This window comes from Amblyomma mixtum, chromosome 4 (assembly GCF_055824585.1).
Source record: "Amblyomma mixtum isolate Tamu chromosome 4, ASM5582458v1, whole genome shotgun sequence".
NCBI classification, from domain to species: Eukaryota; Metazoa; Arthropoda; class Arachnida; order Ixodida; family Ixodidae; genus Amblyomma; species Amblyomma mixtum.
The window spans coordinates 37,511,698-37,583,308 of record NC_143015.1 but is presented as its reverse complement, the minus strand read 5'-3'; the positions used below and the strand labels follow the sequence as shown (position 1 = coordinate 37,583,308).

General features: G+C 47.5%; 1 protein-coding gene and 6 pseudogenes across 1 annotated transcript; 1 reads left to right on the top strand and 6 right to left on the bottom strand.

Moving 5' to 3' along the window:
• The window catches only part of LOC149346253 (uncharacterized), a 3,388-nt pseudogene extending 1,713 nt beyond the window's left edge, over positions 1 to 1,675 (top strand).
• Positions 1,574 to 3,733, bottom strand: LOC149346252 (uncharacterized; annotated as a pseudogene).
• A 2,414-nt stretch (positions 3,734 to 6,147) lies between these two features.
• Positions 6,148 to 8,856, bottom strand: LOC149346251 (uncharacterized; annotated as a pseudogene).
• Positions 8,857 to 38,424: 29,568 nt separating this feature from the next.
• Positions 38,425 to 40,012, bottom strand: LOC149346250 (uncharacterized). The gene is made up of 5 exons (XM_089585364.1): positions 39,871 to 40,012; positions 39,448 to 39,691; positions 38,935 to 39,108; positions 38,784 to 38,876; positions 38,425 to 38,710 (listed from the first exon to the last, which is right to left on the bottom strand). Exons 1-5 carry the CDS (start codon positions 40,010 to 40,012, stop codon positions 38,425 to 38,427), a joined length of 939 nt encoding a protein of 312 aa, XP_089441490.1.
• A 4,125-nt stretch (positions 40,013 to 44,137) lies between these two features.
• On the bottom strand, positions 44,138 to 49,033 carry LOC149346249 (uncharacterized; annotated as a pseudogene).
• Positions 49,034 to 57,301: 8,268 nt separating this feature from the next.
• On the bottom strand, positions 57,302 to 59,077 carry LOC149346248 (uncharacterized; annotated as a pseudogene).
• Positions 59,078 to 62,415: 3,338 nt separating this feature from the next.
• On the bottom strand, positions 62,416 to 62,849 carry LOC149346247 (transcription factor Adf-1-like; annotated as a pseudogene).
• Between the last annotated feature and the right edge of the window lie 8,762 nt (positions 62,850 to 71,611).

Here is a 71,611-nt window from a genome sequence, read left to right as displayed (position 1 = left end):
AGCGGGTCTGGTACCATACTTGATTGTGGGCAACGAGGCCTTTCCATTGAAGCCTTACCTCATGCGGCCTTATCCTCGACGTGGCAAGTTGCATTAATTACTTTTAATGCTGACATGTTTCTCTGATTGCAGAGATGAAAAATCAATGCAGCTGTACTGTGCTACTGCTGCCACGGTTTCCCATAGCAGATGCAGTTTTGTGCAATGCATGCATGCAGTAAAAATGGCCAAACAATTTCTACAAAAAAATTACAAATGCAGTTTAGCCTGCATGCATGTACATGGCATGTCTTACAAGGAAAGGTTTAGTTTCTGCATGAAAAAAAAATGGTTCAGAGGACTAAATTTTGTGTATGCAGTGCAATATCAGTGTATTAAAATACATTTATTACTGCTAATTTACATGTTAGCTAGCATTTTGTGTGAACGCAATGGTATGATGCAGTAAGAAAATCTAGTGTTGACATATATGGTTTAATTGCATGATTGTAAGCAAATGCATGAGTAATATTTAACCTGTTTTTCTGAAAGTATAATATACTGGAAATGTCAAGTTGTGCAATGCAGCCAAAGGTGGCCCTATGTATTATTTCGTTAGCGTAACAGTATGCAAAAATTGAATAAAAACCCCTATAATATCAAGTAATGTAGTATTTCAAATTGGCCGCACAGGAAAAAAAGCACCTATAAGACATAACATGTCGCAACAGTTTTTTCTTTTCAAGTTGATTTCAGCGGGTGCGCACAGCTGCCTCTTATATTTCAATGATTTCAAATTAGTTCCATTGCATTTTTCATCTAAGTATGTGCATGTTTGATGTAATTTTAATGCCATGACCTTATGTTTTTGTCTAGCTCTTCATGCCTCCAGGGCCAGCTAGTACAGTGAGTACTTGAAGAGGGCAGTATTTAATTACCGGCTCAGTCGTGCGAGGAGGCTCATACTGTGTCAAGGACAACGTTCAACCCTCCTGGATTTGTCGACCATGAAGACTGGAAGGGGAATGTCAAAAATGAGGCATGGAGGAATGATAGTAGTGCCCTGCCTGGATCGACAGACCAGGGGTACCACCTGCTCGGTAATTATTATTTCCAGGAAAGCATGAAATCAATAAGTTTGCATTTCCTCCTTTCTTTACATCAAAGCAATTGAAGCTCATCAATAACAAACAAGGAAACCTTCAAAACATTTGATATAAATTGATCATTTACCACAACATGACATAAGATGTTGCTCATTAGAGTTTGCGTTAAGAATTGTAAAGGTGAAAAAACACATGCTTAATGCATGTTTGGGTACAGCTAGCGGCGAGGAGTAAAAGACGCCCATAAGATGCGACATCAGTTAGACAGGCAGAATAAGCTGAAAGAAAAGGATGAACATCTCGTGCATTTCTGTGTTACAGGGCTGCATTGGAAGTAAGGGATAGGCTGGCATCCAACTTCATGAGTGACAGCCAGGTGCCATGGCAGGAAAGTGTCGTGACCCGTGCAGGACGGCAGGTAATTTCCGATAACAGGAAGCTACTTGTCAGCATGCACAAACACTATCGTGTCAAAGGAAAGCCGAAATTGCTTGCTTTCAAAGAAAAATATTTTCAGATTGCTGGCAGTTTACATTGCATTTAATTATACTGCTCCATTTCAGCTTCATACAGCAGCTTGTGGATCTTGAATGTCACCTCGCACCTTTTTTTTTGTGGCAGCATCCTCAACTTACAGCGATCCAGTTTGCTGCCTCTTGACTGTCGTCTTTTGGGGCAGGCATTTCATTCTTTTTTTTATTTCTAGCAGTGTAGCCGAGCAGCTCCCCAAAACATCTTTCACTGCTTCATCGAAGCTGTCGGACTGCCTTCTTTTGGTCCTGCATATAAATATATCAGCACAACGTTTTCTTGCAATCACTGATTATCATTCAAATCCTGCAGGAAATGTGAACCATACCAGTACCGAGAGGAAGGTCCATTAGATGCTCGCCTTTTGGCAGACCTCCAGGAGAGGCCAAATGCAGGTCAGGACTCAAGAAATGCACTGGAAAAGTATGTCTGCTTCCAGTAAAAGAAAGTGTGCACAGTTTTCTTACCTTGGATCTGGGGCAGCGGCTCCTGCTTGTGGAGTTGAGAACCTGCTTCATAAAAATGTTTGTTGCTGTGTCATATCCCAACACAAGAAAGTTTGGTTTGGTTTGGTTTATGGGGTTTAACGTCCCAAAGCGACTAAGGCTATGAGAGACGCCGTAGTAGAGGGCTCCGGAAATTTCGACCACCTGGGGTTCCTTAACGTGCACTGACATCGCACAGTACACGGGCCTCGAATTTCTCCTCCAAAGAAATTCAGCCGCCGCGGCCGGGATCGAACCCATGTCTTTCGGGCCAGCAGCCGAGCACCATAGCCACTGAGCCACCGCGGCGGCCGACACAAGAAAGTGAACACCAACTCACCCTGAAGAGCCAGCAGAACATGCCGCAGCTTCTGATGTATTGGGAAGCCTATAGAAAAAATAAAAATTGTGCCATTTATGCCATGCAGAAAACATGCTGCCTACTTGCAATGCTATGAAAACGAACAAGACACATTACACTCATCTAGTACCCGAAAGCTTGGTTTCACACCTTGCTGCAGTTTTTGGGTGTGCACTCATTAAATCTGACACTGAAAAGTTTGTGTTTGCTTTAATGGCGCATAGGCAACTCAGGCTATCATGCGCCAACTCAAGACACTGAAAAGATTTTTCTCTTACATTGCAATGCAGTGTTGAGTGTATGATTCACTTGAAACTACAGACCAGCGGTGAGCCATGACAGCAACTAAGCCAAGATCTGTATGCATATAAAACTACTCCATTTCTATGGAAGTGCAGCATAACAGTGCGAAGTAGTGGCGAGCCACTATTAAACGTGAAAGGCTGGTGGAAAGGGTGTATTGATAAGGAACCTGTGATGCACCACAGCTAGGAAAATTGAAAATCACCACCCACCTCAAATCATCTTCATCAGTGAAGTCATTAGGGCTGTCAGTGTACCTGCATTATTGAAGGCATAGGGTATTGCTACTATTGGAGGATGATGACACTACAATTAGTACAGCTTACTTATATTACTTGAAAAAGCACAGCAGCCGAGCTTGAGGCACAGCTGCACAGGTTAATGAAATGGCAATGCTGTACATACTGTTTCACTGCAGTAATCGTTATGGTAAGCAAACAATGAGGTGCGCACCTGGTCACCAGTCTTGGACTGGAAGGGCTGTTGGATGCCAGCGAAGATGGCTGAATGCAGCTGCACAAAAGCACAGATGCAATTGCTTTCAGCTTAACAAGTTAAATCATTTGAAGCTTTATAAATTAAAGTAACACTTATGGAAACGACTTAGCGTACATGTCCTCTTCTGGGGGCACATTTGTTGAAGACCTGAAATGTAAAATGTGAGGTGTTTTGATGTAATCCCTGCAGATTTCTCGCCAGGAAAATAATGTGAAAATAACAATAGCAAAGCTACCAGTGCAGCTGAAGAGAAAATATATTCTTAAAAACACAGAAGCTTGGGCAGTCAAAGCAGGTAAAAAGATATTAAACACGAAGAAGGCGGCTTAAAAAAGAGTGGTAGGGCGGGTGACAGCAGTGAAGTTATGAATGCCAGGCTGGAGTTCGCACAGATGGCTGCGCAACTAAGTGGTTTTTCGGAACCTTTCGGCATAATGTGGCGTGTTCCTCAGCATGCCATCCACGATGCTGAAAAGTGTCCACTTTGTGTGGACCTTTCTGGCCTCTCCTCCGGCGCCACTTTTCCGGGCCCCCTCCGACGCCGGCACAATTTTAAGCCAACGAGCTTTAACATTTCTAAATTTTGTGGCTGCTTGCGGTCCTGCAGAAATGTCAGTTTATCACCAAGCAAGGTTGCAAAATAAAAAGATGAGCAACTTGTTTGAGCGCTCAAGCGGTGCTGTACGAAGCGCAGCCTGATACAGTAGAACCCCTCTGTTGCGTTCCCGGGTGCTGCGTTCCTGTGGTCGAGTCCCGGCATGACTCCCATAGAGTTCCATGCATTAGAAACCCCGATGTTACGTCGCAACTCCGGACACGTTCCCGCATGATACGTTGTGAACTGGCTCCCCAAGCCGGCCCGCGTTACAAGCAGCGACGGCCATGTTTACTTTTCAGGCGGATTGACTTGGCCTGGCTTGGCATGGCGTCGCTGGCGTGTCTACAGAGGGTGCCCGTGACGCTCAAACAGGTTGCGTTATCATCATCAGCAGCAGCAGCCATTGCGCTTTTTTTTTTTTTTGCTTTTACCTATCCTTGTGCCGTTTTTCATTCTTCCATGCTTGTTCCTTTGTGCGGTTGGTGCTTGAGCGGCTGACTTCGTGACTTCCTCTGTGTCGTTGCATCGTTCCGTGGTCGTGCGCACACGCGTCCAGCGCTCTCAATCGCCCTCCTGGCTGTTGGTTAGCGGCTGCCTCGCTCCGACGCCTGTCCTCTCTAGTCTACGCACAGTGCGTGCGTGGGAACTTTACATACAGCGTGATAGCATTAAGAAAGCGCAAAGCACTCTCCTTGGAGGATAAACTAAATATTCTCCGCACTGTGGACGCGAACCCGACGCGGAAGCGAGTGTGCATCACCCAAGAACTGGGACTCGCGCCATCCACCCTGAACTCCATTGTTTCAAAACAAAACGAGATTGAAGCAAACGCCCAGACCTTCGACATCAAAAGCAAGCAAGCTCGTGGTGCGGAGCACGTGCAGCTTGATGAGGCTGTATACAAATGGTTTAAGCAAGCCAGAGCTGCAGGTTTTAATTTTGATGGCACCATTTTGCGCGAGAAAGCACTTGAGATAGCCGACAAGCTCGGGATCAGCGATTTCAGTGCGTCAAACGGTTGGATCGACCGATTTAAGCGAAGACATGGTATTTGCTACCGAACCGTGAACGGGGAGGCCACAAGCGTGGACGCGGCTACCGTAGACAGCTGGAAAGAGTCCGTGGTGCATATTATCGACGGTTACGAACCTCGGGACATTTTTAATGCCGATGAAGCGGGCCTCTTTTTCAAAGTTCAACCATCGAAGACGCTAAGCTTGAAAGGCGAGGCTTGCCACGGCGGAAAATGCAGCAAAGACCGTCTCACCGTGTTATTGTGCTGCAACTCTGATGGCTCCGAGATGATGAAGCCGTGGGTCATCGGCAAATTTCGAAACCCACGTTGCCTGAAAAATGTACGGTACCTGCCCTGCCACTACAAGAACAACACTAAGGCCTGGATGACATGCACAATTTTTGACGAGTTCCTCTCGTACATGGACTCAAAGATGGGCTCTCAGGGCAGGGAAGTCGTCCTTTTTTTTAGATAACTGCTCCGCGCATCCTAAGGACACTACGTCGCTGCGGAATGTCAAGGTGGTGTACCTTCCGGCCAACACAACCAGCCACCTTCAACCCTTGGATGCTGGCATCATAAAAAACGTTAAGCATTTCTACAGAAAGTGCATAGTGAAGCGATCCCTGGCCTCTGTGGACCGCGGGCAGCAGCCGACCGGCATTACGATCCTGGATGCCATGCACTATTTGGCCACGGCATGGAGTGCTGTCACCGCCGCAACGGTCAAGAACTGCTTCGCGAAGTGTTTCGGTGACGTAGACTGCGCAGCAGAGCCTGGAACCACCGAGGACAGCGAACTCGACACGGCCATGGAAACGGTTGGCGCGAACGGGATCGCGTACAGCGATTACATGTCTGTGGACGATGCCGTTGCCACCTCAGAGATTATGACGATCGACCAGATCGTGGCCGAGTGTGCAGACACGCACAACAGTGGCGACAAAGAGGAGGAGGATGAGCCGCAGCCGGAACCAACGTTTACATTGGTTGTGGCGGCATTGGACCTTGTCAGAAGGTACGTTCGCAACGATCGCGAGAGCCACACGGCACTGCAAGTTTTGGAGAAGCGAGTTGTGCTCACCGGATGGGAGAAAATGCGACAGGCAATGCTGCACGACTTCTTCAAGCGCTAACATGGCAATAAATGTGTTCAGTTGCCCACCACTGTCATTTTTCAATTTGACCTACTTCCCGGCTCTTACGTCTTTTTTTTTACGGTCCCGTGAAAAACGTATCAGCGGGGTTCTACTGTACGACATGCGAACCACTCAGGCAAAATCACCATGCCCCTAGGAAGCCGAGATTCCACAACATTTGCTCTGCGTGATTGCACTTCGAACAGAATAGCGAGCTCCGTTTACTTATGGCCGCGCCTGTACGTACAGACTTCATTTCGGCTGCGAATTCCAGGGATTTCGCATAGCCAGCAGCTATTTCTGGCAGAAAATCTTCTGCAGCTGGCCTGCGTGATGGTGCGCGCCGCTCCTGCTGGCCTGAGCCTAAGAATATACATCAAGTATGGAAGCTTGATACCACTAGTAATTGGCCATGCACATGGTTGAACTTATGCAGCAAACCACTAGTCCCGGGCTGTTCTCCAACAGAAGTGCACTGTGACAGGGACTGCCGTCTAGAGGCTGCGCGCTCGCAGTCATGGGCTGCACCTCAGCAGCAGACGAAGTCGGCTGGGGACTTGAGGTGCCCACGTCCATTGACTGCGCAGCGGAAGGACCGCTGTCCTGAATGCACAAGATGACCACAATGAATGCCATTATTGTGATTTCGCTCCCATGATTGATCTCAACTAGTCACATGAGGGTTGCAGCAAAGCAAAAATAAATAACACACAAACACGTTACATCTCAGAAAAGCAGACAAATTCAATGAATGTCCAAGAACCTTCGCAATATTTCACACTGTGATGCATTGAAGTCAAATTGCCAAAAACATTCTGTGTAGATTATCTATTTAGTATTTTCTAAATATGCCGCTTAATGGAAATCGCGAAAATTCTAGCACGTGACTTTTTTGTGGACAATCAAAACAGAGAAAATTAGGCGCTGTTAATTATATGCCTGCTGCTGTATATATGCACTGTCCAACGACCAGCCTTTGGACCCTCACCTTCCTGAGTATGTTCGTTACTATATCCTATACGTCTGACCATTGTTCACAGTGAACATAATTAACAGGTAGAATGTGTTTTTGTATCCCAAGAATTGATGTGCTCAAATCTGTTTAATTTTTGTTGTTTATGCAGACACAGATGCATCACATGCATCTGCAGAAAGAGATTTCGGATGCAGACGGATTTTGGATCGAGGAAAATTTTGACAAAACTCCTCCCCTCCAGTCATGCTAACCCAATTGATGGTCAAAACATTGTCACCAGCTAAGTATGGCTCGGCCTTGCAATCATATGCAGACCTCAGAAATCACTTCTTAATTAGCCTTGATCGATATTTATTTATTTCAGTTACCCTCTTGGCCCGGTGGGCATTACAGAGTGGGACATGAAAAAAAAGGGAGGGGGAGGTAAAGAACAGGGGCACATACCATTGTAAGTTATGAAGCCAAATGAGGTTTGACAATACAGAAATCACACAGTAAAATAATAATAGCAAGCAAAACAAAGATCACACATGTATGTAGCAAATATTTATGCCAGTGTTGTGTCCCCTTGTTGCTTTTGTGTGTGTGCGCCCCCTCCTAACGACCACTCGCATTCCCCTCCTAACGACAGTTCGCATCCTCCTCCTAACGACCACTCAATCCTCCTCCTAACGACTACTTGCCCTTCGTCGCACGCTGTCACCAGATGCCCCCACGGTGCGCCCCCGCACCCTCCTCCTGTTCTGGGAAGCCACTCCCTGCCGTGGACGCTTCTCCCCTCCCTCCTTTCTTCGGGCGGCCAGTTCGGCTCCTGCCTCGGTCGACGCTGGTCGCACCCTCATCGGCTTTAAATAAACGAAGTCTAAAAGTACCGTGTGCGTCTTCGCTGCATTCAACACAGCGACCGGACACGACAGCCAGAAACGCCGGGCAAGGCGAAATCAGCAACCCAAAAATGGAAGCATGCAGGAAAATGCAGTTTTTGTCAAACGTACCTCTTCAAAAATCCGCCGCATACACCAACAGCGCTTGAGCGGCCGACCAGGGCGAGGATGCGGCCCCGTAGCCCAGACAAGCGGCCACCACCGGTGCCCCTTTGAGCAAACAAGCTGACCTTACGCAACAGCTGAGGCACATCCTCTATCATAGAGCTTACCTGCGTTCAGCGGCCATGACAGCTGCATCGTGGCGGGAGCTGTACACTTCTTTTTTCCAAAAATTTCTCCACTGCTCCACTGTCATCTCCGCAGGCCTCTTGGCATTCAAAGCTGCGGTGAGCTCTCGCCACAACCGTGCCGTGCTTGCTTTGGTTATTTCCAATGTCAGAACGGAAGATCCCTTTACCAAGCATGGGTTCCATTCCATGAACTCGACTAGCATAAGGTGCTGCAGTGGCGAAACGTGGGGACCAGCGGGAGACCTATTCGGGAGCAAAGCGGTATTTGCGCGGGAATCAGAATTCCGCGCAAAAAGCAGACAACACCATCTAGCAGCCAAAACAGTAAACGTCAGCCAGCAAAACGTTGCAACAATTCTTAACTAAGATTATTCATACATATTACAACTTGCTATTTGATAACGTGTTAGTATAGAGTTCACATATTTAATTCGTACTTGACGCAACTTATTAACCAGTATATGGCCCCCGAAGAAGCTAAACAGTCGTCGCGTGAACTTCTGCAAGCTGGCGCGCTCGCCAATTGACCGGTGCCTTTCCCCTCTTCCTCCTGACTCGCCGGCCCTGCCTTTGCCTACGTCATTTTGTCATCACCCTCAAAGACAACGGTTTTCGAAAGGAGCCGCTGCTGGATCTCGCCCCTGGACGCAGCTACCATGACCACTGAGTCCTTTTTCAATGTGGACATCTCACACTTTTGAACAGAGTACCGGGAAAATTTTTAAATGCAATTTTCTCACCGATAAATGAATTTTTTGCTGCAGGGCGAACGCGAAGATACGAAATGATTTTAACTCAGAACAAAAAGCGGATGGAGCTGTCCACAGAGCCCCTCCAAGGTACGTAAGCAGAAAATAAAAACTGAATAAAAAACTTTTTTTCCTAGGCTGCCACAGCACGGTGCGCACGACTGTTAGGAGAAGCCATAATCACAAGTTATGCAAGATGCGCATTCAGCTAGCACTGGCATCTTTGGACACAAGCGATGCTGCGCTTTTAGGGTTTGTTGGCCGGCCCAGCAGGCAGCCCTCTGCACACAGCTGCACAGGGCTTAGGCTGCACTGGCTGATGCACAGACACAGCGCACAGCTGGGTCGGCCGTGGCACCAGGCTGGGAGTCTCTTTGTGCACAGCCCGTCGCCGGCGAGGCCCCAGAGAGAGGCCGGCTTCACTTCCACTTCCTTAAAACCACAGCTGAGATTTCAGGGCACATGGGAAGGGGCACAATTGCGCAAGGTTAGGTTAGAGCAGGCTGAAGGTGCCACTGGGTTTGCTGTATCCTCTGGCCACGTTCAAGTGGCATGCCAGCACACTCATATCTCGATAAGGTCCTGGGCAGCGCAAGAGGAAAAGGTGGTGATAACAAAACACACAAGAAATTTGCACTGATATGTGTTCTTCCCTGTTAAATGCCAACTCTGACAATTTTTTGATGTTCACAGGTGCCAATAAAACTTCCAGGGCAAGTTTTTTTCCACCCAGTCAGATAACTTTTCTTTTGACACTAGGTCATATGTATAAAAGAGTAATTTATACTGAAGTTATCTAAGGAGTTGTCACTTACTTTGTTGTAGGTCATGGAGAAATAACTCCAGATCTGAAGTCAGTCTTTGTATATGCTGTACTGTCGCAGATTCGGTTATGGTGCAGCGTGCAAATGTGGCTCGCCTGCCAAAGGGGAGTCTTCATTGGCATCGGGCAAAGCAGCCTTCCAGGCCGTGTTAGGGAGTTTCAATTTCAGTATTTAAAGAAACAAAGTCATGTACTCAGATGAGAATGGCCTCAGCAATACAAATCGAGTTCAGACAAAAAGTTGCTGGAACTGCCTATTAAGAGACTCCTATTATGAGCAAATGCACCACAGGATGAGTGAGCAACAACATAGAATGTGTTGTTTTGTTCATCTTTATTTGCACTATGTCTCGAAATGAAAAATTACTTGCCAGGCTTTTATTGCCCTCTTATACCCCTGCCACACGGCAAATTTAATGTCATTCCCATCGAATGACATTCGTTCAAAACGACATTAGTTTGCTGCCACACGAGAAAATCTAATGTCATTCGATGAAAACGACATTAGGTATCGAATGAGTTCCCTGAACACATTCGCCTGCGACGTCCGAGCTAATGTGTTCCCTCGACACCAGAGACTTGGTGAGAATATACACCGAAAAACACGATTACAAAAACGTCACAAGCACTGTAATATTTCCGCATCCCTACGATTGTGCTGTCGTTCATTTATGTATATAAAAATGCCAAATAGAATTGGAGAAAAAAATAAAACTCACTCTCGCTACCAGCCTTGCGTGGTTAACATTCACAACATGGCGACGCCCAGCTCGCCCGCTTCGGACCGAATACTGCGTCGCCGCTGCATTTTTCGACGTGATAGCTTGCTCTAAACGGTTGTATTCGCTTTTATTTTGTGCATTCTCATTCCTCCGTAACAATAGAGGTTTGAAATATCAGTCGCTTTTGAGATAAATTTCAGAATTTCTTGATGCTAGGCTTAACTATGTACGGCGTACATTGTCGTCATAGCAACGACCCCGAGCGAAGTATTTCTCCAACTTTGCACTAGAATCTACATTTTCATTTCATCCAATTGATTTACATTAAAAAAAAACAAAGCCTTCGAATGCATTCATTACTGCCGTTAATAAAAGAGAAAATCGTTTTTTCGGCACTCAGTTCACGAGGTTTGACTTGCTATCGTCTAGATGGCGCCACAGTATGTTATGCTTCTCGCGCGCTACGCTAGTCACACCCAACCACCGTGCTCCCTACTAAAACTGTTGTGAGGACGGGCGGCAGTGCGCGCAAGGTGCGCCCGTAACATGCGCAAAGCTTTTGCGGACGCACAGCTAATACTGTCTAATTTCACCATAGAGAGCATTTCACAATATGACGTCCGCCATTTGCCTGCCGCAGCTGGCTGAGGTTTGGCTTGGCTTGGACTTGTGGTGGATAGCAGTGATCATCACGTTATTGAAATCAACATTTTTAGATCCCTCGCACAGCGCGCCTATCTAAATATGTTGATTAAAATGAGGATGAAGATTTTAGAATCGGTTTCCATTAGCAAAGCAATACTTTTTGCAACGTATTGAAGCATACATCGAAATTTTTGTATGCTGTACTCTCTTTCCATCGCAATCGCCATCATTTGCAAATGACATTAGTTTTTGCCGTGTAGCAGCGCGCAGAAAAAATGACATTAAGTCGAACAAATGTCATTCGATGAGAATGACATTAAATTTGCCGTGTGGCAGGGGTATTACTTTTCTCAGCTGCTTTGAGAAAAACTAAGAACAACCTTTAAATACCTCTTGCACTGCCAACACTGTCTGCTGCTTAATCAAATAAAAAAGGGGTTCAATTTAAAATTTGAGATATGCCTGTTGGGTATGTAAAAGCTACCTCTAAGTTCATTTTTCCAACTTTTTCCGTACACATGTTTAGCACCTTTCATGCAGGAAACACTATGTGAAATCTGGATATGTGTATCAATCTAGCCTTTTCCTTCATGCATTGTCATTAGTGCTAGCACAACATCTAGAGCACGCATGAGCTGCTAATACTCCCAGTCAAAAACTTCTGCCCAGAGGTGATAAACTTGCACTATCTGCACACATGATTGAAGCTGTTACGTGATAAAGCAAGTGAAACACACATGCCAATCATTCTTTGTAAATCCCAAGGATAGTGCTGGGTTTTGAGAAAAACCAAGGCAAAGGACCTGAACTTCGATCTTGATCCCAACAAGAAGTGAAACTCCGATACTGCGCACGGATTAGACAAGGCAGTTTACAACTATAAGTGGTGGCACCAATTACTACAGAATGCAGCTGCACAGTCTGCAGTGGCAGCACTGTCACCATGCACACAGGTCCCCCGAAAAATTGTAACATAAAAGTAGTCGCGCGCTTTAAAAAGCTTGAAATTTTACTTTGCACATTGCTCTGTGTAGTGAGTGCATTTAAAATTAAAACTTTGGTGTCCTTATACTTCTTGTGACTTCAATTAAATGCAGAAAACGTTTCCTCAGCGCCGTTGCGCCCGACTCGTATGCAAATGTTCGAGCACATCATGCGCTGCTGGACAATAGACTCTGCAATGCAGCCCCTCCTATGCACAAGTCTAGCTGAACTTCTTTCTTTTTTTTCAGCGCTTACCCCTTTTAGAAGGCTGCCCTCATGTGACCCGGTCTGGAAACCATCTCACAGCGCTCAATGAACTTTGCAACAAAAATCTTGCACGGCATCCAGCGTGGAAATTGTACGGCTGAGCCAGTTACTTGGACGGAGTGATTACACTGAGAGCTACGGTCAGTGGCAGATTTGAAAGCTCTAAAACCTGCATGACTTATTCTCGTGTTCCCCGCTTTGGCGAACGCGGTTGCTGCTCCGAGCGTCTTCCCTTTAACAGTCCCCTCTTTCTTCTCTCTTCAGTCTGCGGCCAGCGTCTTCCCTTTAACAGACCCTTCTTTCATCTCTTCTCAGTCTGCGGCGAGCGTCTTCCCTTTAACAGACCCTTCTTTCATCTCTTCTCAGTCTGCGGCGAGCGTCTTCCCTTTAACAGACACTTCTTTCATCTCTCTTCAGTCTGCGGCGAGCGTCTTCCCTTTAACAGACTCTTCTTTCTTCTCTCTTCAGTCTGCACGGGACGGCGAAAGTGGCCCGGTTGGGGGACAGTCGACAGGCCCATGCACTTCCTTAGGTCACAGCGGCAGTAGCAACAGCAGCAGCTTTCTGTATTTGGTGGCGAGAGAAAACACTCTTTTTGGGAAAGTAATAGCTGCGAGCGAATGACACTTATTGCTACGGCTTAACGCGGTTTTGCAAAACGACAGCCCGCACCTCTCAGCACGTCTCTCGTCACGCGCTCAGCGCAGGCAGCTATGCAGTTGTCAAAAAATAATGCCCCAACTTACCATGCCGCGGCTCATGTCGCAGTATCATCAACATTAAAGCAGATGAATGCATAGCGCCTGCACTCAGTACAACGAAAAAAAATGAAGAAAAAAAAAATGAAAGGACTCAACGGAACAGCGTAATTGACTGCAAGAGCATTACCATCGTAGCATACCTTATTGCCGTTGACAAGGTCCCCGCGCACCGTCATGTAGACTGGGAACTTGCATTTAGCGCTTGAATTTACAAGGCAGTAACCGGCTTGCATGTCAGGACCAGCTCCAATGTATGAAGACCCGCACCTGTCACGCATGCTTTGGCAAGTTTTTCGATGGAGGCGGGCGCGCGCAGCTTTGGACAAACTTGAACAGGCGCCATGGTGCAGTCGTGGTTTACCACATTAAAAGTCGGTAATATCTTTCTAATAATAAAATACCTAACAACTTCAAAAAATACTTTAAGGTAGTGTTTTATTTTCCAAACAGACGAAATAAAACAAGTTTTGAGATCTCGTGAGACATTGACTGATTATATTATTTCCTTGTGTATTCAACAGAGACAGGAAACCAAGCAGGAAACAATACTTACGGTTTCAAATTTCTTCTGGTAATACTTTGCTTCTGAATATAGTTCAACTGAGTTCGAACCGCACTTCCTTTGAAATTGGAGAAAATGATCTCTTCACTAGCGCTACCTTCAAAGTGTTGCAATATACCGCTTTTTCTTTTTGTATTGACGCGCTTGAGTCTACCTGAAAGCCGCCACCACGGCGCCACCGCGAAGTTCGATGCTCGAGTTTGTGTCCGTGCTGTCATTGCGATGCACATGCTGACAAATACTGAAGACAGTTGTGTATGACAGTTCACACAAAGCGTGTGGCCGGAATCAGTGTTATAAGCAGTGAAGACATCTCAGTTGACTTGGAACAGTGCGTGGCTTTATTTCCCCAGCCTGCCGGACGCCGTCCGTTCGGGCTCTAGTGTGCGACACGGTTCTGATGTGGGTGCTTTCTTCGTCCTCGTCCCTCTGCGCATCGTAGCGGCGTGAGAAGATTTTAGAAGAAAAAATGCAGTGTATTGCGGCCAAAAGGGTAAGCTTTTGGAAGTTAGGAGGTCTGGTATGTTGCTGAAGGCAAGGCTTACTGGTGCTTTCGAATGCCTTTGTCCTTTGTTGTGGCTTTCGTCGCATGCTGTCTCGCAGCGCGAAATTGTTGATTAAGAACTTTACTTCGTACTTGTGGCACTTTTATAGCGGGAGCACGCCACCAGTGCCCTCGATTACATTTTTGCTTTGTTTTGTCATTTGTGTATCCAAAGCGAATCAGCCTGTGAGGAACGCCGTTAAAACGCTTCGTCCATCGGCGCGCTGTGTAAAAATGTGTCAGGAAAACGTCACCAAGAACCCCAGGTGGTCAAAGTTATCCGGAGCCCTTCACTACGGCGTCCCTCATAGCCTGAGTCGCTTTGGGACGTTAAACCCCAATAACCCAAATAAACCAGTCACCATCCGTGCTTGCCTTTGTCCTTGAGTGGTCTCTCTTTAATATGCATGTGCTTATTTACTTATGAATAGCCACTGCCAGTTCAAATCTTCTAGTTGTCTTGTATTATTGTTACATCGTGGGAGGGAACAGCGCGAAACAAAACGACGGACAAAGGAAGAGGGGACAAAGACTAGCGCTGGTCAGCGCTCGTCTTTGTGTCCTCTTCCTTTGTCCGTCGTTTTGTTTCGCGCTGTTCCCTCCCACGATGTATCAGTACAAACTCGCCCAGTTATCCATCCTTCTTCATTGTATTATTGTCACTTTCTTGTGCTTGGTGGTGAGCACCCTTCTACGACAGCTGATGCTAGCTGTTGTGCGAGTTTATATTTTCCTAGGGGTTGGTACACTGCACAAATGACAAACGTGTGGTTTCAGTCTTCTACCGTGAGCAACATCTCTTCCCCAACCGACAGTAGTTCGTGTACACAGGACTAGTTGCGTTTGACATAGATGAAAACTCCTTCGCCCTTTGTCTTCTCTGCATAGACTGCAATTTTTTTGGAAATCAGTTTGTTAGGCATTTGCTGTATTACTCCTAATATTTGCTTCCACAAAGATAATAATGTCCTGTGCAGAGACATTTTTCTGAATATATCCTTAGCAGATCCCAGTGCATTCGTGGACTTCTTATGTGTGTGTATTGTATCTAAGCAGGCCTTTCATTGTTCTTCGATAATGTAATCCTGTCCGAGTACTTCACAATCTTCTATCCAAAGTTGTTCCATGTCCATACTATCTGATGTTGGCAAAGTTGCCTTCAGTCTATATTCTGATTACGCTTGCATCGTGTTTTTTTAGCAACAGTTCCCGTTTCGAGCCCATACATATTTATAGTCTTTCTCTCTAGCCAACTTCTTTGCCATGCATAACGCCTTCTTGTTATGAAGCGCTATATTCTAATTGATGTATATACCTTCTCTTCTTTAAGGGTCATTCTCTTCTTGATTTATGTGTCGTAGATTTATGAGCTAGAAAACCTCTGTATCGGAGGCACTGATGTTTCTTTACATTTCAGTCTCTTTCTTGTCTCTGTGTGCTATGTGGCGCTGCCAGCCCAAGTCTTCCGGCTAGGAATTGTATCGTGTCGCTCAGATTTGTTATTTTTTTTTTCTGGAATTCCATGTGCTTCAGCATTTCTTGTAGACTAGTCCACTAGACTTGTTACCTTTGCTTTTATTTGGCAGATTTCAGACCGTTGTGCCTGTAGTGCCTCTAGTTGTGCAACCACCCCTTGCTCGTGCAGTGCAACCAGCTGGGGCAGGTGAAACCTTAAAGGTGCACTGAAGAGGATTCTGAACTTGTCTTTTTGCCGCGGGAACTCGATCTACACGTTCCTAGCATTCTTAGAAACTGCAACTTATTGCCCTGTATGGCCGATTTCCCTAATTAAATCGAATTAACGTCCGGCTCCCGCCCTTTTTTTTTGAATTCTGCCTCGTACGATGGGCGGAGTCGACCAACGCGTGAAGTTCCTTTCAGCCAGCTCAGTGGAGGCTTTGCTTTCGCTTTATTTTGTTTTTTAGGTTTCCATGAATAAATAGTTTCATTCGCAAATAATATAGCCGCAAAATCAGCCCGCGGAAAAAAACAAAACGCGCGGACTATTTGCTACTACGGACTACTACGTATTACTCCGCCGATGGCAGAGCGGCAAGCCGCCACGCGACTGGGTGAAAGGCACTCCACGCGTTGGTCGACTCCGCCCACCGTACGAGGCAGAATTCAAAAAAAAGGGCGGGAGCCGGCCGTTAATTCGATTTAATTTGGGAAATCGGCCATACAGGGCAATAAGTCGCAGTTTATAAAAATGCTAGAAACGTGTAGATCGAGTTCCCGCGGCAAAAAGACAAGTTCAGATTCCTCTTCAGTGCACCTTTAACTACTATTGAGCGGAAATGTTTGTGGATTAACATCAATTAGCTGTTCGATTTGTTTTCTACAGGCGGGAGCAAAAAGTGAAAGCATGACGAGGACGGTGACTGAACTCCGTGAGATATGCTCGATGCACCCTTCCCAATATACAGGCCTGTTTGCCCACTCAGTTTTGTCTGGCAGGGATTTTTCGAGAGAAAAGCCACAAGGAACCGCTGTTCGCACCCATGGTGACAGGCCACCTGGGATCTGGGCGAGTGAGCTAGCATGTGCGAGCCTATTTGTTAACCTCTGTTGCAAGTCGCTATTGCGGTGCAACTTTGCACTTAGGTTCTGCATGTTGGCAGAGTAGCACGTGTCTTCGACTGGGTGGTGGTCAATCCCACGTGACCATGTTGTAGCATGAACGCTGTATTAGCTGGTTGCTTCTATTGTGCAGTTAGCCTATGCGTGAAATTGTGCTGGTAAGGATAGAAAAAAATTTGTTCAACGCGTCAGCAACCAATGAGCTGACATATTGGTTGCTTTTGTTTTATCTGTTTTCTGCATTTTCTTGGTGACTTCAGTTTTGATGCAATAACCTTAACAAATTTTATCTCGTTCAGGTGGGGAATTTCATTACCATATTGTGACGGTTGTTTTTAATTTGACACTAAAGGTGATTTGGAGTACTTGTGCCAAGAGATTTCAGTGTTCTAATGATGGAGGTGCTACTTTCACTGCAAATGAGGTTTTGTATAAGTGGTATAGGCTAGGCTCTTAAGAAGAAATACATGTGTTGTCACTACCAAGCAAAGTGCGAAGTGTCGAGACGGACTTTTGTGGGCAGATCCCCAAGGCTAGCATACTCCACCGTTTCCTTTGATACGATGATGATCATCATCATCATCATCAGCCTGACTACACCCACTGCAGGGCAAAGGCCTCTCCCATGTCTCTCCAATTAACCCTGTCCTTTGTTAGTTGCCACCACTGTATCCCCGCAAACTTCTTAATCTCATCTGCCCACCTAACTTTCTGCCGTCCCCTGCTACATTTGCTTTCTCTTGGAATCCACTCCGTTACCCTTAAGGACCAGCGGTTATCTTTCCTTCGCATTACATGCCCTGCCCAAGCCCATTTCTTCCTCTTGATTTCAACTAAGATGTCATTAACCCGCGTTTGTTCCCTCACCCACTCCGCCCGCTTTCGATCTCTTAACGTTACACCTATCATTTTCCTTTCCATAGCTCGCTGCGTTGTTCTTAACTTAAGCTGAACCCTCTTTGTTAGCCTCCACGTTTCTGCCCCATAGGTGAGTACCGGTAGGATACAGCTGTTGTATACTTTTCTCTTCAGGGATATTGGTAAGCTACCATTCATGATCTGAGAGAACCTGCCATATGCGCTCCATCCCATTCTTATTCTTCTAGTTATTTCCCTCTCATGATCCGGATCTGCGGTCACTACCTGCCCTAAGTGGACATATTCTCTTACTACTTCCAGTACCTCGCTACCAATGGCGAACTGCTGTTCCCTTGCTAGGCTGTTGAACATTACTTTGGTTTTCTGCATGTTAATTCTTAGCCCCACCGTTCTGCTCTGCCTGTCTAACTGATTGATCGTGCTTTGCAGTTCTTGTCCTGAGTGGCTTAGCAAGGCAATGTCATCAGCGAATTGTAAATTACTCAGGTATTCTCCATTAACTCTTATCCCCAACTGTTCCCATTCCAGTCCCCGGAATACCTCCTGTAAGCAGGCAGTGAAGAGCATTGGCGAGATCGTGTCTCCCTGCCTGACACCTTTCCGTATTGGAATTTTATTGCTGACTTTATGGAGAACTATAGTAGCTGTGCAATCGTTATAAATATCTTCCAATATTTTCACATAGCACTCTTCTACACCCTGATTCCGCAATGCCTGCATGACAGCTGAGGTTTCCACTGAGTCAAATGCTTTCTCGTAATCAATGAAGACTATATATAGGGGTTGGTTATATTCTGCGCATTTCTCTATCACCTGATTGATAGTGTGAATGTGATCTATTGTCGAGTATCCTTTACGAAAGCCTGCCTGATCATTTGGTTGACTAAAGTCCTTATTGGTCTTGACGTCGCGGGTTTCAGTGAAATGGCGAGAAACTTTACATCCACTTTTCTCTGCAATAATTGTCTTTTATTGCAGGATAAACGTTACCATTGCCAGTGATATCCATATAATCTATTTGACTAATGACGAAAGTTCTAGTCTGTTGTCGACAGAGTCCCTTTCAAGTGTTGCAAGGTGTAGCACTTTCTGCTGATATGTGCAGCTGCTAGGATTTGTTTGCAATTAATTTCATGGGAACCAAAAGTTCAGCTTGTTAGTATGGTGACATCTTTGGTAGTATATAGCAGAAAAAGAAGGGTTAGAAATAAAACACGAACATTTGTGGCTCGCTGTTATACCTTATGTGAGCAGAACAAGATATGTATCTTTCCAAGCATTGATGGCACAAAAACCTTTAGTGTCCAACCCTAGGTAATGGGAAACCAGTATAAAAAATGTTTTGAGTATCAGTCCTTACTAGATGATTTGACAGACGACAGCAGTGCAAAAGATATTGAACTTCCGATATGCCAAGGCAATGGATAACATTACATGAGATTAATGCAGTACTGTTGGTTTCAGATTTTTCTAATACCTGATTTTGAACAGGTCAGCTTCCCTGTATGATAGGGTAACTGCTGTACTGTTTTTTTTTTATCCAAGATTTTTCATGTATACCTTGTAGGAAATGAGGTGCCAACATAGGTACTGATTCAGTGGGTCTCATGTGCTCTGTTTTCCTGTTTTTTTTTTTCTCTTTTCTCCTCTCTTTTGCCTGCTTCACAGCACTTTTATTCCTTGCAGTGTCCAGCTGTCACTGTTGGGACTTTTGCCACTGTATCTGTCCCTGATCCAAGGTAGCATTGCACTAAGTAAGACATGATGTTGGGCTAGTCGGTTCATGGTTAGAGCGAAACAAAACTGCGCGAAGAAGACGGGACAAAAGAAAGGCACGAATACACACACACAAAGCGCAGAAAAAAGTGTGCCCTCTACTGGCTGGAACAAGAAAGCAACCCACCCCTTGCAAGAAGAACCACCGGAACAAGTTTACAAACTGTGTTTCCGAAGTTGTTTACGAGATACCTTTGTCATGCGGTCGTTCCTACATAGGCCAGACTGGCCGTTGTTTTAATGAGCGCGCTTTAGAACACAGGCGATCCCTTAGCAGTGGCACTGGCAGCAATCTACCCTTGCATTGTAAGAGCTGCGACACGAAAACCTGTTCTCCTTACCTGGAAAAAACAAAGTTCCTTTCTAAAGCCAAAACAAAAACCGAAAGAGAAATTATCGAGGCCTATTTCATTTCTAAAAGAGGTGATAAGTGTGTTAGCGCCCCTTCTTTATCTCTTTCATGTCAAGAAATCAATTTCTTAGATGGTCACATTCGAACTTTTCATGCATCGTAATCACACGTGGTATTATTGCCGTTCGCACGTTGCTTCTGCTTGTCTCCTAGTTTGCTGTGATTGCCTTTATAAGCACCCTGCTTTTACAAAATAAAGTCAGTTGGAAGTAAACTGCGCTTTGTGTGTGTGTATTCGTGCCTTTCTTTTGTCCCGTCTTCTTCGCGCAGTTTTGTTTCGCTCTAGCATTGCACAGCCTTTTTTGTGCATTTAATAGTTCTATTCTGTCAACTTCCTTCTTATTTTTTGCTCTTAGTGTTGTCTTTGCATGGGCAGAATTGTCACCCGCTCCTCACTGGGCCTAACATGGGGTGCTATGCCACAAGTCCGTATTTCCGTAAGAACAAAATTCTCAGGTGCCGTGTGTAATCCTCCATCTGCTTGAGGCGGTAATAGCGGAAAACCTAATTTTTCCTAGAATCCTTCAGTAGGTTGGTATGCGAGTGGTTATCATGCTGACCGGCCCATGTTAACCCACGTAATGAAAATTGAGGTGCGAAACAGGCCTCTAGCATGCAGGGATTTTCTCTGGTCATCTCGTGGTGCAGATCCAGGGCACGTCGAAAATGCCCATGGCACTGGTGTTGACTTTCACGGCCTTGCTCAGCTGAAATAGTGTGGTTTTATGGGGGTTTAACGTCCCAAAGCGACTCAGGCTATGAGAGACGCCGTAGTGGAGGGCTCCGGAAATTTCGACCACCTGGGGTTCTTTAACGTGCACTGGCATCGCACAGTACACGGGCCTCTAGAATTTCACCTCCATTGAAATGCGACAGCCCTGGCCGGGATCGAACCCGCGCCTTTTGGGTCAACAGCTGAGCGCCATAACCACTGAGCCACCGCAACGGCTGCTCGGCTCAAGAGGGGAAATGGCATGCTACTGCAAAGTTCTCAGTGGGCATCACTTTTGGGGTTCACTTCTTTCCCTTATTAGAAAGAGGCAGCTGTGTGTGGCGTTCGCATGGCAAATGTGAGAAAGCCAACTTAAAAGAATTTTTCAGAAGCGCGTGTTTAAGATTCAATAAGTGGAGGCGTGGCACTGTGATCATCTTCTGTGTTTGCGGCCATCAGTTTTGCAATGTGATGTTGCACTGTATGACAAAAATTAAGAAACTGATTAATTAATTGATCTATTTTTTTTAATTGCACTCTGTCATGGACAGAATCCGTATCGTGCTATACGATCTACACATGCATACCACCAGCACTGACACATATTTCTTGGCTGTAAAAAAAAATTAATTGCTATAGAAATGCTTTGGGCATAGATATAGAGAGGGAGGGGGGGGGGGGGGGGGAGGGCAGGAACCACGGAGGCTTAGTTGATTGAGCACATTACACAATAAGCGACAGTGTTATGTTGGGATCTCTTCAGCAGCATGTTGTCTTTTATGCTACTTTGTGTAAAAATAATTACATCTGTTAATATCCCAGTGATCAGTGATAGAAAAGAAACGTACCCTCACTCTTTCCTTGGTTTCATATAGCTATAATTTGCGCCAAAAACTCGGATTTCTGCAGTAAAGTGCACTTTCGGGTGCTTGAAAAGCTTCTCCAAAGTGACTTCGGCCAATTGGATCACTGTACACAAGCAGAGAATGTATATAAAAAGTAAAACGTGAATTTCTCAAACTAATCAATTGGGAAAAGTGGAACTGTGAAGGGGTGATTACTGCCGCGGCAGAGTTTCCTGCCTTGTTAATAGCTATGAGCTACAGTGTGTGCATTTGGGTGTTTCTTCTTCTTTTTTATTTTTCCTTGCTCTAATGTGGACATCACCTTGCAGGTTGAGGGCAGTGAAACCGAGCTGACCAGTCTACTACTCTTGTCGTGGCGAGCGCAGCGCAAGCAGTGGCCAGTTCCCCTGGGGGCTCAGTGCATGGCCCCCCACTCGTGCTCTTCAAGGAGGGGACCTCAAGGATGACTGCCACAACTATACTGCAACAAGTAGGTTCTTAAAAGGAGGCGAGAACAATCGGTGAGTGCAGGTTTCTGATCTCTGCATGTAGAGGTCTGCTGATCTGCTGTTATTCAGAGCTACATGTCACGGGGCCTCTGTAGCTCAAGTATTCAGTTGCTGTGCCTGTCATCGCTGGTTTAATCCTGGTCGGGGCAGCTCCATTTTTATAAACACAAAATGCACTGCATCAAATGTCTGTTTTGTGCTCGCAGGTCGCTTTTCAGGTTGACTTCATGGCACAAAAAATGAATAAGAAGGCAACACGATTGATACAAGTGGTATCTGTTCCTTTATTCATTCAGAGACGCAACAGTTTTTACGAAGCCACCATCGGGTCACGACCACGGGTGATAAGGCAGTTGGAGATGAAAACAAATGTCTTCTCTGAAACACGTGCACTGCTCTCTTGTGAGCAGCAGTTTACGACAAGTGGATGCAACGTGGCCTGCTATTGAATCCGGCCTTATTATGGCGAGGCATCTAGAGCAATGAAATGGTAGTTCTCTGAAAATTGCTCGAGTGCAGGTACCTGGTTTTTTATCCCTAATTTTGACGTGCTTTGAAGTGGTGTATCCTCACCTGCTCGAGCATGTCTTTGAATTTTTCGCAGAAGTCTTCTGGTTGGAAATGCAGTGAAGCCCTCTTCTAAGGATACTGAGCAAACCGAAAATCTAATCATTATATAACACATCATGGTTATATCTGGACTGAGGGGGGAGACTGGTCTTAAAAGCATTTTCCTTATTTAGCAACCAAAATTTATGCAACTTGACATGCTTGTGTAGTTTTTCGTGCGGATTTCAAAAATGAAATTAGTTTTTTTGTGAACCAATTACAGTCAAATCTCGATATAACAAATTTCAAGGGACCACCGGAAATCATTCGTTATTTTGAAATATCGTTAAAGTGAAAATCTCGTAGAGTAGCGCCAATAATTAGAGATCACCTACCTCAGCTCTACAGTAGCGGGTACGCTGGGAAATAGTCATTTCCGGCCAATAAATGCACACGGTAGAACACATAGCATTTATTTGAAAAAATCTGTGATCTTTTTCTGCTTCATGGAGCACAAACGGTGCAAGACAAATGACTCGATGTCGTCGACTTTCTTGTGTACCGCTTCGGGCACACTGGCGGAAGCTCCAAGGAAGACGCGCACCTTCCCAATGGCACTCAAGACATCGGAGCTTGAGACGCAGTCGTCCGGGCGATAAGCGATCTCCGCCTCCACGTCGACGTTGTCACTGCCATCCTCCGGCTCGCGAACGCTGCTCACGATGGCCACGATGTCTTTCTGGTGGGCACCGCATAATTCATCGTCGTCCGAGGGGCAGAGTGATCGTGCGGCAGCCGAATATCAACACGTCCTCAACAAACAGAAAGACAACGGCACGGGCGCTCCGCAGGCTCAGATTAGTGCGCAAGAAAAAGCAGGCCTAGTTACGCACGCAACCCACCTGCACGTTTGGATTTGGATTTGGCTAGTTTACCCGGACGCGGCCTCCGAGATTGGCTACTGCCAGAGCTGGTCGCGGAGGCCACGTATTGTATTGCTCGCATCCCGCGATTGGTTCCGAACTTGCCGCTTCCCTTTCTGCGGTGGATGTAAATTTGTAGTAATGAGGTATTTAACTTGAGTGACAGCGATAAAATTGCAGTCGTTATTCTGAATTATTCGGTATTTTGAAATTCGTAGTACTGAAAAATTTTTACATTGAAAGCATAGGCCTTCGGAAGGGGATTTTCGAAATGTTCGGAATTCTGAAAAAATCGTTAATCTGAGGTTCGCTGTAACGAGATTTGACTGTATTTCGGGATATAATTACACAAATTAGTCTAACCACTGCAAAACCAGTCGCCAAACAACCAATGATTTAAGCCTTCAGATTAACACATTTTTAGACACTAGAAAGAATAACAAGCACAATATTGCAATCAGTTTTCTGATTGAACAATTGTTTCTCATTTTATTGCATAATGAAGTTCATAGGTCGAAACATAGCAGCGTAGTGGGCGCAAAAAGAGCCATTTTAAAACTCTCTAAAATGAAATTTAAAAATTACTTGCAAAATTGTGTGCTAAGCACATTTGAGTTCATCCTGAAAAAAAAAAAAGTATTACTCTATCTGCAATGAGTGTTAAGATATCAGGTTCGCAAACATGACTGAATGCCAAAATTCACATCTTGAGAAAAATTACAAACAAAAAGAAGTCATTTTTAACCCAATAATTCCCAGTTCTAGAAAACGCAAGGAAAGCTGGAAAACAAGTTGTTTACCTGCATTTAGAACACAAATAGCGACACAAACACCATAAAAATATTCAAGAATAATTTTTTATTAGGAACTACAGCTTGTTGCATATATGCAACACTGGGAAGTAATGAAACAGAACACACAAGGGGAGCTAAACCATAGCTGCATTTACACGGTTTTTTTTTCCACTGCAAGAAGCCAGGCAGTGGTACAGTGGTTAGAACGGCTTGTCGGTGGTTGGATTAAGCCTGGTGGAAATGGGTAAAAGAATTTCGGGCATTATTGAGGCAGAGGTACGTCTGGCACTTGGCACAATAAATGAAGGTGTATCCCCCGTTGCATGCCTTACACCTGTTTCTGCGCTCGTTCCAAATGGGCCAATGCTCTGTTCCGTCTTTCCTCACATCTCTGGGAATTGCACTGAAGACCTTCCTCATGACTGGGAGATTGTTCTCAGATGGTCGTCCTGATGCCCGTTTTCTGTAAAGTACCAATCCAGTCGTGAGCTCGGAGAGAAAAGTACGCAAAGGCATTGTCCTGTTGCCTTGCTGTTGGGCATGACGTTTATGCAGAAACCATGAATTCACTGCAGCCATTTTTACAGTGTGCCAGAATATGTACATGTACCAACGCTTTGCCCGCATCGGAAAGCGATAACTGTAGCACATCTTGTCTAGAAGGTCAACGCCGCCCATTGACATATTGTACTGAGGCACAATAGCGGGGCACTCAACAGCAATGTGTGACTTTTGCTTCTTGTCCCACCTTTTTACGCTTGTTGTTGGTTCAACGCCAATACATTTGGAGACGAGCGTCACTGACCTGTTGTCGAACCACTTCACGGCAACGATGTCTCGATCGCCGCATGATGCAACGCAGAAGTCAAGTGTGCCACGGCCTTTCTTTTTCATTTCTTTTTCGTTCATCAGCTTGCACGATTGTAGTCTATTCTCTCTCACAGTGCCGATGTACGAAATTTTTCTGCGCGTTAGCTCGCTTACCAGGTGAGGACCCGAAAAAAAGTTATAGCAACAATGAGGTTGTTGTCGCGGTCAGGGAGACTTGAACATAGCTGGATCACAACTCCTGCCCCAAGACCAGGTTCATAACCACCTTGATCTCCATAAAAACCCTTGCTACATGCTGGATACACGTCAAAGTCATAGCAAAGCCCGGACTCTCCTGCTCGGGCCCAAAGCTTGAGTCCGCACTTGCACTTTGGCTCATTTGGCAGGTACTGCCGTATAGGCGACCTCCCGCGGAAAGGGATCAGAACCTCATCAACACAAGACTTGTTCTCCTGCGTAATTTTCAACATGTTTTCACGCAGGTCTGAAAGCCAGGGGCGCACTTTCCACCATTTGTCTTCCATCGTCGCTTCTGTTGCAGCATCTTTGTCAACGAAGTGCAAGTGACTCGTGATTTCCTCGAATCGGTTCCGGGACATGATTTGTGCCACAAGCTCATATTTGCTTCCTTGTTCCCAGTATGCACACACTCTGTGCATGTCCACTAGGCCCATGCGGAAAAACACAGATGTGAGTTCTTCAAGTGTCATGTTCAGAGAAGTTCCATTTTTTTGCAAGTACAGTGAAAGCTCGTGAATTCGAACCTCGATAATTCGAATTTCGGATAATTCGAACTACACTGCTTGGTCCGGCCAAGCTCCATAGAGATCTGTGTATAAAAAAGCTCGTTAATTCGAAAGCGAGTCGGTTCCGCTACGGATAATTCGAACTACGCACCGCCGCGCCTGTGCGGCTTGGTGCACAGCACGTCGCCAAAAAAAAAAAAAAAGCACCTCCGCATATTTAGAGGCTGGGCAAGTCCTAAACAGGGACAGAAGATGGAACCAGATAAAACCGTGGATGAGTACCGGCGCGGCGGCCGGCGGCACCGGAGGGTAGGGGTTGGCGGCGGCGGTGGCGGCGGACCGCGTGCATCTGTTGGGGTGGAAGGATGGACGACAAGCAGTTGGCGAATAGGAGCGCAGTAAGGCAGCGCTGTGAAGGCGCCAAGCATTTTTTTCCCCTTCCCAAACACCCCAGCAGCAGTGGCACCGAGGCAGCCCAGGGCTGCTCGGCCGGTTCGGTTGCTTCCCATCCACTCTCTCCTTGCGTGCCCTCGGAAGCATATCTTTTCTTTCTGAAGCGGCGCTGCGGTCTGGCTCCGCCAGTGCATGTGGGTGTTCACCAATTGCGCGCACAGCAGTTCGATATATCCAATGTACAGGTTAAGCAAGCAAGGGAAGGGGAATGAGGGGCTCGTTATAAATATGAGAGAAAGAAGCCAACAGCCACAGAAACCAAGGGGCACAGGGGATTTTTTTTAAATTTATTTATATTTATTTTGTGGTGTAGATCAAGTAAGAATATTACTGAATATGTTGTCGCTTAAAGCTAATTGATTAGAAAAGCAGAAGAAAAAACAACCACATGCCGCCGGTGGGATCCGAACCCACGACCTCCGAATTACGCGTCCGGTGCTCTACCGCTGAGCTACGGCGACGGCTGTCAAATCTTCTGCTTTCGGGGGTATTTATGTTTACAAGTGTTCATCAGTGCCACCCACGTTCGTAAGCGGCGGACGTGGAACGTCCTGAGTTACCGCTGGTGTGACGTAGAACGCCATCGAACGGCGAGGGTGGAAGCTGTGTGAGAACCCTCTTATGCTTCCTATGGCGTCAAGGCTGCCAGAACCGAGGCCCTCACTAAGCAATTAAGCAAACAAGGGAAGGGGAATGAGGGGCTTGTTGTAAATATATTGTTATAATTTATAACGAGGGATCGTTGTAAATGTACAGGTTGTCTTTGAAAGTGAATTTCACATGAATAATGCTAATACAGCTTTGAATGTTTGATATAAAGAATAATTCGCTCCATCCAGGTTTGTTATAAACGGGTTCGACTGTATTCCTTTCTTGCAGCGTTGTAAGTCACTTTTAGAAAGCGGTGGCTGACAATTTGGAGTTGGCCCGGAAAGTAACAGCACACGAAGTGGGGTCTGCCAATGTAGCTGTCATGCTTGATGGAACTTGGCAAAAAAGAGGCCGCAAGAGCCACAGTGGCATAGGCACAGCCATTTCTGTAGAAACAGGGCTTTGCCTGGACTTTGAAGTTTTGTCCAACTACTTCCAGAGCTGCAGTACACGGAAAGAATTTGAAAATGAACAAGAGGAAGAAATATGGCAAGCTTTCCATATGCCAGTGTGTGAAAAAAATGCACATTGCTGAGCAGATGCCATGGAGACGAGCTGGAAGGATTTGGAAGAGTACTCCACTACAGTACTCCTCTAAGATTTACAACCTTCCTCAGCGATGGCGACAGCAAGGCCTATGCAGCTGTGTCAGCGGCAAATGTGTATGGAAGTCTGCCCATCGCTAAAGAAGACTGCACGAACCACGTTGCCAAGTGCCTTGGGACTGCGCTGTGAAAAAAAAAGGCTCACGGATGAGCAGCTGCTCACTCGCTGTGTGAAGGGGAAAACCCAAAATGCAGCCGAATCACTCAACACTAAGATTTGGCCCGAAGGCAACATTTGCCTTGCGCACAGTCGTGGAGATGGCAACAGCACACCGAGTGCAGTTGCCATCTCCACGACTGTGCGCGAGGCAAATGTTGCCTTCGGGCCAAATCTTAGTGTTGAGTGATTCGGCTGCATTTTGGGTTTTCCCCTTCACACAGCGAGTGAGCAGCTGCTCATCCGTGAGCCTTTTGTACGTGGGCAGCATTGCCTTGGCCTGGCTGTTGGTCAGGATAGGGGTGTGTGCTGGGGCTGCCTGGCCCAACGCTTCTGCCCGCTTGAACTTGCACCAGGAGTCAATCGAGGAACGGGGAGTACTTCCCTCAAGGGAACTGGTTGCACTGAGAAAAAATAGTGACAAGCGAAGGATGTCAAGTATGTCACTGAAGCTGACAGCAGAGGCAAGGTGCCAGCGTCGCTGTCTCTAGCCAAGAAGGCACGTCTTGAGGATGCTGCTCACAAGGTCTCTGAGGGAGCAACATATGGTGCTGGTGAATTTGAAAGCTGTGCCCTAGATCTAGATATCGTGACCTGCATTGTGTGCAATTTTCATGTACCGTATTTACTCGCATGATAGGCGCACTTTTTTTTCAGAAAATCGGGCTGAAAGTTTGGGGTGCACCGATTACGCGGGGTAAAATTTCCGAAAATTGACTCGCATTCTCGCGCTTAAAAATTAAACATATGTTAAGAACATGACTACCCTCACATTTACCAATAAATCAAGCATAAAAGTAAAACTGAAAGCTACCTACTTACCTTTCTTTCAACAGGCGAGAGACGTCGACTGACACACAATTTATTTACAGACATGTCATGGTGCCCCCCTCCCCTCCCCCCGTCCCCCTATTCGGAGTCCGAGAGCACAGACTCGTCACTGCTGAGTGGGGACTCATTTTCCTTGTCTGAATTCCATAACATGTCGTCTTCGCTCGCATCTAGTGCGCTTGAGATGCCTGTCTTCTTAAAGCTTTTCCTGATGGCTTCATCGGAGATCTCTCGCCATGCTTCGTCGACCCATCCACACAACATTTCCACAGACGGCCTCTTAATTTTGCCACCTGGAGTCGGCTGATGCTGCCCCCCAGCCATCCAATTAGTGTACAGCCTTCGGACGTTGTCCTTAAAAGGCTTGTCTAAGGACACGTCCAAAGGCTGCTGTACCGACGTAACGCCACCCGGAATCACGGCAATATCCGTGTGCAGCTCTCTCAATTTACGCCGTACACCTTCCACGAGGTGCCCGCGAAAACTGTCTAAAACGAGCATGGCTGGGTACAAAAGACCACCCGGCCGCTGGCCCCAGACTGTCTTGATCCAGTCCAGCATCAATTCCTCATTCATCCAGCCTTTTTCCTGGACCCTGACGTGGATGCCGCGAGGAAAAGTGCCCTTTGGAAGCGTCTTACGCTTAAAAATAACGTAAGGCGGCAGTTTGTGCCTGTCCACAGTCACTGCTAACATCACTGTGCACCTTAGCTTTTCCGCGCCAGACGTTCTGATAAGCACACTTCGCGCACCTTTTTCTTCGACAGTTGTGGTCCTCGGCATGTTGAAGCAGAGGGGGGTTTGGTCTACATTTCCTATCTGCGATAAAATAAAGTTCTTTTCCTGCCGCAGCCGTATAACAAAACGGTGGAAATCCACCACCTTGTCCTCATATGCTGAGGGCAAGCGCTGGCACAATGTTGTCTGCCTTCTCAGAGAGAGTCCACGGCGTCGCATGAAGCGCGTTGTCCACCCTGAACTTGCTTTGAAGTCCTTCGCTTCGATGCCCTGCGCTCGGGCAATTCTGCGTGCCTCGGTCTGCACGATGAGGGACACGGCACAACAGTCACGTCGGAGGTTCCATATGTGCTGAACAAGTTGCTCCTCCACTTGTGGGTACTTCCCAGACTTTGCACCTCGGAAGGCCCGTCGTGACTTGGTGGTGGCTTGAAGCTTTTCTTGTTGATCTCGCCAGTAGCAAATGCTCGTTTCCCCAACACTGAAATGTCTGCTTGCAGCGCGATTCCCATGCTCCAGGGCATACTGCAGAGATTTCAGCTTAAATGCCGCAGTGTAGCTCGCGTACTTCCCCATCGTCAAACACACGACCACACCAACCGCACGCCGCTTGCAAAATGGCGAAATGTGGCGCTGGTGGCGCTGATAGCTCTATTGCATTTCTTTTCCTGATGGTGATGGTGATAACGTGGGGCTTACCGAGCAAAAAACAAAAAGAACGGAAAAACAGAACGAGATAAACAAAAACAGACTGTCAGTTCACAGCACCTAGCTAAAAGATTTATATCACAGCCGCTGCACAGATAGCGATGGCACTGTTGCTTGTGTCGAGTCGCCTCCGACTTTGTACGTGGCCTCCGAGAGTCCCGCCGCTTTCTGAGCTGCCAAAGGTAGCGAAAAGCGTGCATTCTCCGTGCGGCGGTTCAGGGGGTATCGGTAGTTGACGGAAGGGCTGTTTGCCCGTTAATGCTCTTTTTTTTTTCGACGGCCGTGTGTTGTTTTTTATAATTGGTTCATCGTGAAGGGTGTTCCGGGCGCAAACTTTTGCCGTTCATTCGCAGCGGGGTTGATAAGACGCTTAGCTGTTCGCCTCTCAAAGTTTCGTGTGGCAGTTGCGACTGTGGCGTGCGTAAATTTTTGTATGTGACTCCAAGTGCCGAAATTTTTGCGGGCCGAAGCCGGGAAGGTTTCCGGCTGAAGATGAACCTTTCCAAACAGACGTGTAAAGTGAGCGTCCTTGAAAACTGTGTGCGGCTGTTCCATGCGATGTCGTTGTACCTGCTGTGGGTCCACAGCAGCTGCGACGGCAGCAGCACAAGTGAGGACTAGTAGTCAGTTCAGCAAAGACTGTTATAGTGGAATAAGCTTGGATTGTGGAATGTGCGTGCCTGTTTTTTTTTTTCACCTTAGAAGGGGTAGCGGGTAGGCGTCGGCTTGTGTGTAAGTACAGTATTGATCACAGTGTCAAGTTGGGGGTGCGCCTATTATGCGCGGAAATAAAAAAATCCGATTTTTCGCGACCAAACTGGGGGTGCGCCTATTATGCGAGTGTGCCGATTATGCGAGTAAATACGGTATATATGGCTGCAACAACAGCAATAAACAACTTTTGTAACTTTCAGTCGCATTTTTCTCAACTTCTTATTTTGGGCCAAACATGGCTTTTGTGCACAACATTTCATGTTCTTATTGTAGTAGTCCAATCAAGACCAAATTTGGCGCACATATTCTTTAGGGTACGTAGAGTGTCAATATCTAGGTTTAAATACAATCAGCAATATATTTTGGTATGAAAATTTTAAAAATTCTCTGGCACTATCCACTGAAAAGCAAGCACCACATAGAAAATTGTCTCAAAATTCTGCATGCGAGGCGAATGTCATTGTATTGCTTGTTTACACTCAATGGAGTGTTGGGGGCAAGAAAAATTAGTTGGCACTGCCCTAACATATTTACTGCTATGCCCATCAGCTGCAGAAGCATGCACTGTCTTAGAGCGCAGCTCTTTGGCGTCCGTTCCTGGGTTTCGCGTCGTCGTCGGCGTTGTCGTCGGCCTCGTAACCAGCTCCGCCCCCCTTTCATCCCCCCAGCGCTAGCAGCGACCGACTGATACCGCTGGATGCCGCTGACGCCGCTAGAGAGTCAAGATAACGTGACTGCATAGAACACCGTCGCCACCATGCAGAAAGAGGAGGAAAGGGTCCCCCCCCCCCCTGTTCTTGTGTGGCGGATAGGGTGCTCTTCAGTTGCCGACGCGCCGGTTATTTCACGTAGGCCCCGGCACGTCGACGAATACGTGACCACCTTCCCACGGCTAGACCTGGTTCTTAGCGCTGCGGAAGCGAGGGTATCATATTGTTTGTGTCGGCATCGGCGGCGTTGTCCCTGAAACCAACTCCGCAGCTGGGGTTGACTCACTATCGAAAAGGTGAAACAGCTTATTTGCTGCGCTCAAATTTCGCATTAGGAATTAACGTAATCGTCGGTAATTTTTCACTTATGCATGGTGTTTAGAATATGAAGCCATCTTTAAAATGAAAACATATTTGGAAACTTAACATCAATATTAAAAAAAAAAATGTTTTCGAGGAGCGTCTCCCTTTAATATGCAAAATGGGACATGTAAGGGAAAAGGGAAACCATCAAGGAGCATGCGTAAGATCCTTATCTTGAGTAAACAGCATGAGCTGTCTTCGAAGAAAAGCCACCTCCCCGGCCAATAGCAGTGTAGCTATCTGCACGTCACTGCCCGTGGGAACCCAGAGGGTGGGGTCGTCCACATATACAGTCGAACCCGGATATATCAAATTCGAAGGGGATCGGAAAATAGTTCGATATAACGAAAATTCGATGTACAGATATAGACTAAAACTTCACTCCCGATCATAACATATTGTGGCTTACCGTTTGGAACAGCCTCGAATCACATAGTATGGGCACGCAATATGAAAGCGCTTTATTTCGCGAAAAAAAAAATTACTAATTTTGGGCTGCTTTTTCCTCTGGGAAACGAAGTTCAAAACACTGGTCTCGATCTTCTCGAGATTGTCCAGGTGCTAGAGCCCAGTTCCTTCCATTTCGCCGCAGCAGCGCCGAATCAGGCTGAACACTGACACCAGTTCAGTGGCTGTTCACGGGCGCGTTTCTTCGACAACGCAGTTGCCCTCGTCGTCGCTGGAATCGGCGTCTTGAACGCCAGCTATTCCAGCCACAATGTCCTCATCAGCGAGGTCGGCTACCGCTTGAACTTCGCTGTCAGCGTTTATAATAAAGTCCTCAACAGTCACTTCGGACGGAACGGCACCGGGAAAATTGGACAAGTCGCGAAATGCGTCGTCCAAGCACTCGTCATCTAAATCTTCCAGACATTCATCTCCGGCCACTTCAAGGCCTGCCTTGCCAAAACAGTTGGCTACTGTGGCCTGCTTCACGTCGCGTGTTGAAACACAGGCAGACACAAGAAAAACACGCGAGGCGCAGATGGAGTGGTCTGAGCGAAGCCTATGCGAGTGGCAGTCAACGCGGCTGCGAAGGAATGACAGAGGGAAAAGAAAGAGCAGGGAGAAAGATCAGCGCTCTGGGCTTCGCTTTTTTTTTTTCTGAGCTCTCCTTTTCAGACCCACGAGCGACAGTTTTCTCTCCCTTTCCCCAGGAAGCGTGGCTTGGAAACGTCGCCGCGCGTCTCCATGCCACGCACTCTCTTCGCTGAGCTCCAATTACCTTGACCAAGCACACGCCGGCGGTACAGGAGGAGGGGGAAAGCTCGCGCCGGTGGAGCGCAAAAACGGGGAACAGAAAAAAAAAAGACCCTGCGCCTGCTGACTGACTGCGGAAATGTTCTCCGCTGTGGCGGCTGAGGACCGGGCAGGAATGTCTTTGGGGAAAGCGCACGTTCCAGGGGCGCGGCGCGGCGTTCGATATATCTAATGTCCGGCGAAAATGGAATTCGATATACAATGCAACTTTCCTATACTTTTACATAGTATATTCAAGGGGGTAATCTGTGTGTTCGATATAGCCAATAATTCGAAATATGTGGGTTCGATATATATCCGGGTTCGACTGTATTGTGTGATTGAGTCCTTCTGTGCCTGCCTACACCTGGCTTCTAGTACATGCTTGTGTATTCCTCATCGATTCTATGGATGACTTCCTTGCCACAACTTTCTGGTGCGTTTATGTAGGGGGCCACACCGCATTCCTTGTGTCCGATCGTGACTGTTTCAATTTTCTCCACCTTCCTTGCGTTTTCGTAGCTAGGCAAGTGGTAGGTAATCGTTCCTTGCTTAGCATTTATAACCAGTCTGTCCTTGGGTGCCTCCTCTTCCTTGATTCTGGCTTTCGGCTGCTGCAGTTCTCATCTCAGTGGTGCTCTTTAGCATTGTAAGTCCTTCTCTGGTTCGCAGAACCACTTTCCACCCGGTCGCTGGAAGTCTTGGGTGGTCTGAGGCTATTGAACATTCAGAGCGTTTCCGTCCTGCCTCTTCATAGGCTATGGTGTCGCTCTTCGCATTGGTCTTCACAATAGAGGCAGTGTTCGCTGCGGCCGTGTCTCCGGCACCATGCTGGCATCGTCGGGGACGTTCTTCGTTCTCGATTTTTTTCGGCTTGCTTCTTCAGCCGCATGATCCATTTCTCTTTTTCTAGTTCCTTTGGGTCAATGTGGGTTTTGCACCACAGTAATGCCCATCGTCATCGTTGAGCCAGTTGTGGTCAGCAGTGGCAGCAGCTCGCCGGTCGCTGCCTCCCCGGTCAGTCGAAGTAGGCCTTTCGTGGTGTGTCATGCTGGCGAACTTCAAATGATGATAAACACTTTAAAATGCGCTTACAGGCACAAATGTGGTCTCCTCGGGTTGCTTGGACCTTCTCAAACACGTTTGAAACACTTTTGCGATCAACGTAGGAAAAATGCCGCCATTAAACCACTGAATTCGCGGAGCTGACATGAATGCGTCTGTACTTCTTGACGCCCCCTGGTGATCCCCCAGCACATATGAAAATCTTCCTTCGTAGACGAAGTAAGTGAAGTTGGGACTTCATGCTTCAGGATGCCGTACAGCTTAGTCCTTTGAATCGCCCTCTCTACATGAATGCGCGCAGATGCAATGCTGTACGCTTGCTCCATTTCTTCGGGTGAAGATGGGAGGCCACTTCCAGCTGCAAAGGGTGGCATGATCATGTCTACTCCCCTGTGAGCAAGCTTTGTACGGATACCAGGGAAACCTTTGTCAGCCAAGATCGTGTCATCTGATCAAATCGCGCTAAAAGGCACTTAAAGACGAAAACACAGATGGACAAAGCGCATACTTTCAGCTAGTTTACTTCACAAAACGTGTCGCTTTTACGCAGAGCAGGATGGCAGAAACGATCTGGAAACGAAATGATCAATTTGCATCTGGAAAGCTGCGTTCACCTTCCTGTCTATAATCTGGTCAGTGACCTCAACCAGTCTAATTCTTTATCTTCGAGAGCTATTGACGGTGTGCTGACGCAGTTTTCTGTTCCAATAGTCCTGATCTTGAAGGCTTATGTCTTCTGGTTCAGTGGTGTGAAGAAAACCAGAGTAAAGAGTTATTTGTGCATCAGAGCACCACCCGCTGAAAGAGGCTCAGATGCAAAAGCAACCATTCCATTTGGGATGATTCCAACTAGTCAGGAAATGTCTTCCCACGAGCTTTTGCAATGCAGCTAATGACTTATTAGTACAGCTGCCTTTTATTGAGCAACAAAATACAATTCTTCAGAAAACATTCCATGAACAATAAATGTACTTGGGGCATTATCCAAAGTGTGGGACGGCAAGTCCAAAATACTGATGTCTGTGAACAGTACAACAGCATTTTCATCATAAAGCAGGAAAGGAACAACTTTTTCGACATTATAGGAGAAGTATTTTGTGAGAAAATAGAAACTAACTGCATTTATGAAGGCAGCGAATCTGGGCGGCGAGTGCTGCCAAATAAGCTCATTTGTGTAAAATTTCGCATAACTGCGGTTGGCTGTCCGAGTCTGCAGGTGCACACGAGTATGCACGACAGTCTTGCTTCATTCAGGGAGCTCATCATAGAGCCTAATCTGTTTTTCAGTGCCTGAGTACGTTGCATGGTCTCCCTGCATATGTGATTGGCGCAATGTATCAGAGACATATTGCTCTGGACAGCCTTGTCAACATGACCCATGAGCAGACGGGTACCTCTAGCAGCTGCTGGACTGTCTGTCTCGGTGTCACGGTGATGCCCATCGTCGAGATATAACAGAGTTGATCCAGAAGAGCGCTCGCAGTTCTTTCCAGCATTGGATCGGCCACTGTCTGACATAGTCCATTTAGCGCTGCCACTGATGTCACTGTGATGACCATGATTGAGGCATAATTGTCGAGCCAGAAAGCTCCCCGTAGTCCACACTGGCCGACGCCGGCCGCTCAGAGCCACCTGTGCCACCGTCGTTGCCTTCCGTCGCTTACAACACTGACCTGCCCGTTTTCAATGTGGAACTCCGTGACCACGTGAAGAAGCTCCGGATCTTCGGCAGCACCCGCACCTTTCTGCTTCTCAGCTGCAGCCTTCAGCATGCAGGATATCGGCGTAACGCTCACCTACCTCTTGAAAGATATGATAAGCGGGATCTTCATCTTTAAATGTGACCACTTCAGTCACCTCTGGACCTTAAGGGTTACAGAGTGGATTCCAAAAGAAGGCAAGCATAGCAGGGGGCGCCAGAAAGTTAGGCGGGTGGATGAGATTAAGAAGTTTTCGGGGACACGGTGGCCGCAACTGGCGAAGGACAGAGCTAATTGGAGAGACATGGGAATGGGAGAAGACTGCCCTGCAGTGGGCGTAGTCAGGCTGATGGTGATCACTTCAAGGGAAGCTGAAGAGTCTTTCGAATTCACGAAGATGCTCACGTGTGGATGAGGGAACCTTATAAATTATGCGGGTGAAATTTTTTTACAGATTCATAACTTAGGAGCGATGCAATCGCCGTTTAAAATTGTGCGGTAGCTCCGCCCCCCACCGGTGGCCGATCGCTGCTGATGAGCCTGACGATGCGAGCCGAAACCGGAAACCGCGGAATGGTGACGTAAACGCTGGTGATCCATCGCTTCGCAGCCTCTGCGACCGTGCTTGTTTCTGCGTGCGGGTCATCATAATCTGCTTCGATCTGCCTTGTATTTCTGTATTTGTACGTTTTTATGTTTGTGGTGAGGTACAGAAACGTGTGCAGCATCGAGTGAAGTGGTGGACCCACCATTCGGCGTTCGACGCAGCCTGGTGCACGAACACCAGCGGCTGCAACGATGTGGTCTTTCATTATTTCCCGCAAAATAAAAAGCTTTCCGTGAAGTGAGTCGCTGCTGTGAAGCGAAGAGATTTCGAGCCGTCAAAGACAACAGTGCTACGCTCTGAACACTTTCGTGATGAAGACCATCACCAGAGCCTGTCGACAATAGGTCTCTTCGATTTGGCTTGCACCGGCTGCACCAGTTCTGATTAGTGCCGCAGCGGTGCCGCCAACGTGCAGCGCCAGTTCAAGTGCAGCGGCGACACCAGCAACACTAGCGCTGCCAAAACGAGGACTCAAGTGTAGGCCTAGCAGACGCTCGGTCAGTGTGCGTGCGTCGATTCGTCGGTATCGCTTGCCGTAGCACCACCGTAATGGCCCTTTTTGAAGCCGCCTTGGAGCTGCTCGACGCTGAAACCGACGACGATGACTACAGTGACTTTCATGACGACTCCAACGACGACTGCGACAATGAGTTTGACGAAGTGTGCATTTTGGTAGCGTGCGCGTTGGTGCGGCAAGATGCCACTCGTGTGCCTGGCTACGAGGACGTTATCAACAGGTACCACGAGTACGAGTTCAAAAGGCTCTTCAGGCTATCTAGAGAGACTTTTGACTGGATCAGTGGTAAATTCAGGGTTTCGGCCTTCTATCCAAGCGCAGTGCAAGGTCGTAAACAAATATCTGCCGAAAAAACGTGCCTCGTTGCACTGGTATACATCGGGTCACAGATGTCAATGTATGCCATAGGCGACAAGTTCGATGTTACAGAGTCGTCCGTACACGCTTGCGTGACACGGGTCATCCACTTCCTGCACGCTATTAGCGGTGAAGTTATATGCTGGCCCAGTAGTGCGGAGATGGACCGCATCAAGGCCGGTTTCCTCGCCAAGAGCGGTGGCAAGGGCCCAAAGAACGCCATCGGCTGCATAGACGGGTCGCACATCCAGATCCTAACCCCCAGCGAATCTGCGCAGTCGTACTTCAACCGCAAGACGTGGCCATCAATCATCCTGCAGGGAATATGTGACGACAGGAACAAGTTCCTGAATGTGTTCATCGGCTTTCCGGGATCAGTGCACGACGCCCGCGTATTAAGGGAAAGCCCGTTTTTCGCACGTGCAGCCCTGGAATGCGGTGAACACTACATTCTCGGGGACAGTGCGTACCCCTTGATGCCTTGGTTAATGACACCGTTCAGGGATAATGAGGGTTCTTTTCCGTCATGGAAAAGGAACTTTAACAGACAACACAGCCAACAAAGAGTGGCAATCGAAAACACGTTCGGATTGCTGAAGCAGCGTTTTAGAAGACTCTACCTTGTGGACGCCAAAAGTGTTGCGCAGTGCTGCTATATTGCCATGGCCGCATGTGTGCTGCATAACTTATGCAATGATGAGAGGGACTTCCTCCTGGAGATGACATCATTGCCACAGGAAGAAGACGTGGGCAACGATAACTATGAAGGCGACTTTGACAGCAGTCTGCCAGACTACAGCCGGTCTCTCCGCGAGTTCATCGCCAAAGAGCAGTGCTAGACTTATGATTATGGGTGTGTTTCATCATATATTGCCCCATATATGAGCAATGTTTTCAAAATGAAAATTGAGCGTGCAGTGCTGTTGGAATATATTTATTGTTTGTCAAAGGGGAATCCCCCAAGGTGAACAATAAATTTGTAATAAAAGAGTAATTACTCATTGACATCCACCCGAGCGCAGACTTACGGCTACAAAGGAAAGCTATACAGCTTTCTCAGAAACGTAGTAGTCAAAGAAAAATTCGTCCTGATCCGGGAAAATTCGTCCCCGGACCTGGACGAATTTTTTAACTACGAAGTTTCTGAGAAAGCTGTATAGCTTACCTTTGTAGCCGTAAGGCTGCGCTCGGGTGGATGTCAATGAGTAATTACTCCCTTATTACAAATTTATTGTTCACCTGATGTGCCTTGCTGTCGAGCCAATAAATCGTCTAGGCGGTCAAAACGATTCATGCGCTCTTCGTGTCGCTTCGCCTTCCCCTCTTCCCACTTCTTCCGAGCTTCAAATTGCTCGGCTCTCGCCTGTTCTTGTTTTTTTCGCGCTTCCCCAATCTTTTCCAGGGCTTCTAAGAGGGGAGTGAGCTGAGAGTGGCTGCGCCGCTTCCTCTTCGGTGTTGTGCCACCCTCAGTTGGCACTGGCAGGTGGTCGGGCATTTCCTCAGTCGTGCTTTCCCTGTTTAAAATGTACACAAACAGGTACGACATCACTTCCAGGATTCTGCGCAAACTACGTCATTTTAGCTCACCTTGGGCTTCCACTTGGAAGAATTGTGGCCCCAGGCTCCAAGAGCAATGTAGGATTCACACTATGCTGTTTATCCAGAATGTCGGCCAGCTCTCTGTGTGATGCACAAATTATTAAACCACTGAACAGGTCAAGAAAGAAGTTCAACTTACTGCTCATATTCACAGCTGACACGGTTGTGCCCGGACGAACTGTTATGTTTCTTGAATTTTTTGTATGCTCTGTCGAGTGACTTCCACTTATTCTCCACTTGAGTTGCGGTGACGTTGCACTGGAACTCCTGGTTCACGAGTTCAGCGAGCTTCTGCCACAGCTGTTTTCGTGTTCTAAACACAAAAGGGAAGCATAGAGCAAGACATGTAATTCAACTTTTCTGCAGCAACACTTGACATGTCTTGCATGCCAGGGCTGCAGTGTTTCTTTAGTATTTTTATGCTAGAAATCTGCTTTCAGGTACTCTTATTATCAGAATATTCGCATTTCAGCTGCCACACATTAAAAGTACTGTGTGGGATGAAAAGTCGTGTACTAAGCTGCAAGGCACACACCGCGGGATAATCTGGAAAACATTGCAGCAACATTGAGACTAGAAATCCGAGTGCCCAGTGCCACCGTACATTTCTCTCTTGCACAAACTGTTATTTTGAACATGAAGGATATCATACCTGAGGGCTCTAGTTTTCCCAACCAAGTCCTTCATCTCCGAGTATTTGGAGAGGAAGAACTTGGTTTTTGGTCTAGCCCATAATTCTGCGTCTTCCGCGGCTGCTGCAAGACAAAGAGGGGCTAGCGGGCGCCCATCGTCACTGGCGGTGGCGGAAACAGGTGTCAGAGGCTGCGTCGGAGGCTGCGCTGGAGGGGGCAGGTCCTCGTCGTTGGCTGCGAACCGCAGCGTGACACACTGCCCGTCTGCAAAGACCAATATTTCAAGTGTGTTAGCAGCACAACATGACGCCTCAGAATGACACATGGTATCTAGCTAAAATAAGCGAAAATTGCTATCTACTGCTACGCTTGGCTATGAAAATAAAACCCCTTCTGACCGCTAACCACGTGTTTATCGTCAGCCTGCAGCCAGCTTCACTTACCTGAAGCCTGGTACACATAACCTTCTGAGTTCTCCACGGCTGAACCGTCTTGGTTGCGAAGCACATGCACTTCTTTCTCTACACCCTGCAGAACGAACTTCAGCGTCGTCTGCTCGGGGCTGGGCGGTACGTAGCGCGCCATGTTTACACTATCTGGCACCTCTCCTCGATGCGGTGCGCGGAGGCCGAGAACTAGTGCAGCACTAGGCCTGCATCCTGACAAAACGAGGAAAAAAGTGCAGGGGGCGCGCGCGGCACCGGAAAAACGAGGACGACGGTGCTGCACCCCTTGAACTGGTGCAGCTAGTGCAGCCAAATCGAAGAGACCTAATGTGTTCAATGGGCCTGTCAACAAAGTGAGCTCGTCTGAAACCTGGCCCAATAGCGTTTGTCTGTTTTCTGATAATTTCATTAATTTCTTGGCAGCAGCAGCAGTCTTCTTCATTCTCCACTGGAATGCAGTGGACGCAGGAACACCTGTTTTGGAAGTAGAGCGTTTACAATGGCATCGCTCAACTGCCACGAATCCATTTCTAATTACACATGTAGTCGTAAAAAATTGCCGACTGCCGCATGGCTTCATACATTAATAATGCCACATTCCTGGGCATTCTTGTGGCGCTGTCTTCAGTTTTCCCGCCGTGGGGACGTGCCTTTGAATTCGCATGAAGTCGATGGGTGGCTGGGACAAGAGAATCTCGTTGGCGATGTGGATCGAGACTGCCGTCGCGGCACGGTAGCGCCGCCGCCGTCGCCGTAGCATGGTCGAGGAGCATCTGAAGCAAAACCCCTTAAACCCATTCGACGGTAGGAGCAGTGGCGCAGGATGTGGCCGGGCTCACCGCAGTGGTAGCAGAGTGGCCGGTTCCTCGGCGTTCGCCACACGTCCGCTTTACGCATGGCGGGCCGGAATTCCTGCGGCACGGTGGTGGGCACAGCTGGACATGGGTACTGCACAGCCGGCACAGGTGAAAAAGCTTGTGCCACTGCCACAGGCCTTCGAAGTGCCTCGCTGTTTGTCATGATGTAGGGCTGCAGCTCCAGAACAACTGGTGCTGGCTGCACCACTCGACGGATTTCATCCCGCACCACGTCTGACAGTGCAGCAACGCTGGCCTGTGGGACTTCGAAACGGAGTTTCGCGAGTTCTTCGCAAACGATGCTCCTGACGAGCTCTCGAAGATCCTCTGCGGGCAGCGCTGTAGGCGTGCAGACTTGAGTGGCTGCCATACTAGCCTGCCGGCCGTACTGCGACCCGCGTTCCTGCAAGGAGTGCTCTATGCTCATTGGTTCCCTTGTGAAATCGGCCACTGTCCTTGGAGCGTCGAGGACAAGTCCAGCAAACAGCTGTTCCTTAACACCCCGCATTAGGTGCCTCACTTTCTTGGCCTCGGCCATAGCAGGGTCGGCTCGATTGAAGGGGCGCATCATGTCCTCAACGAACATGGTGACGCTCATATTTGGCTGCTGTGACCTCGAGAGCAGAGTGACTTCAGCCTTTTCTTTTCTTTCATGGGTGCCGAATGTCATCAGCAACTCACGGCGAAAAAGCTCCTGAGTGGCAAAAGAGGTCTCGTGGTTCTCGAACCAGATCTTGGCCGAATCCTCTTGCGTGAAGTAGACATTCCTCAACTTGTGCTCACCATCCCACTGGTTGAAGGCTGCCACACGGTCGAAACTGGCCAACCAATCTTCAACGTCCTCAAACCTGTCACCGGGGCGGTGACCGGGGCGCATGGAGTACGAACGGAGCGTCGGAAAACATTGAGTGGTCTGGCTACCAGTGGTTGATGTCATCTCCCCTGACGGTTTTGTCAGGCCACTGAACTCTGGCTGTAGGCCTCGCAGGCGGCAGCTCGCTTTGTGGACGGGGGTTGTGTCCATGCACTGAGAACTGGCTTCAAAGGCGTCTTGAGAGTCAGTGTACATGGGACGTTACTCAGCACCTCCACTATATATGTCACGGCTAGACTGTCGGAACAGCCAGGACACGTTTTACTGGGAAGCGCCTGGCAGCAGCGAACTCCCGAGGGGTACATGCAGAAGAGACAAAGAAGAACTGCCCGCCACCGTGGCTAAGGCTATCCAGAATAGCAGTTAAGGCAGTTCAGCCGGGAGACGGCGCCACCAGAATGCCCAGGAATGTGGCAGTATAATTGTGCGCCAAGTGTGCTATAGCCAGCCTTGCGATTCCTCCTGTTCGGTTGCAGCACGAGTCCGTCGAGTTAGTGAAAAAATCACTTGCCGCTAAATCTGAGAACAAGCAAGATAAAGGTGGGCGCAAACGGATGAACATATTCTTACAAGGACTTGTAGCATGTACCAACTCGCCTAAACAAGGATTTTAATTTACTGCTAGCTCCCATCTTGGCATGCAGAACGGAAGGCGCACGTTTGGCACCTAGACTGGTTCGGCATACAGCAACCATAAAGCGATGCAAGCATAAAATTTGCATGCAAAAAGAGCCTGATAACTTCTTGTGCACGCCAATGATCTGTGTGGATTACAAGGTGATTTGCGGCAGCACCGACAAGCGGCAAGACAAAAATGCCGACGATCGCATCCCATTTACATTGTGTCAGTAAAATTACGTGGATCAGTGCTATACTGCCTTTGCTCGCCTCAAAATTCATCCATTGTATCTTTGAATGTAGTTTGGCAAGAAAAGTATACTTACCAAAGTCATTTCCAACACGTGGAGATGCTGACGCTTTGCTTTCGTTTGAGTCAAAATCACGGCTTGTGCCAGCATCGTTTCTTTCTTGGAGAGGTTTGCTCTTTGCAATCGGTTCTAACATGTAGGGGATGATGCCACGATACTCTCGGTAATCTTTGATGCGTTCCATCGTCGTATAAGAAGCAAACCAACAGCCTCAAACCACCGAGCGCCGCGCTTCATGTGCAGTGGTGGCGGCCGATACGGGCCGACCAAGCCAACATCATTGTTGACGTCACGAGGTGCCCAACCAATCACAGGCGTCAATGAGCCACGCGAGCTACCCCGAGGCTGCTGCTGCACTTTTCGCCAAAATAAAATAGGTTTGCGCTTTCCTTTGCCTAATTTCAACGAGAATTTCGAATTCCGAGGCTGGAAAACTGTAAAGTGCATCTCTTCACTCAATTTTTCTGGGAAACCTTTCAGCATCTCTTTCAGTATCTGGCGTCAGCGCAGTGGAAAAACAACCATTCCATTTGGGATAGTTTTAACTGTGTAGCGACCCTTGTACAAAAAAAAAAACAGGATGTGCTGCTAACTTATGACGGTGTGTCGGTCTTAGATTTCGTGCAGTCAGTGATTAAAGTGCATTGTGGATAATTTCTCTTGAAGAATTCAGGCTGCGAAAGAATAAACTGAATAAAGACACGGTAGGCAGTGCTCTCATGCACCCCAAACATGACACCAACGGCACCGAAAAAGTCTCCAAGTTTCATTTTCATGAGAAACATGAGAAGTTTGTTTTCAATCGTTACATCAGTCGCTCTTTCCCTGAGAGCTGGCAAAAGACTAAGCAATAAAGGAAATGCATTACTGTCCACCCCACATAAACGTCGCAGTGCATCAGGAGTGCATTTACAATGCTTTCATATCCAGCAAAGTAGCAAACCCTTGTGTGTGGTCCGACCGCACATGTAACTATCTGCTGGTCATCAGTTTGGGCTGATGTTTCAAGTCGATGGGTACCTGCAGAAGTCAGGTCGTCCTTCAGAGGTGTGGCCACATGCCATGGCCAGAGCTTTGTTGTCATACCATCGCGTGACAGCTACTTTTCCGTCCTTGCTGACCATGGACGCTTCTTTTTTCTTTAGAACTTTCCCGACTCAATGGGCATTTTTCACACCGGTTGGTTCGAAAAGTTCCTACCGCAAATATTTTCTTGTCTAGCAGCTCGCGCAGGAGAGGTAGTGATGCAAAGTAACTATCAAAAAATAGCTTATGTCCCTTGTATCTCTTGTGTACGGACTTTTGTACTCCAAGAAAGAACTGAGAAACAATTTTTATTTACTTTTTATTTGTACAACAATTTTTGTATGCATTGTTTTTTAAAAATAAATAGTGAGCAATATAGATGGTATACCATAACTCATGCTTTCAATGTTAACGGTTGTATGAGCAATATTCGTATATAATTCATATATATTTATCTCTCAGTATTAGAACTTGAATGATAGTGCCAGTCATGCAACTATAAGAAAAAAGTAAATGACATAGCCATGTTTTCTTATTATAGCTATTGCTTCGAATAATTTAACATATATAAGTTCATTTCACAACAGAAAGTCAGTCCTGTGGTCTCCTGTTTTAGCAAAGCGGTCTATGACACGAGATGTGTCAACACAAACATCCCTGTTGATGTTCAGCAAACCAAGCCTGGTTAGGTGCTCCTCGGTCATCTTTGCCCGAAGCCACGTCTTCAAACGACGGAGTGCTGGAAACAAAGCGCTCCACTGAGGCAAAACTGACTGGTAGTGAAGCTAGAACCTGCAGTAGAGTTCATACATTCGGGTGCACTTCATCGCAGGCATCAACAGCCTCAAGGGCGGTAGATGGCAGTGGGGTGCCACTGGTCTTCCAGGCCCATTTTGACTTCAAGAGGAGCAGCTCAGACGCAAGCGTTCTTGCTGCTACAGCTTGGTTACTGGGTTATCGGATACGATGATACCAGTCTGTAAGCCTTTTGACTCTTGCGTCGTTGCTTCAGACTCCTTCTGTCACGAGAAGACGGGGCAAGCAGGTGTTCAGGTCGTACACAGAAAGGGTTTCCTCGGGGAAATGCAATGACAGGTCAAGGATTGGAATGAAATCTCTTTGGTGGTGGAAGGTTCCGGGATCTTCCGCCTCTGGGTTCTATTGCGCATTTGCTTGTTGCAGTACGGGGAGCGGATAGTTCAACGCCAGTTTTGTCTGCAAGAGCTCGCACTTCAGGGTTGCAGTTGGTGACTGTTTTGTGCCAAAGTGGCTACTTTTCAACCCTGTCTGGCAATGAAAATTTCAGGATGGCTTCGTGGCTACTTTGAACTTTTATTTTAGCGCATTAACTACACATTTTTTTTCAAATCACAGCATCCTGCCGGTAGGGTCGGAGCGTATAGAGGCACCCCTACGCACAGCTAGGGTCCTTACGTGCGCGGCGCGACTCAAAGGAAAGTGACATTTCCTTGGAAAAAATTTATCTAGAGTATAGAACCGTGCTAGAGCGTAGGTTCTAGTTGAGGAAATGGCGATATAACTTCCAAATTCCTCGTGTGCACTTCGGAGGCTGCATGCCATCAATCCTGATGGCAAAGAAAGCGCGTAGAACCATGAAGCGGCTGCTCCATTTTCTTTTTTTTTTGTGTTCTTCCATCGAGCTGCAATCATAAATGTGGCAACTGCAAACAATCAACGTGAACATGACCACACGTCATGTTTGAATTTTGTGGCACGCAGATGCTGGATCGCACAATAACACTTGCAGCGAATGCCCTTTTCCACCATGGCACAATAAGAAATAAAATTTTGCCAGTTTGAGTTTTCTAACTAAAACAGCTTAAATGACGTCCCTCTGGGTTGTTGGCTAAAATATGACAGATTTACTCTCGCAAGTCCACACTATCTATCCACACGCACTGAACATTTAATAATTCATTGACTTATTTGCAACATACCTGTGCCTTGAAAACCGAGAAGGGCTAAATTTTTTCGCTCCTTATTCTGTTTCTTGCGTCGATTCAGACTGCTAACATTTATTGTTGTTTGATAACAGTTCTGTGTGGCTACAAGTTCGGCGCTAAGATTATACTAAGATTGAATGACATGGCTACTTATGGCTACTTTCAGCTCAAGCTTTGGCTCTTTTTATAATGAGCGGCAACCCTGTCGCACTTCCCCAAAAAGGCACCTCAACTCTACTTCAGATTCTTGTCTTATCACTTTCAGCTGCTGCAATAGTGCCATGTAACAAGTGGGCTGCAGTGTTTACATCTGGGGTCTCTCTGGGGCCTCTTGGGGTCTGAGGGTCCACGGCACCCTCAGAGACGGAGGTGCAGGATAGTGGTGCACGTGTTTGACGGCGGAAGCAGACGACGCACGCAGCCGACGAAATGTTTAACATCAATGGATAACTAAAGGAAGTTTTCCTCGCGGTCTACAAATCCGATGTCCACTGATGTCAAAGAGGAAGTCCAGAATTCTTTTCAAACACAGAGAAACCGACGACTCGGACACATCGAATGTGTCGGCGATCCTGTACATACTGTTCTGCGTGCCCAGGTAGCCGAGAGCAATAAGGCACGTCTTCTCGGCGGGGATATGTGGGCGCCTTCCTCGAGGTGCCGGAAAGTACACTGATGCTTCGAAGCGTGCCGACAGTTCTCGAAACGTTTCTCGCGACAGCCTGAACAGCCTCTTGAATTCAAAACTGAAATACCTAGCTACTATGCTTTCGTAGTAGTTGGGGATTCTGTTGCGGTACGTCCGAACCACGGTGTAATTCCGAACTAACAGTGTTGCTGCAAAAGGAAGCACTGCGTCAGCTTCCTCATCTTCGCTATCGGACAACTCCGAAAATTCCATAAAAATGGATTCGGCGATGTCGTCGTCCATGACTCCAGAAGGCTCAAAAAACAGACGCGACGAACCGCAACGAACACACCACGACGGACCGTGATTGCCGTGATCACGTCGATCCCGTCTGCACGAGAACCGATAGCCATAGAGCTATTGCCGATAGCAGACGACAAGGCCTGTGCAAGCACGCGCTCGATTGAAAATCTCCGCACCAGTGATTTGTGGCGCTGCTGATGCGCTGCACCTACACCAAAAAACTGGAATTGCACCGCGCCGGCACCAACGCAACTTTTTCTGAATTGGTGCAGAGAACCAGTTTTGAATCGAATAGACCCAATAATACCTTCCAAGGAAGACAAATTCCAGCACTTCACTGCGTCACTCAACCCAACATGTTTCACAAAGCCCTTGAAGTTTGCCTGTGAGCACGCGTAGAAGGACGGCATTTCATATTGATGATGAGGTCAAGACGCAATTGCTGCTATGATTTCCATAAAATTTCACACACTCTGAACAGATGGTAACTTCGAAAGAGATAGGTTCAAGGCATGATTGAAACAACGACAGCGCACAGCATTCACGGCGTCTTGTTTAATCTCTTGGATTGCTCCGCAATATTGCGACATCATAAGGCTACATCCATCCGTCCTGATGCCAACGCAGTTAGCTGGAAGCAAGACCATCGACTTTATCTCTCTCTCTTGACAATCCGAAAATTTTGTCGTCTTCTCTTATTACGTGAGTCCGTCTTGCAACCTTTGCACGTAGTAAAAAGCAAGACTCAGCTGAGGCAGATGGAAGATGTCGGTAGTCTTGTTAAAAATAATAATAGTGTTCCGTTTCGGTTAAATTATGTTGAAAGAAGGGAATGAGCATTAAGATTACAACACTGTGAACTTGCTGCCTGTGCTACACAGGGAGGCATAGCTCAGCATGGTATAAGAACAAAAACATATTTTGCTGTTCACATGCAGGCATTCAACTTGAGGTTCCCAAATTTTCACAAGCTTACCATGGATTTCACTGCAGTGCAATGCTCAGCAGCAACAGTGGCCAGCAGATCTGAGTCCTCTGAAGAGCTGCCCTTGTACAACAAGTTTGTACCAGTTGCTAGGTGAGGTGTTGCAAGGCCGCTGGTTCCACTGGTACCACTGGCACCGCTGGGTCCTTCTGTCTCGGCTGGGTGGGGAGGAGCTGATGCAGGGACAGTGGCTGATGCAGGGGTAGCAGGTGATGAAGGGGCAGACAGCGATCTAGTATGCCGCTGGTTCCACCTGCACATTTTGCAGAAGCTTGAATGCCGCCAAACCTTGTAAGTACATGTCTTTTGCACTGGGCACATCTACAGGCATGCATTCATATTTATTTGTAGAGACCAACTGATTGGTGAAGCTAAATGGGAAAGCTAAATGGTGAAGCTAAATGGGAAAAGATGGAACATATTCAAGAGTCCCAGCTTCTGACGCAAACGAGAACCCAAATAGCACATCACAGAGAAGCTTACCTACTAAATCTAGTCAGCTTAGTAGTAGGTGAAGTGGACCTCTTGTACACTGCTGGAAAAATACGTAGCCTGGGTGGCTTTGAATAGTGCTTTTCTCGTCATTCACGAAAGGTTTGGAGCACAGCCTAGAATCCTGAAGTCCCGATTAGGCTGCCAATCTGAGGAGTCTCCAAAACTGAAATAAGTAAAACATGAGTAATTACCATCAGTCTGCTGCAACAGGTGTAGTAGGGTCAATCAATGAAAGGGTCGGGATTAAAACAACAGGAAAACACACTGCACATACAAATTATTTCTCTACGTATTACTAACCTGATGCACCTCATACACACTGAACCCTGCTTGAGTCTCGCAGCAACTTTTCGTTACGGTTAATGTAGCGCACATTATGTACCAGTGCAACAGTTCGGGATAAATCGCATGGATAAATCGCCAAGTGGTCGGCGGGCAGGAAAAGTGCATGACATCGCAGGTTGTTTGGCGTTTCTTGTCCGCCGGAGTCAATCACAACACCGCCGCGAAGAGCATGTAGCACTGATACAAAATAAAGCACGACCAAATTGGAGGATGGCTCCCGTTGAACATGCAGTTCCTCATTACTTGCGATGAACACGTCTGCGAGCAGTTTGATTGTCATTCTTAAGAAACAGATGCCACAAGACTGAGGACAGTGCGTCTCAAACTAGTGCCAAAGTTCATTACTGCGCTTTCTTTATTTCCTTAGTACTATGCCTACAATTTCAATGGAAAGGTTATCGACCTACAAACCGCAAAACTGACCAAACGGTAAACATAAGTGACCGCCTCATGAATACTCCCCTTACACTGGCCAACAGTCTGTTAACCGATTGCTGCGAACTGAAAAACAAACATCATCTTTGGATGCTTGCGTAATGTGCAGCGATAGGAATTCACTTACTTGGCTCATCGCACAGCGATAATCCATTTTAGACTTTGCGTCTTCCCCCAAGGCTGCGACAGAAAGCTGTACAGCCTCACGCATGGCGTCCCCTTCACAACTGTGACAATCTTTTACAGAGCAGTACCTCCGCCCACTTTTCTTCTTCACAGCTTTGGCAGGGGACTGATCACACGAGTCCGATGATGTCATCGGATCTTCAGCAGGTGCACAGATTCTCTTTCGGATGCGAAAGACAGAAGCTCAAAAAGCACATGCTGAACAGTAGAGGCGGTGGCAGCGAAGAAGGGTCCCCGCGCGCGCGATAGCCTGGAACGCCTTCCAGCTTCTTGCTTCGGCCTCCAGATGGCGCGGCCTGTTCTACAAACTGCATTGCAAGGTGCGGCACCACACAGCTGTAGTGGGCAGCCGTGTCACATACGTCCCTTGTTTTCTAACATATTTTCGTAGTTAAAATGCATTATGCAACATATTAGGTAGTAGTAGTAGTAGTAAAAGACTTTTAATCGACCATAATTTACAGGCCGAGCATTTCGACCGCCTGGGCGACCAGAAGCCGCTGTTCTTCCTCCCCTTCAGCGCCAAGCCAGTCGAGCCAGGTGGTGATGGATAGAGAGGGTGGGGGGAAGGAACCGTATATTGATTTTAGGGTCGAAATGTCATTGAAGAAAGCTGTGGATACTCTCAGAAACTGGCAGTTTCGTTACTTGAACACCATGTCTTAATTTTTCATGTTGCTGGAAAATCTAGAACAAGACACATTACATTATAAAAAATGAACGCAGTTCACACCTGAATGTAGCCCACATGAAGTAAACTCAGTAAACTCATGAGGCTGGTACCAATCCTACTTACATTAGCAGAATGCACAAGGCTCATATTTTAGTACTTAAGGGGAGATGCTTCTCCAAGACGCTTCTTTCTTAATGTTCAACCTACGATTATGAATCTTGGATCATTGATTAGGTTTTTAATGCAGATTCCAAATATGGTCTTCATTAGTTTTTATGTAGCTTGCATAGTTTTTATGTAGTACAGTCCTCAAAAGTAAGACAGGGCTTTTTGTGCACACTTTACTGAGGATTAAATTTATGTTTAAAGCAGCTTGCAATGACTCGTTTTTGCGTCTTAAGTAGCATGAGCAAAACTACTTGAAATTTAATCACAATATCCTGTATTTGCAAAAACAATTCACGCACATCAAAAGTGTACATTCTGGGTGCTGTTAGTCAACATTTTGAATTTTTGCAACAAAAATATAGAAGAGATATTGATAATTGAGATAGATATTGTCATTTTGCACACTTTGAAAAAGGTGTGTGCGAAATTTCACCAAATCCGACAATTTTACTTGCTTGAAAGTTTCTGCACAAAACAAAAAATGCTCAAAATTAGAATTGGAGCTCGGCGTCGGTACGCTGTCTGGAAACGAGCTCAGATGTGCTGACCGCTCCAAGGAAGCTATCATCGTCGGTGGTGTCTTGCGGAGGAGGTTCGACGGGAGCGCGTGACAAGGTATCAGCGTCGGTGTGTTTCCGGCCTCACTTGTAGGTGACGGTGAAATCGAATTCCTGCAGGCGTAATGCCCAACATGCTAGGCGGCCGCAGGGGTCCTTTAAATTTTTCAGCCAGCACAGCGAGTGGTGGTCGGTGACGATACGAAACGGTCTGCCATAGAGGTATGGGCGGAACTTGGCGGCGGCCCAGACTACCGCTAAACATTCTTTTTCCGTGGTAGAGTAGTTCAACTCAGCACGCGACAGTGCGCGGCTGGCGTAGGCAATTACTTTGTCGACCCCGTTTTGCCGCTGAACTAGAACGGCGCCAAGACCGACGTTGCTCGCATCCGTGTGCACCTCCGTGTCGGCATCTTCGTCGAAATGTGCCAGGATGAGCGGTGATTGGAGTAGGCGTCGTAACTCGTCGAAGGCAGTCTGCTGTTCGTTGCCCCAGGAAAATGACGTGTCATCACGGGTTAGGAGCGTCAGAGGGCTGGCGAGCTGGGCGAAGTTTCTAATGAAGCGGCGATAATAGGAGCACAGGCCCAGAAAACGTCGGACTGCTTTTTTGTGGGAGGGGACCGGAAAGGCAGCAACGGCAGCAAGCTTCTCTGGGTCAGCGCGGATTCCGTCAGCACTAATGACGTGCCCGAGGAACTTCAATTCGGTGAACCCAAAGTGGCATTTTTCCGGTTTGAGGGAGAGGTTGGCGGATCGAACGGCTTTGAGGACAGTCCTGAGGCGGTGCAGATGTTCCGTGAACGTTGCGGAAAAAATGATGACATCGTCAAGATAAACAAGACAGGTCTGCCACTTCAAACCGGTGAGAACGGTGTCCATCATTCTTTGGAACGTGGCAGGAGCACAGCAGAGCCCGAATGGGAGGACGCGAAATTCATACAGCCCGTCTGGTGTAATGAAGGCGGTTTTCTCACGGTCCCTCTCATCAACTTCTATCTGCCAATAACCACTTCTGAGGTCGACCGAAGAGAAGTACTTGGCTTGACGAAGTCGGTCGAGGGAGTCGTCGATACGCGGGAGCGGGTACACGTCTTTCTTGGTCACACTGTTCAGCTTCCTGTAGTCGACGCAGAACCGTAGTGTCCCGTCTTTCTTTTTCACGAGGACGACAGGAGACGACCACGGACTGCTTGACGGTTGGATGACGCCGTCTGTGAGCATCTCTTCGACCTGTGTTTGAATAGCATCTCGCTCACGAGGGGACACACGATAGGGCTGCTGATGGATTGGTCGGGCTCCTTCATGCGTGATAATGCGGTGTTTAACTATCGACGTTTGGCGCACTTTGGAAGACGACGTGAAACACGCACCAAACTCCCGCAAGAGGTCCTGGAGTTGCCTCTTTTCAGTGGGTGGAAGGCCAGGATTTATGTCTACGCTGGTGACCGCTTCGGCGTCAGCTCCAGGTGTGTCCTCCGCACAAGCAAAGCATTCGGCCACTTCCTGAACATGGTCGACGTAAGCGATGGCTGTGCCACGGAACAGATGTCGATGTTCGTTGCAGAAGTTGGTGACAAGGACCTCTGTACAACCGTCATGAAAGGATCCAAGGCCCCGTGCCACCGCAACCCCCTTAGTGAGTACGAGGGAGACATTAGGCTCGACAACCCGGAGTCCCCTATGTGGCTCGTCGCAGGTAACTCTCGTGAGAATGCTGGCACGTGGTGGCACCGTAACGTTATCGTCGGCGACTCGCAGGGCGGACCGAGAACCCTGGTGCGCAGGCTCTTCTGTGGCTATTGCGGTAGAAAACGTCACCAAGCGGTTCGGGAGGTCTATGATCGCACCGTGCTCGCGAAGAAAGTCGATGCCAAGGATGACATCGCGAGAACATTCGCGGAGAACGAGAAAAGTGGCAACGAATGTGCAGCCTCGAACCGTAACCCGGGCCGCACACATGCCGAGTGGTGCGACAAGATGTCCGCCTGCCGTGCGTATGTCGGGACCGTCCCAGGGTGTCGTCACTTTTTTCAGGGCCGTCGCAAGCCGTCCGCTAAGGATAGAGTAATCTGCGCCCGTATCAACCAACGCGCTGACCTCCTTTGTGTCGACGAGAACAGGGATATCCAAAGAGACCCTGCCTTCAGCACGGCCCGTCGATGGCTGTTGTGGAGGATTCAGTCGGTGCGGCGGCGGAAACCTGGTCGGCGACTGGGGTTGCGCTGTCGGAGCGATTCAAGCGGCGCGTTGGGGGAAACTCTTCGGCGATGCGGCGTTCGGCGTCGGGGCGATTAGGTCAGTGCGGCGGAAGCGGGTCGGCGATTGGGGTTGCGGCATCGCGGCGATACGAAAGGCGCGTCGGGGAAAACTGTGCAGCGATGCGCCGTGCGACGTCGGGGCGATTCAGTTGCTGCGGCGGTGGAAGCTTTGCGTCGGAACGGCGTTCAGCGGCCTCGCCTCCAAAGGCCGCCGGAGCTAGTTTTCCCGACGAGGGCTCGAGGAACCACGTTGTCCCGAGGCGAAACGGGACCCAGAGGGCGAAGACTGGCGCGGAGAGGGCGATCGCGACTCGCGGCGCGGAGGAGATGGTGAACTACACTGGCGGGTGACATACTCGGCGATGTCTTGAGGGCGCTCTCCAGGGCGTGGACGGGGGCTGTCGACAGGAAAACCGCGTAGTCCCATTTCGCGATAGGGGCACCGCCGGTAGAGATGGCCGGCCTCACCACAGTGGTAGCAGAGCGGGCGTTGATCCGGAGTGCGCCAGAGGTCAGTCTTCCGCGGTGCCTGGCGCCTATCCGCCCAGTAAGGAGTCGGCTGGGCAGAGTGCACCGCGACCAATGGTGCGGTGTAAGGCGAAGGCCCAGGAGATGGGGCCGCGCGGCGAGTTGGGCGATCGCAAAGACGCTTCACATCCTCGACGTACATGGCAACACCCTCATTGGGAAGCTGAATTCGAGAGGACAGTGCATGCTCTGCGCTCTCCCGGCGGTCGCTGTTGGCGTACGTACTCAGGAGCTGACGTCGAAAGTCCGGCCACGTAGAGAAAGTAGTCTCATGGTTTTCGAACCACGTTCGTAAAGTAAACGTTACGCAGCTTTGTAGCGTCGTCCCAGCAGTTAAAGGTCGCGACCCGTTCGTATTGAGCCAACCAGTCTTCGGCATCTTCAAACAGGTCGCCGTGAAAGGGCTTAGGCGTGCGTGGAGTCTGAAGGGTGAGATAGGTGGGGCTGGCTGCAGGGACAGTCGTAGGCAGGGCGGGCAGTGGCGTCGCCATGAGTGGAGTGGTAGTTGAAGGCGCGTTGACAATAGGAAGGGCCTCGGGGGACAGGCCGCGGATCCTCCGGCTGGCACGATGGACAGGGGTGGTCACAAGAGGCGGACGCGTCGAGTCGGCCTCAGGAGTAGGGAGCGTCGGCCGCACCTCCACCAGTGTCACGACCAGAGGAGCCGTGAAGGTAGACGTTGGGAAGAACCCAAGACCGGGAGCCTTCTTTTAATTATCGAGCCAGCTTCCACGACACAGAACAGAACAGCGCGCCACGAGAGCCCACCGCCGCTTCGTCGTCGTCTTCGACTCAGCGCGGAGGCCGCGCGGCGAGTTGGGCGCGTGGCAATATTTTCAGCATACCAATGTTCAGTTAAATGTAGATTCACTTCGAACTAATTATCGCGGAAGTACAGTTTATGAAGTTTTTCACGAGTTGAGTTTCAGAAGTGGGATGGTTGCTGGGAACAAGCTGGGGCATTTGCTTTGATGGCCGTCCTAAAATTTTTCATTAAGGTTCAGTCTGAGTTTGGCACTGCGCTTTGAACATGCAACGGCTTAATCGTTTTTGTAGTTGAGAATTTTCGCGGCAGCTTGAAAACGAATATGAACTTTTTTCTATTAAGCATGAAACGACTTTAGCTCCCGCTGTCGGCGACCTTGAGGTGATGTCGAGCCGAAACCTAGAGCCAAAGATCCGCACACCGATTTCCCGTCATCCAAGGAAAGTGTCCGCACCCCAAAATTTGACCTTGTCCAAATTTCTTCAAAATTGGTGCCAAGTCTAATTTGAGTATGGCCAATTCAATGGTGCCTTCCAAAATTACATGGGCTATCCCCAAAATTTGTCTCTCTGGAACCCATAAATTTGGCGTCGTCCATATTTGACCAACATTGGGGTCCAACCTAATTAGACTATGGGAAACTCAGTGTTGGCTTCCAAATTTAGGTAGACCACCCCCAAAGTTGGGCACGCTTGGGCATTTTCCGCCCACATTCTATTCCTTTTTAAATCCGCTTAAAGAGATATTACGTTAGGAAACAAAAAAACTGATAGCAACGACCGTGACAAAGCCCAAGAGAAAGTTATACGGTCTCAGCAATTTGGTCAGCCACAGTCAGGCTATCCTAAAGCAAGTGCCTGACTAATATAAGTCTTGAGTATAAATACAGTCACAATATGATAGAGACGGACAGTTTTTCAAATGCAATATTTATTACAGATGAGTCGTGTAGTTTTACACCAAAAACATACATAAAAACCACGAATAAGCCAGCTGTGGACATCTGTCACGAGTTGGGTGCAGTCCTCAAAACAAAACAGAAAACAAAAGCATACTTAGGGAAAAGAAACAGCTTAGATGTAGGCCTATAGTTTTTGAGCGGATGATGTATTCAACAAATGGCCACGCGACCATGCTCAACTAAAGCAAATGATCACAAACTGTAGAAATGAATATACAAAAATGGCATGCATTGGATATTTACAATACTTCAGTACATTCAGGCAACACTGGAAAGCACTGAAGTGATTAAAAAATGAATGATTTTGTGAATGCAATATGAGGTCTTTTCCGAGAATGTGGCATTGATACATCTCACTTGGTAGAAGTGTAACGGTTCACAAAACAACAAATAAGCGTAGGTCGTTAGACAAGTTGCATTCATAAAAAAAAAATCTAGGTTAAATCTTGCTCGGGACATGCGCCGCATTACTGCGATGTGCACCATTACCAGAGGTTCGACAAATTTACCGCACCGCAGATACCGCTGCACGGATACCAACACTTTTGCTTCCACACTTGCTATTGGCAATATCAGGTATGCTTTGAGAAGCCTCAGTTCGAACGAATACCTGCATTCTTACCCTCAAGTATGTGTGAACAACTTCAGTATCATGTTATGACAGGAAGGAGAAAGTGTTTGCACTGAAATGCTTTTCGTTATTGTTTCCTCAGTTTTCGACGGGTCGACACGGTTCGATAGCAGTGCTTCTTTGTTTGCACGGAAAAAGTTTTCTGCTACTTTAACGACTTCAGCCACACCTTCAGAAGGGCTGGTGAGCGACAGGCGCGATGAAGAGAAGTTCTTAAGCTCAATTAATTTGCATCATTGGATCTTGATGAGAAGCCCGGCAGTTTTCGCGATGAAGTCTCTTGATTATTTTTTAAATAACGTAGCCAGCAAAGTAGACTAGTGACCCTTCTCCTTCCGTGCTCAAGTCTAGAAGGTCAGTGGGAGCCTATATGCTGCTGTTTTCGCTGCCTTCGTTCCAGTGTTTTCCTGGACTGAAACCAGTGAGCAAAAATCCTTCATCGTCCGAGTAACTGCCATAACTGCTTGGCCTGAGGAATTGCGCTAGTATCGCGCTCCTGGGGCTGCACTTGAACTCGCAGAGGCATGGAATAGGGTTTTTTGAGCGCAAAGTTGAGAACAAGTTCTCAAGCCCCATCTTGGCTGAACCTGTTTAATTGAACATATTCAAAGACGTATGTATTAAGTAGCTTGTCTTGAACTTCAAGGGCCGACAGTGTTGACAGAATAATGCCTGTCTCAACTGGCTTCCAAATGGCTTTAATCTGGGGACCGATAGAAATTTTAGAAGATAACTACTACCTCATTTAAAAAAGACATGCTGTCCTCATAGGTTCCTTCAACTGGGCTGCTAAACGCGAGCTTGGTAGTCCTGGAAGTCAACAAGCGAAACCAACGAAATACTGTTGCGACAAACCATGCCGTCGAGAGCGCATTCTTCGGTATCAAGCCTTTCTGTACCAGAAGTTGCAAACCAGCTGATGTGTCATTATGAAATAAACTGTAGGCCATGCTGACTTTCATTTTGTCATAGTGACTAGGATTGACAAAAGCATTTGTTGGGCGAGTTGGTGTTTTTGATGATCCATAACTACAGCGCAAACGACAGGACAGAGATGAAGAAGGGACACCACACAGCGCTGACTCACAACTAAAGTTTATTGGATGCCAGAAGGTATAAATACCTCCCTGGCGGCCAGAAAGATCTCTGTCCTGTCGTTTGCGCTGTAGTTATGGACTAGGATTGACACATGCAGCATTTAGGTGAGGAGCAAGTTTCAGTTAAGATTTATCATCACGCTGGATAAGAATCTTTATATATTCAAGGTTTATAATGTCTGTTGGCAAGTCATTTTTCTGAACTATATCAACCGGAAGGTAAATAACTGACCTTTAGTTAAGTGGTTTCACGCCGCCTTTGCACGGAAATGCGCAGCAACTCGGCATAGTGCTGCAGTGCTGCACTAAAAGAGCGCGAATAACGCAAAGTGCAAGCGCGCAATGCTAGGGAGCTCGGTCGTAGCAGCCACGGCTGCCTAAAAAATGGCGGCCACGAAAAATGAAAACAAACAAAAGCGACCTTTTCGCGCTCTTTTCCCGGAGACCGCACACGGAGCCAATCACCATTGAGAAAAGCGCCGATGGGAGAGGGGAGAGAGGAAGATCAGCGAGGGTGCACGGCGCGGCGGCATAGTTCACAGAAAGACGTTCCTTTCATAGTATCGAGGGACTTTACCCACGAGTCGATGCTGGTGCCCTCTAGAGGACTTGCTAGATACGACGTTTGCCAGTGTCGCCTGTGCTACCCAGATGGCGCGGCAGTGGTGCCTTGTCATCATCATCGCAACACTGCTAGCCGTGTACAGCCGCGCTAAGGCCCACAGCCGCGCCGCAGCAGTTTTTAGGGGCGTGCACTTTTCAGCCATTAAACCTTTCTGCTTGTAGATGCTTTGCATCGGATGTTGCAAGCGGCGCTGATCCTTCTCAGCTGACCTTTCAATAGCTGCAATGCCATGATTTACGCTCAGCTGCTGCAAAATAGCTTTGGTGGCGTGCTCCTTGCCGGCATTGAATCTTGTTACTGCTTCGGCAACAGCTGACTGCACTGCAAACAGAGTCGTGCTTGGTCTTGGGCTCCAGGGACCGAATGACAGAGTGAAGACTTTCATTTGAGTTTCGCATTTTTCCCCGCTGGCACCGCTCCAGCAGCTTCCTGTCGGAGAGGCGGACAAAAACAGGTTTCATAGCATCTGCGACATACTTTGGCAGGTTACAGCGATGCTTTGGGCGTGGTTCATTCTTCGCCGAGGCCTGGTTGTCCTTGCACCAGGATTCCTGGCCTTGAGGGCAGAGACCATGGTTTGGCTCGTTGTCTGTTGATATCGCCCTGGTGTGTTTTCAAAGCCCATCCATAATACATGGTGAGCTCTGTAATGAGCTCACCAGTCAGCTTTTCTTTAGCGCTGAGGTTTGGTCCGTTTTCTCCTTTTATGCACTAGGTTTCGAAGTGCTGTCCCCATTCTCTTGCTGACGTGGTATGTGCAGTCTTCTTTCTGTACCTGCACATATCCGTACACCTTCGCCTCTTGTAGGCTGTTGAAGGCGTGGCTGTCGCCATTACAGAGCATGGTGACACAGCGCAGCCCATACTTTTCCAGTGAGCGGTTGAAAAGAATCCTGGCTGCTTCGACTTCCATTTCACCTGGCTCGCTCGAAGTGTTTTTCTGGCATTTGTGTTCCGCTTGCCATGCTTCAAATTAAGGATTGCCCTCATTCAAACCGCAACGGCATCCCAGGCAGAAATTGGACAAAACAACAAAATCGAGGACGTAGCCTGCGAGGAGTTCTATTACGGTTCCAACTGTGAGCCACGTTCTATGGAACGACACAGCTGTGTTTGCTGAGTGATCAAAGTTCAGGTTCAGGTAGGCAAGTTTCACCTCATTAGCACAGTAATTCCATCACTTGTGCAGCAGCGTTTAAGCAGGGTTCGGGTTGTCTTTCAAGTAACCTTGGTATGTTTTGCAGTGCATACCCCACCGGGAAATGTTGGGCGCGGCGAAAATATCTTTCAATGCGGTCTGCCCGTTTCCCGTGCTTGCAGCCGCACGCATGGCAAGAACGTTGACTTCGTAGGGCTTTCAGGTCACGTTCATGCCTACTCTAGGCGAGCTCCAAGTAGTTTTTAACTGCCCGCAGTCTTCACAGTTGAGCAAGAGCTTCACAGCAGTTCCAAATTCCTGCTCGCCTTTTGCAGTGTTCACAGAACCGCCGCACACTTTGCATTTCACACACTCGAGCAGCTCATTCATGGAAGTCAGGGCTAGCATCGTGAACGGTGTTCTCGATGCAGGTGCACCATCGATCGTTGCTCCCAAGAGAGATTGCTTTCGTGAAGTGCCTGAAACTGATGAAAGTTCACGCCGCGCCTCTGTCGCGTGACGTTCTAGCTCCGTTCTGTCGGCATCAGTCAGAAACGGTGTGTCTACACGGACGGCTCTCCTGGCTCCGTCAGTTGTTGCAGCATCTTGCAACAACGGCGCGGCAGGGCTCGTAGTGTCAGCGGTCTCCGATGCTGGAGCATCTGGCGACATTTCGCGTGACTACGACCGTGGCGGTGGCGCTTGCCGTTGGTTTTTTTTTCTTTTTTCCAAATGTATGGCCAGTGCGGAACTTCCTTTTATTGCCAGCCATTGTAGTGCGTTCGAAAAAGCTCTCTCTAAAATGGTGGACACAATGCCGTTTTCTTGCATCTTTTTAGCAGACGATTTCTCAACATCCAATAGGGTTGCGTTAACACGTTTTGGCGGGCTAGTTGGTTAAGCATCTTGAATGAACAGCGCGAACGAAGACGAGCACAATAGACTGCTCGTTTTCGTTCGCGCTGTTTATTCAAGATCCAATAGGGAGGCAGGATTCAGGACACGTGACTCGAAAGCGCCAATGTGGCATGAGTATGTTTAATTTTTCACTGGCTTGTTGCGCCGCTGTTTCTAGAAGCACAGATGGTATTCCACCGAAAACGGATAGCTAAGAGCTTCGCATTTCAAATGAGACCAAAATGGTTGCGCTCTGCGGTTCAGTTCTTGTGCGGTACGCGTTTGAATTTGACCGCTTTTTAGTTCTCGCGAGAAAAACTGCCACACAGATGACTTTGAAGAGCAATAAGTGGATAAATACTTCATAGATAGTTGTATTGTTTTATGCATGGGTTCTTCAGAACGTCTAGATTCGGGAAAAAATACTTTGAGAAGTCGATTTTTTGGTAATTTTTCAGCTGCAAACCCCCCGTGTCTCCCTATAAGCGTCACTAAACATGCAATCAATATTTGGTACCTATACTCCTGCAAGAACTCGACTCCGTCCTCACATGTTTAGCTTTTCTTACCATACCTGCTTACTGGCCAAGTCTGCCAGCATTTTGGAAGGTGCTGGTATGCATAGCACGAGTGTGACAGGAGACGACACAGCAGTCTGTGCGCCACAACTTGTGGGCCCATGTGATTAGGGTTGCTGCTCTTCCATGGCTCTGACGTTACAAGCACGGCCCGAAGCTCATAAACCGAAACTGAAATTGCTCAGTATATTTTAATGGTGCAGTTATAAATTATTTACTACACGTAAATTAATCCTGCAGCGTGTATCATAGATACTGGCGCAATATGCTACATTTTAATGAAGGAAAACCAACTTAAAAACTCTGGTGTCTCCACCCTTTCAGCGATATTTGTGGCGTGACATTGTAAGCTCAAAAGCGTTGGGAATGCCTGGCAGTTTGCCAGAGCCAACTGTTTCTGTCTTAGGGACGTAGTTCAGTTATAACTGGATCTTAAAGTAGAAACAATAGGTGGGGTGCCTGCACAGAGCACTCGGGCAAAACTGAAGCAAATAAAACTAAGCAGGTTAGATACTGTGTTCATGCTGTACTTCAATACACCGATATGAGCTCATGTCTGATGGGTACACGGCAAGAGATACATAACAGCTTCTCGAAGCACTCAAAGCCTCAGCATAGAATATTGGCTTACGGACGAACCAATTACATTGTGCTTACTTATTTTGTCGAGCAGCGCATCTGTAAGACGATTGTTTCTGAGCTGGAGTGCTTCATTTTCTTTTTCAAGCTTCCTTTTCTTTTTTTTTTTGCATTTGAGCTTTCTAGCTCCAGAATCACAGCAGCTCCTTTGCTGCTGGCTGGTTCATCATCTAAAACGGAATACATACAGAAATGTATGCAGGGTGAGGACCTACACATCTGTTGTGCATTCAGAAACTGAGGTGAAAATGCCCTTTGGGCACATCACTTCCATGAATGCCTGCAAGTAATGAAATGCAATGAAATGAAATCTTTATTTGCCATTAAATACAGATGGGGGGGATTGTAGAAAAAAAGCTGTCCTTGGACAGCTTGACGGGTCCACAATCCCTTATTTTGGCAGAGTGGCGGCATCACGTAACATATTCTTGATATGCAAACATATACATACATATTTAATATGATACAGATACAGTACTCTTAGTAAATGAAAACAACAGAAAACAACAACAAAAAAGAACAGAAAACAACAGCGGAACTCACTTCTACAAATCCAAACGAAAACAATAGCAAGGCTAGATAACATTATATAGAAACCAAATACATCTGCCGGAGGTCCTTGTAGGTTGCCGTGAAAAGGTCAAAACGGACAGAATTATAATAATTCAAAAGCGTTGGTATTGTGTACTTAAGGCACTGTTCCCCGTAACTTGAACGTGACATTGGTACTGACCAATCCTTGAAGTGTCTTGTAAGGTAACTTGGAGTTTGGTCCTGTAATTGGGATAGGTTACGTATATTGTTGATATTCCTGTGGATTTCTTGTTTATATACATGGCTTAAGCGATATCTATATAGATTGTGAGCTGGAATTACACCAGAGTTGCTAAAGAAAGTTGAGGTGGAAGCAGTATAAGAAGCATTATATGTGTAGCACATTAATCGCTAGATTAATGTCTGGATTAATGTCTATCATATGTTCTTATCTACATGATATGTTCTTATCCCTTTGTTACTGTGAAACAACAGAATGTTAATAGCTCTTATTTCATTAATTTTGCATCAGTGCCATCACAGCAAGCGTGCATGGCGAGCAGGGCAACAAGTGCGCTCGGCACTTGTAGGTGACGGGATTTCTTTTTCGCTAAATCACGACCAAGTGATGGGTCGAGTGACGCAAGAAAGTTCACATGACAGCACGGCTCGTCACTTGCCGTCATCACTGAGGCCTTTGCATGAAAGGTCGTATGAATTGAGCGAAGCCTTGCAAAATAAAAATGGGCTGTGATGCAATAATAAGCAGCATCGGGGCCTCGCAGCTTTCTTCATCTTCATCATACTGACTAATTATTCTCTCATGTAGAGCCACAGATGCTGCCGTTTTCCTTTTTTTTTTGAGTCTCTAGTTGGTGGCAGGTTCTGCAAAGCAAGTATCACGTGCTGCTAAATTATGACCCACCTAGTGAAGTGGTTCACTCTGATCAGCACCTAAACTCTTGTTGTTTTCATTCATGTGTTGACATATTATTGGCGTACTGAAGTTCACGCCACAAGACGAAAGGCACATTTACAGCCTATTAAATGGCAGTGAAAGAAGCTGAAGGAGAAAGGGAGAGGAAAAAAAATCTTCAATCAGACAACTGGTCACATCAACTTTGGATCTATCTTAACCCTGGTGAGGCCATTTCTACGTTCATAATTTGGCAGCCCCCAGTAAGTGCTCTCAATGACTGGTCTCAGCCCCACACAGAAGAGCCACTTAGGCAACTGTGGGGCTGGGAATGTGCCAACAAAAAAAAATGGCGGATAGTGTGGCATGGTTGGGCCAGATGCAAATTAGGTGCACTAGCACACTGCTTTCGGCTCGAGGCTTTTCAAGGTCAAGCAGTCTTCCGACAAAGGTCAGCAAAATCGGACTTAAAGCTCCGCCTTTAAAGTGACCACAATACTAAACAACAACAAACTGTGTTGCACAACTCCGACAATACATAAAAACTCACTTCCTCAGGCGGCCGCCATCCCTGTAAAAAGCCATGGACTCGGTGAATTCCCATGTTCGGCAGGACACATAGCCGTTGCCGCTCCATTTGTTTCCTTGTATTGCTTTGAGTTCCCGCATGTAGCGGTCCCTCAAGCGTTTCCAGAGTTTCAGGCAATCTTCAACTGAAACAAGAAGAGCCAGGCAAAAGCCACAGACAGTGATTGCATACCAGATCCGGAGATGTGCCCACACGAGTGTGCAGCATTGACGCACCTGTCGGGAGGCCTGCGTGCAAGCGGATTTGCTCCCAGGCATTGCTTTTTTCGCTCCAGGCTGCGGTAGTCGATCCTTTTTGTGTCATAGACACAAGGATGCTGCTGCACGGCGTCCAAAAATCTCTCGATTCTGGAATCGGTGAGGTCCACCATGGTCTCATTGGAGGCGGCCATCTTGTGCTAGTAGGTAGCAGCAGCGACGAGAGAGGGCGCGCAGTGAGGACAATCTCAGCATGGCCCACGTGAAATGCGTTTCGCGCCGGGAGCCGCCAAACATGCTGGCGGTCGGGCACTGCTGGAGTATAGGGAACCCAAGCTCAAGTTTGGGAGCGCGACGCCAGCGCCGCAGCGGCGAGCAGCGGAAACTCGGGGCGGCGCCGTAGCAGACGCCCTGCTAGCTTTGTGTGCATGTGCGACGGGAGAGTTGCGCGAGGCGCAATCTTCGCGTTGACAGACGCGGTCTCGGCGAAGCAAAAAGGAGGTAGTACGAAGGCCGTAATGTAAAAACCAAAGCGTATGTACACGGTGATCCACTCTTACCGCGAACACGCGAGTATGCGGCCGCGCTCTTCGGAGAGCCAGTGAGTCTGTCCCTACCATCCACGAAAAAAGTGGCAGACGACGCGCAGGCAAGTCGCTCGCTGCTCGATTTTCCAGCCTTGCGACTGCGAGTCGCAAGCCGCTGAACTAATCGGCGAGACAGTCGAGCTTTTGGCAATGACGCCGTCCGCGGACAGTCGAGCTTTCGGCAACGACGTCGCCCGCGGCCACGCCGGGCGACGAGCTGCGCTGCTCCCTCGCTGCCGTAGTCGTCGCTAAGCCTAACCATTTCGCATCGCGATGCTGCAGCTGAGGGCACTTCGGAACTGGCCAGCGCTGTAATAAAGGTGCTACTCGCGTCACCGTTTTACTATGTTCACCGTCACATAATAAAACAAAGACGTGATCGATTTCCGTGATGCCTTTAACTGCGGAGCCAGGTGACAACAGGCGAGCAGCACTGGGCATCAGCAAAGCGGCTTTGGAAAAGAAATATGCTTGTATCGCAGTTATCACTTCTACCAGCAGCTCGGTATTGGCCAACGATCCTCAAAAATGATTCATTTTTGACGTTGCTCTACTCCAGGGTTTGGTATGAACGCGAACAAACAATATTAGCGTATTTTTCTGACGGCGGCGGCAGGCCGGCCCTGAGAAGAGCGCCGCTGTCGCTGTCATCATGACGCTTATACGACTGTGGTGCACATCAATACCGTCACGACATCCTCCTGGTCGCCGTAGTGCATTGCGAATCGCACCGAGCGCGAGTGCAGGAGACGCGGTCAAAGCAGACGAAATTCTCGAAAGCGCGCAAGCAATGTTATTCCGGAGAGTTTTCGTTTCAAGCGAGAAGGCGACCCGCAGGTCGCACTTGCAAGTGCGAACAATGGTGGTCATATGTTTAGGGGTTCCCCAAGGTGGAGTAGAATGTTGACGAACTGTTGCCTGGTCGCATGTCCTTTCGACTCGCACGTAAGTGGGTCGCCCTGCGCATCGCATGCAACAACTGACAACTACGATCAACAAGTGTCTCGCTTTATTTCGCAGAGCTGATAGTACTTCGCATATTTCGAGCACATAATTATACAGGGGACTTACCTCTAGTTACATGTCATACAGTACGACGTTAATACTCACTCGAGAAACGCATTTTACAGTCAAATGGGCCTCCTCATCGTCGATCGTCTGCTCCACACAGTAGACGCGACTAATCAGTTTCCCTCCTTTAATTAAGTTTGCATTGCAGTACTGCGCGTCAGTCTGAACGATCGTATTGTGGCTCATGCAGGCGACATCGCGACAGCGCTGGCGCGCGCACGTGCAAAAAAGCGCGCGTGCAAAGAAGCGTGGTGAAAGCAGCGCGAGCAGCGAGCAGCGCCCCAGTTTTTACTTTTCTCCCATAGATGGCGCTGCCCATCAGGCGCAGCAGCGCCACCCGGCGATGCTTTGGGAGCCTATAGAGGGTCATGGTCATGTTTTGCCGTCCTGACGTCACTGTGCCACGCGTCACCATAAGAGGGAGATAATGCTGCAAAGCTTTCCAATCATTGTTTGTTCATTCTTCAAAGCTGCCAGCACACGCAGTTATTGTGCTGTTTGTGATGCAACACGTGATCGTATCTATCTCAATCGATCGCACCCAGGGGGAGCCGATGCTATGTTAGACTGTTGTGGTTACTTTGCACGCTGTAGCGCATAAGTTAGTTGTCAGCTTTAAGTTGAGCACAGCCGAGAGCAGCGGGCATTCTGTTTGACGACCGTCGTGCACGCTTGTCGGAATGCTGCTGCCGAGTCATTCAGTTTTTTGTGGCCGCAGTTTCTTTTTTGAAGCCCTTTCCGCTGTTTTTCTGACTGCCATCACTACTACGTGACACTATTCCTAACGCTGCTTACGGGTTGCTTCATCTGTCTCTGCTTATTCTGCTTGCTTGCAGTGTTGTTCATCTCCGTCAGTGGCCTTGGTTGAGTGACATACTCCTGCCAGATGACTGATCTTGGTGCATGTGTTGCACTGGGATGTGGCTGGCTGCCGTGTAGCGGCTTCACACCAATAACTTATTGTCTGCTTTACTTGTGGTCCCATTGCAGTATGAATTGGACGCACTTCAGCCATGTGCTGTGTTAGCCTTACTTAACATGCTGGAGTCATTCTTAGCCACTGCCATTGCAACTAAGAGTTTGACTGCTGCCTTGAATCGGGTGTGTTTAGCCTCAGTAGGCTCTGCAGCGAGAAGTAGGTGTTGTACCTGGAGCACATCAGGAAGGCAGACCTTTCTTTTCCTCTGGTATGCTTTTGACATTGGACAGTTGGACACACTAAAGAAGAAAGTAATGGAATACCGGAAGAACTTTCACCCTGCTGTCAGAATTTTATTATTTATGGCCGGGCCTTGAAACACACACAGAAATTGTCTCCTGAAGTGCCATGGGCACAAGAAGAGGCTTCCGAAAATGGACAGTGTACATGATGACAAACAGCGCAAGGAACGGGTTTTCGTCCCGTTCCTTGCGCTGTTTTTCATCATGGATTACCAACCAGCCCGGCATCTTGCACTTCTGAACAGTGTACATGGCTGGTGGGAGAGAGACTGGCTTCTCACTCCTCTAAAAGGCAACAGACTCCATCTCATTATTCTTAAAGTGTAAACCCAAAAATAATGGTCCCTGAACAAAAGCAAAGTTACACATCTATGTTTTTCTGTATGTTCTGTCTCTCTCTGGAATAGTGATCGCTTTGTGGCTTACAGTACTGTATGTAACAATACTGGGGTGCAGGTTATTCACAGTATAACTAAATGAAACTTGCTCATTACTCCGGGTTTTGTGGAAATTGACATATTGTTGCTGATTTTGGCCGTTCACAGTTCAGGATATTTGAAGCCTGTGTATGATTCAGAGGGGTACATGTTTCTTATCATTGACACAGCACACGAAGGGATGACTTCTAAATGCCCAATTCCAAGCCACCCCCATATCCGTTGCGTGAATCGACAATATGCCACGTAACAATATCTTCAGGAATGAAAAGAGTAAAGACATCTGTCATATTGTGATTTCTGCATCTACTCAGATCTGGTGCATAGTGGTTTGACATAATGTCTAGCATGCAGTCCACTGACAAAAGTGTGCCTCCATAAATTATCTCTATAGCTGCTGAAGAACACTCTTAAAATATGTCGGAATTTTATTCTAGACATTTTCAGATATAGCGTGCACAAATGTGTACGCAACTTGTTTCGCATTGGCTTTAGTCTCTGCTGGGACAATGTGCCGCAAACAGCTGGAGGTTATATTTTGAACTTGTTGCGATAAGTCACGCATAACCACTTGAAACCAGGCATGTGATATGAATGCAGAAGACAGTTTTCAAGATGGTCGCCACTACATTTCGCATAATTGCTGCTGTGGCTCCGGAACGTGCATGTATCCGTCCACCTCTTTTGCACGAATGAGTGTTTGCCCTAAAATGGCAAACGTAATGATTTTTTTTTTTTACTCAATTGAGTCTAAAGTACAACTGACATTCTGAAAGCACTTTATAATCACAATGTAGGAATTTAGTGCTCTACAAAAATCATACAGTTAATTACCAGGGAGGGTTGAATTTTCTTGTGTGCTCTCAGTTCCCTACAAAATTCAGAAATTTTCGAAGTTTTATTGCAACAGGAATGCAATTCGTTACTGAAGTGGGTAGAATAGAAAATTCATTGTACAGTATTGATGGTGCTTTGTACATGTACGCACGCAGTGTTTATAAATGAATAGACTGCATCAGTGAAACCAGTGAAATACTGTCTGCTTTGACATGCACGAATAGTAGGCTTAGGGAGTTGCAGAAGCTGCCAACATCTGCATGTTAACTGTCCAGCTTGCTGCTCGCCCTGACCATCCAGCGACGGGTACCTGACGATGTATCTTGAAGCAGCAGCTAGGCGTATAAAGGTAGCCGGCGAATGTCCGGTGTCTGGCTCCTGGCCCCTCTCAATAAGGTCAATGTATGCGACTCTCAGCACCTCTGTGTCCAAACAGAGAATGTAGAAATACTCATCCTGGCAGATGCAGCTGTCTAACTTGGCTACGCACTGCTCGAAGTCTCGGCAGCATAGCCTCTCCGCTGCTTTTGGCATAGCATTTTAGTGGCCGTATGTACACCTGGATGCAGTAGCATTTTCTTCATGTTCATAGTGTAGCGTTTTTCTCTGCACACCTTTACTTTCTGGGTTAAAAATGAACATAATGTTATCATAGTGGCTCTATCGGAACGTTTCGGAATATGAGAATGGCCACAGCACATCATACAAATGTTCGTTTCGGTCCCAAGGAAGGACATAAAGAAAAAAGCCATTCGTTTCACATTTACCACTGCACACTGTGTGCATGTGCTTTTACACACATACACACACAAGAGTGATCATAGCATGCCGATGAGTCCTCTCTCTTTCCTTAGTAGACTGATCAACACGCACCCACATGCACACATATTTTCACCTTTCCACCCACACACGCACAAAGGTGATCACAGCAAGCCGATGAGTCCTCTCTCTTTCCTCGGTAGCATGTGTATTACACATCAATTCGAAGTCAGACAAGTTCCTCGATGCCACTTAAATCTTCTTCACTGAAATGAATGCTCAACTCATCAGAAGAGGAGTTGCACGGGTCACCAGTGCTGAAGACAACCGGTTCAATTTCAGTGTCAACAATCATATCGCATTGCCATGCTTCAGCCTCAAGTTGCTCCACATGAACACAACAATTTTGCCAGTTTTCCTGGCTTACAGACACCAGTGCTTCCAGCAGGAGCTTTTCTACTTCAGCCAAAGTGAAACATTTGGCAGATCAGATCTCGTTCTGATATGACACCTTGTACAGTGTTTATATAGCGGCGGGGGTGATGGTCACAAGGAGGTGAGCAAACTGCTTTCGCATCTGAAAGATGTCAGAGTGATCTTTCTGGGACACTTCAATAAGAAGGTCACTAGATGAAAGTTTTTTTGCTTTGTACTCTTTCCGTATCATTTTCTCAAGGGTTCTAGCAATAACAAAAACTGACATTGCAGCAACTGGGTCATTATCTACCAGAGAGCGAATAACCAGGAAATGAGGAAAGTGGTCACAGTCAGGTCTGGTATTGTTGGAGCTTTCATCAGAGCGGCTCCTTTTCAGGGACCGATCAGGTCTTTTGGAAGAAGTAGTTTTCGTGCGCTATGGGTATGCTGACGGTTCCTAAAATGTCGCCTGTGGGACAGGAAGGACCCGGAAGACGGGGAGCCCGTCGGCCAGAGCTTGACCATGGCCCCGACCGCTGCCGTTCATTGTTTCTACCCTTCACCTTAAAACCTATCGCCACGGTTCTGATGACAGCTTTGGTATGGGAGCTGAAAAGGGTCCGTGGTGGCACCAAACACCATCACCTTGAGACTCAAGGTGCCTCTGCGGGATGGTCGAACTTGGTCATGCAATGACATTGGCAACACATTAACTAACCTTCCTTGCGGCGAATTTGCTGGGCCAGGGTCTGACAGCGGTGTCATGAGGAAAGGGTGGCATGCACAGCCAGCATCTCCAAGCAGGACTCCAGGCACCCGACTTTCCTCGTAGAGTACCCGCAGGCGAGACTTGTCAAATATCCGACTGTCATGGACGGAGCCTGGCCAGTCGGCAACAATGTCGAAGAACTGCAGCTGGGGTCCGATGACAGCCTGTACAAAACCAGCAATAAGACCAATCAACAAAAGCAGGCAGACATATGGCGCCCTCTATTTCTTCAGCACGTAATGAAACTGTTGATACGACAGTCTTATTGCTAAGAACACGCAGTTTTGAACATACACAAAAACCCGCTCTCATGTGCAACCAAGCAAAAAAGAAAGAAAGGCGACGTACAGTGTTTCTGTTCATGGAGAACGACGCTACATTATAACGCAGTGTTTGCTTCAAAAGAAAATGCTGGACCTCGGTCGCATATTCCGAAGAGACATATTCCGCTATCTGCCAGCGCTCGACGCAGGCATGCTTGTTTGGTTTTAGAAGTTTTAACGTCCCACAGTGATTCAGGCTCGGAAAGACGCCGTAGTGACGGGCTACGGAAATTTTTACCACCTGCGTTTCTGTAACCTGCATGTACATCGCCAAGCACACGGGCCTCTAGCATTTCGCCTCTATCGAAATGTCAGCGCCGTGGCTGGGACTCAACCCGCGTCTTTCGGGCAAGCGTGCTTGTGATAGTACATTCATAGCACCGCAGGGATAGAAATAAAATGACAGCATGTGCACTGCACAAACATATACGTGTGAGCTAAATAGTCGTAACTGTTCAGAGAACTTCAATTCTCATTGCTGACCTGCACATTGACGGAGAAATAGCCGTAACTGTTCAGAGATCTTCAATTCTCATTGCTGACCTGCACATTGCTGGAGAAATAGCCCTTGCGGTTTCGGTAGACTTCTGCATCTGCGCCACCAGGGCTGTTGAGGCGGACATGGGTACAGTCAATGCAGCCGCTTACTCCAGGAAATTCGGCGATTTCATAGAAGTCCCGCATCAGCTTTCCCAACAGCGAGATGGCTGGAAACTGCACAAGCATTGGGCGCAAGTGCTTGGCAATCAGCAAGGTGACCTTGGCAACTGCGCAGCCGCACCAGATCCCCCGTGACAGTTTGAAACATGCCGACCCCGTAAAATCTTAACACCAGGAACAGCTGCAGCATTGGAGGCACAGGCTGTCCCCTGTTGTCAGGACTTTCGCGCAGAGGCAACATGGTGAGCAGCTCCTGCATGGTGTTCGTCGGGAACCGATAGCGGGCGAGAAACTGCTCGTCGTTGTACTACTCCACAGAGTTCCCCCGATCGCATAACACTGGCCGGGGGATCTTAGGCAACGAATGGGCCTCTGAAAACACTACATCCATGGCGTGGCAAGCGAACTCGAACGCAGCTACTCTTCGCACGACGTCCGTTCGGTAGGCGGCCATGTTGGAACGAAATACGAAGGCAGCGTCAAGCTCGCCCCTGAGCTGACTTGACAGTTGGACCGAATGGGATCGAGCCAAGTCGATCGCAAGTCGCCTTTCAAGTCGAGTTTGGTTTATGAAACGCGATGCAGCTGCCTTGGGACCAATGGAAGTCAAGTTTGAGTGAAGTTAGATTTCTGCATTCGGGGGTTAGGGACAGCTCTACGGTAAAGTAGACAAGCAGAAATCATGCAGTGCACATGGGAAATAAAAATAAGGACGGATTTGTAAATTATGATTAACAGCTAATTAATGAGCTCTGAACTCTCCAACTGCAATTTTTTTTGCTTTGGTTTATAGGGCTTAAACATCCCAAAGACACTCAGGCTATGAGGGGTTCAGAATGCAGAAGGAGTCCAGAATGCAGGGCTCCAGAGATTTCAAGGACCTTGAGTTCTTCCATTTGCACTGACATTGCACGGGCCGCAGGTGCCTTGCTATTCACCTGTATTGAAAAGCAGCTGTCCTGGCCGGGATCTAACCCATGTCCTCGGGACCAGCAGTCGAGTGCCCTAACCACAAAGCTACCACAGCTGGGTGCAACAATTTTGTCTCTCCATGCAGTCATTAAAAAGTTCTCACATAACCTCCATAATCTAGTATATGTAGCAGCCTGGTTAGCATTTGTCTTAGCTTCGATTATGGTATACACAGCACAAAAAGACATTGCATAAACTAAATTCTCACTGTAACTGCTAGGCAGGCTGTTTTTAATCATTAAGTTTGCACCAGCACGCCCAAGTAGTATCACAAGATCCCTGGCAGTAACAGCTGTTGAACCCATGTGTATACAGACACCACTGCCGAAGATGCCGAATGTAGTGATACCTAAAAATGTATTACCAGATCATGGAAATGTGCAAAGGCACCCTAGTTTGCATCCCTATTATTTAAAAAGGAAATGCACACATCTTAGCCCATAGCAACATTGCACAGGCTCACATAGTTGGCAAAATTTATAAAATTGTTGTTTGACCTTGAGATTCGTGGCTTGATAACTTAACAACATTGCACTTGGACACAGTGAGGCAGCTGAAAGGGTGCTTGCCTTTCTTTCCATGCCAGGAAAATGATGACGCTAGTTTGTCTGCCATTATGGTCTGCAGGATTCTCTTGGTGCATGATTCTGCATTTTTTCCTCCTATGCTGGAGAACTGGTGAACCTATGAAGTTTGAATAAAAAATGTTTAAAAAAAAGCAATTTTGGTAGGAGCACAAGTGCACGCAGTATGAAAAAAGCAAGAACACCTGAACATTTGAATGAAAATCGGTTGCAACATTATCTAAAAATAAGTACACATAACAGTAGATAGCCTCAACGTGAATTATTAGTTTATGCGCGCTGAAACTTGTTGAAACTGAGGCTGGGCACTAACTGATAT

What these genes read in the sequence shown, in the direction of transcription:
- LOC149346250 (XM_089585364.1), bottom strand. Translation starts at nt 40,012, where the DNA reads ATGGCGCGCTACGTACCGCCCAGCCCCGAGCAGACGACGCTGAAGTTC. An exon ending in GTCAGCTGTGAATATGAGCA is followed by an intron (nt 38,877 to 38,934) that starts GTAAGTTGAACT and finishes TGCATCACACAG; the next exon opens with AGAGCTGGCCGACATTCTGG. An exon ending in CTTCCAAGTGGAAGCCCAAG is followed by an intron (nt 38,711 to 38,783) that starts GTGAGCTAAAAT and finishes CATTTTAAACAG; the next exon opens with GGAAAGCACGACTGAGGAAA.